The following is a 72,089-nucleotide window of genomic DNA, read 5'->3' on the forward strand; positions in this document are numbered from 1 at the left end:
AATGTCCACCAGGCATTCCCCTTAGTCGCAAGCATGGGGTGCACTGGAAGTAAATTGTGACAGAGGTAAGGTGTGATTGTGGATCTGCTTCCATTTCAGTGTCAGAGCCCCATTCCTCTTAACAGAGGCTTCCAGCAATATGTTATTACACTCTACCCCTAATTCCTGGCTGATGTCTGTGTGGGACCATGCTTGACTTCTTTTGATGTGCCTCCGCTGATCACAGATGGTGCAGTGATGGCACAGGTGTGAGCAACACAGGCAATGACAGCAACTGCAGAAGTGGTGGTGGAGGGAGCTGTAGGGACTACAGAAAAGGTGGCGGTAGCTTCAGCAACTGCAGGCATCTAATTTAAGAACCACTAATAAGTTTGGTTACTTAATTCCAATAGGCCTGGTAACAGCAGTTATGAGCCCCATCAGAATTATGAGATGTTTGCTTTCACCTGGAGTTTTTGCCAACTAAAAACCCCTTTGAAAGTAGAAGCCAAAATGAGGAATAACCTGCGGTTTCAGACCCAGAATTATTCCCACAGTTATTCCGTATTTCGTAGTGAACCTTCAGGATCCAACTTGTAATGTGTTGTTCGTGGAACATTTGAGGTAATGTTGTGTCATCACTCATTGTTACTGGATATGCATGCGGTATTGGGTGTGCTGTTATGCACACCCATTTTAAAGAACTCAAACCTTTGTGCTTTCATTAGGTGAACTGAAGACAGAAAGGGGGATATTCTCAAGAACGTGTGATAACCATCGCAAAAGTTACTTAACGCAACCTCCCTAACATTGCAGTCTATAGCTGGAAACTTACACCGTGTTAACCAGGTATTCACAACACGGCAGTACTATGCGATAGTCACCAGATAACGCGTCAAATGGCCGCGTTAAAATCAATGCCACGCCGCAAAAATGCAAAACACGAACGCAAAAAAAGCTGCGATGAGGCAAGTGCAATACAAAAAGAAGCGAAAACCAATGACAGGCCTGCAATTCACATGCGTTTGGCGGGAAAATGCACCATAAAGGCAGACAAAACAAACGGTGAGATTACAATGTACGAGCACAACCCCACAGCTGTGATGCAGAACAAATGACCATTGTCCAAATCAGATAGGCAGTCCCCCACAAACAGCCACAATGTACATTGACATGCATTCAGTATGTAACCTGCACCGATGCGGAAACACACTGTGAAACCACATCTCCTCTTCACATTGCAGAGGGACAAACAACACCCCTGCACACCGACATGCCATGTCCATGACCAAAAACTAATGAAAGCATGGACCAATGTAGGGGCAGTGACTACCCCCACGCACATGTCGCCCATGTCACGGGACTTGAGTCACAGGGTGCATCCCTGCATCATGGCGGCACATATCAGATCCCAAAAGAAGCCCTCTTGTCACTTGTAGGCCATATATGACAGCCAAAATGGAATGAATTGGGACACATGTGACATGACTGAAGAGTGGGATACCGTAACAACTGTGACACACAGAACTGGCAGTTCCAATACGTGACACCCTAAACAGCCTCACTGCACAGAGGTGGCACACCCACCATCCATTAACAAATTCCTAAATTGTCAGCACAACATGTCGCACCCACACTTGTCTGAGTAAAGTGCCTGTACAGATGAGTGACATGCATGCAGGGAATCTTTTTCGGAATGCATTTATTAGCACATGCTGTGCCTGTGGTCAGTCAACCTACTGTGCCATTGCTGCTAAGGACCCTAACAATGAGATGTTCAACCAGAGAAGTGATTGTCAATGATGTAGTCCTGACAGGCAATTCCTGCTGCAGCTGCAGTGGGGTGTGGTCCACCAACCTCATCATCATCATCCGGTGCATCTGGCACTCATATCCATGGGGCTGTGCTGCGTACACATATGTTGTGCAACTCACAACATGCAACGATCATCTTGAACACGAGGCCTGGGCTGTACAGGAGCTTTCCACCTGTGACATCCAGGGACCTGAAACATGACTTCAACACGCTAAATGCGCATCCCAGGATGCCCCTGGTGCATTTGTGGGCCAAATTGTTCTGCCTCCGTGGCTGTGTGTTTGGGGCTCGGAGGGGTGTCATCATCCAAGTGCAGAGTGCATATTCTTGGTCACCTGTGACAGTGCAGAGAGACATGAGTCAAGACTATGTACTGCATGATGTGTTGGCAGGCTCACTGGTTCATTGGTGTGTGATATGTGTGACTTAGTGATTCCTGTATGACATGTACTGCGTGTTGCTAATGAGCGGCATCACTGTGTATTACGTAGCCTCACTGCTGCACCTCCCCCCAGCACTTTCACTATTGTGCGCAGTGCCATTGCATCACATGCACCCCTACAGCACACCATTGTCATGCCTGTCTACGCATGTCCACAAGCCTAACTACGACACAGTGATGATGCTGTGCAGAATGTGGTAGCCACGTGTGTGTCGGCCCATTGCAAGGACAGGGCTGGCACAGATATAGAGCACCTGCCTAACTGAACCCGACATGCAGTTGAGGGTAATCTTTGACTCCTGCTGCGATAATAGCGACACAAACAACAGTTGGCATGTGTGATCCCTGACCCCAAGAGGGCATGCCCTTCCCTATGTACCCCTTCGGCCGAGCACACACACCGGGGGCATGCCACATGGCAACATTGTCGATTGCAGGACGGGGGTGCAGACACTACTACGGAGACACACGCATCAGCCACATCCTTGGCAAGACCTACACTGCACCACACCCAGATCCACGTGTGGAGTAGCCACACCCCTACGCAGTATTGTCATAAGTCTGTCCACCCTGCTTACGCTCACAGGGAGGTACGACACGGTATCATGTCCCAGGTCTACACCACTGCCTGCGGTGACATGGATGCGCATGCTGTACATAGCACAATGTTATGTGGAATGGCCCCTGTGCCTCATGCATACATAATAAACATACGGACACACTGAGTGAGTTTGTGGGGCTAGCCACGGGCAGGTGCGCCCGGACCCTTTTATTGCCAGGGTCACATCTCCAGTGACGCCAGTGCTGGATGGGTGTTGGGTAGTGTAAGCCACCACTCAGGGGTTGGTTGGTGCTGGCAAAGACCACAACAGGGAGCAGACAATCAGCAGTACAAGGTACATAGATCATGGGTCCCTGACTTGAGCAGCACAGAGTTTGTGGCCCCGGATGCACAGCGGCTGGCACAGGCACACCGCCACGGGACGGTGACTTGCGGTGCACTGAGTTAGTGCCACATGAGCTGAGTGTGTACTCGTCGATGTCCAAGGGGAATTTCACGGAGGGTTGCGGAGGACAATGGAAGGTGTCCTTCCAGGGCATGATGCAGAGGGCAGAAGCAAGCAGAAACAGGCAGATGACGGAGTTGAATGCTACAGATCACACTTTTCCACCTTGTCAGTATCAGCTACATGTAGATGAAGACAGCCTCCAGCCCATGGGCTCAGAAGCCACCGAGGTCCAAACAGAGATTGCCCATGGATTTCAGGGCACAGACTCAGTGGCACCAGAGCTGGAAGGGGATGCTGTCTGCGATGAGGCCTGTACAATGACATAGACTCTGCTATGTAGAGAGCAAGACTCAGTTCAAATCGTGTGACCTACTCCACCGCAGTGTGTGCCGAAGGCAGCGGTCAGCATGGGCCAACCGCTGTCCAGCCATCTCATCCTGGATCTCTCTCACACACGACATTTGAATGGCATTTGTATTACATTTGTGGGTAACATAGGTAGTGGCACCAAAGCAGAGCGGGTGTGCAGCCGGCGAGGAGGCCGTCTCTTGCCTGTGACGGACTGCATTGGATTGGTGTGAGGCCTGCAGGACCGCAGTGCAGGCCGAAGGCCGAAGTCAGCAAGGGCCCACAGACACATTTGGTGGGAGTCCTATGCACAGACTTGGTGGCACCACATCGGAGGGAGTATAGTGACATGAACTCAGCCTCAAATCATGTACTCTGCCATGGTGTAATCAAGACTCAGTTCCAAATGTGTGTCCTACTTGTCTGCTGGGTATGCCGGTGGAGTACGTCAACAAGAAAGGAGTTCCGCGGGCCTGTGTCGCAGAGGCCGTGATGGTCCGAGGAGACTGCCAAGGTCTGGGGCCTCAGGCTTGGAGCTTGCACCGGCACGTGGGGGGCTCTCTTTGACACACGCCGGTGTCGGCAGGTGAGCAGTAATGCCTGGATGCGCAGGGACCGCCATGACGGCTTCGGGAACCAGTGGCCCGGGGTTCAGCAGGCGCACAGGATCCCAGGCAACACCGCTCACGACGTAGGCCTCGTGGCAGGGTGAGAGGGGCCGCCCTGGCAGGGACATTAGGCATTCTGGAAGAGGACCATGACGAGAGCTACGTGCTTTTTATTCACACCCCTACGCTGGCCTGGTGTACGCCGGACCAGCCCACTCCTCTCACGCTTACAGGGGGGGACGTAACAAGCTACATTTCCTTGTTCTCCCCACAGGCTGGGGTGACATGGTTGCGTCCACTGTCCACTACACCAAACACCAGCGGTGTATGTCGACATGGATATGTGTGTGGTATGCATACTGCAGTTTGTCCAACACATCCACACCACACTTGGCCTTGTGTGCAGTCTTATTCATCGGTCACATCACCTCCTTCGCACATGCCTGTTTCCCTCCGCTTCCCACATTCTGCGAGTGTGTGGCTGAGGTGCCATGCCATTGATGGCTCATGTACATGGCTAGGCCAGGCTCCCACGGTAAGTTGTGCTGTCGCGTCTGGTGGGTGGGCATGTTGTATGTGGGTTTTGAACGTGTGCTTTCCCAGAGTTGTGAGTTGTATGATTGTGGAGTTGAGGTGTGTGATGTGTGCATTTGGTACTTACCAATGAGCAGTGCATTTCCGTAGGTGCCATTCTGGAAGCGCCGGTTGATGATGGACGGTCGGAAGATGTATGAATCATGCACACTTCCTGGGTAATTGGCGACGACATTGGTGAAGAGTCCCCCGTGGTACACTGTTGCCTGCACATTGATGGAATGCATGTGCTTTCTGTTGCGGTAATTGTGTGCAGTGTCGGCAGGGGGCACAAGTAGGACATGTGTGCAGTCTATTTCCCCCAACACAGCCAGGAATCCAGCTATGGCATAGAAGCCTTGCTTGGTCTCCAGCTGTTCCTGTGCAGTGTGGGGGAAGTACAGGTACTGGGGTACCAAGCTGATGATGGCATCCAAGACTGGTGTGAGGGACTTGGATTGGGCTGGCTGTGAGACTCCTCCGACTCTGGTGGTTGTTGGTTGGAATGTCCCAGAGGCCAACAGGTGCATCACAGCCAGCACCTTTGTCTGCGGAGGGATGTTGGTTTTCCACCTGTGGGCAATGATGTTCAGGATGCGGAGGATGGTTGTCCTTTTGAGCCTGTAGTGGGCAATGACATACTCTGGTGTCATGTCTGTGAGGCTGGTGCGTTTCCTGAAGTTCTGCGGTCTGTGTCTGCGCTGCCTCTGCGGTGGTCCGTGGCGGGGGGGGGTGGTGGGCCTTGGGTTGGTGGCGGTGGGTGTTGTGGGCCTGTTGGGGCTCCGAGCTGCATGATGAGTAGCTCCATGGCATCTGTTGTCCTTCAGGTGTGGCTGTGGTCTGGGCTCCCTTTTCTGGTGCCGGCTGCCGTCCGACTTTACACCAGGTCAGGGCAGGTGTTAGTTTCCTGCTGCTAACGTGCCATTTCGCATGTTTTGTGGACTTATCGCCGATGTGGCTGGCCCTTGAGAATGTTGCGGTGTGGTGTTTACGCGCCTTTTTGCACGGGAACGCCTACTCTGCATCTCATTAGCGATAGTTGCGGGAGTCATCTGTGGCGATGTTTTTTGCGGCTGCTATCGCAGGTAAACTGGTGCTATGGGCTGTTAGCACCAGCTTGTGAATGGGGTGAAGAATTTATCGCAACTTTGGCAGCGATAAAGTGCTGATAACTCGGCGATAGCTCCTTCAGAATATGCCCCAAAATGTTTTCACGTTTCAGTGGAGAAAAAAAGAATCTCAGCAACGAGATGGGTCCAGGCGATCATTACACCACCATAGGAAGAAGGTTGCAGCATTTTCAGTAATGAAATTAAAAAAATAGTCACTTTTATTTCCTTGCCAAGCATACATAAAAGGGTTATCAGTACATGAGTGAGAGAGATCCTCTTTATCCCAGTCAAAGAACTCACTGGTCCCGTAAGCAAGGATGCAAGGGAGCTCAGCTATGCCTATGTTGTATTTGTCCACTTAAACCTAAGAATTTGTGGCTCATAAAAGAGATGCCTCAACAACAGACGTCCGTGCATTGTTGAGCTACCTTTATAGCATCCAGACTCTGGGTACTATAGCCTCCATGCCGATACAGCTATAGCACATGTAACTTTACCAATAAACATTTTGTGAGATGAACCAGCTATGGTTTCCAAAGCCATGCCCCTTTAGTTGTATTCTATTGGAGATTTGTATAGTGCTTCCTACCCCTGACAAGGCTTTGAAGTGCTTTGTAGCTGGGTAGCACTCAACTCCGTAGCGCGTAGAGCTAGTTAGTTCTTTTTCTTAGTTATAAGTGTTAAAGTTATTAGTAAATGATGCAACATTATTAAAGTTTGTGTACCGATTAGTTGCATTACATTTTTAGACTAAAGTTAACTGAGGGACAGGAAGAGCCGGAAATACTTGACTTTGTAAAATGCAGGATGTAGACGGATTTGAGAATGTACCTATGTGTATATGTTTTTGTGAATTATTTCGTTAATAGAGCTGGAAAAACAGGTGTCTTTAGGCCAGACTCAAAAAATCCCAGATTGTCTAATCCCGGTCTGTCACAAGGATAAGTGTCCTCTGGCAGCGATGTCCAGAGCACTTATTAATTTATTAACCCATATTAAGAGGGTTGGATGTGCAACTGTTCCTGGAAGTGGTGCAAAACCAGACGTACTAGTACCTTTGAGGGAGAAAAAATCTATGCATTACTTTCACCCATGCAGTATGGCTGCCATCTTTCTCTTCTTTTGGGTACAGACATTCAGGTGCCTTGTGAACTCACCTCATCTGTTCTATACCATAAAGTTTCACAAAATCTGTCAAGGAGATGAACACCATTATAACACATGTGATATATTGCATAACATGATCCACTACATAGAGATATCTACCACATCACAAGGTAAATTTACCAAGATTGGCGTGGAGCTTAGAATAATAATAATGCTATACTTACCATGATGATGTAGAGGTAGGTGATGTACTGAATTGATGTTATCGACCTCAATATAGTGCCATACAACAGCCGCAGCTATTGTACAAGCAAAATATCGGAATAAGATAAATATGCCTGGTATCTAGCTAGCCAACAAACTTTGGGTTAGTTCAGGACAGTCCATTTCTAAATAGTATGGATCACTGAGCTGTTGCACAAGTTTTAGAAAAGTGCACAATCTGATAGTTATGATAAGCAGCTTTACCATGAAGAGATGCAATGCAAAGAAAAATGGCTGTTGTGTACATCATAACCCCCTGTTAACCTGGGGATGATACGAGTTTCACTCCGACTTTGAATGCAGGAAATGTCATCTTTCACTTGCCACATTAGTCTATCCAAGTTGAATTCCAAGTACTTTGTGAGAAAGAGCAATGCTGCATAGGACTGAATACTTTTGCTTTCAGCACCTCCTCATTTTTTTCACTTTCAGACCTGACTCCCCTTGCATTTGCAATATATGACTGAAACACTCCAGACGTTCGCCAGCACCGCCCTTGGTGCTAAGGTTGAGAACCTGAGTTGTGGCCCAGAGAGGACTGATGATCTCACACATAAGATGAAGGGTATTTGTCAAAGCCCGTGAATGCTGTGAAGGAAGTCACCAGTAACTGGCCAACCAATGATGGCCATATCCAATTAATGCTTTTTTTGTTTTTGCATGACAGACTGTACTGCTAGAACATTCTACAGTGATTCATTAATGTAACAGCATCTTTGTAGGGTTGTTAACAATTTGTCAACCCAAAGTCATGATCTGGAAATTGTACTTTTGATTGCTGAACAGTGTTTCTGATGTAGGGATGTGGGCTGCATCATGAGAAACAGAAGCTGAGGGACAAGTTCACTACACTATGCACCTGAGACATAAGTTTCTTGAATAAGATAGTCAGCGAGATAATTTTTTCACTGTGCCCCCCCTCCCCGCATTAGCTCAAACTTTACCATAACAGAACAAGGTCTTCGCACAAGTGAGACACACCCCATTGAAGTGCCTGGGAGCAAGGTGGGTTAACCAATTTAAAACTCTTCCAATGCACCTTCACTCTTCAAAGCTACCATATGGTAGTGGTTCATCATCCCAGTGCCCAAAGTAAGATTGTGTATAGCTTGTCCCAAGACGCTTGTACATGAATGAATGAATGAATGACATCATTTATATAGCGCAGCTTTCACTCCGAGGAGCATCTTGGTGCTGAAAGCGGGTAAAATGAGGCATGGAGGAGAATAGTCTCAAACAGGAAACTGTCAGATAGGAGATAATACCAGATTATCTGGGGCTGAGAAAATCCAGGTTTTCAACAGTTACTTGAACAAGGGTTCTGACTGCATAAGTCTCAAATGGGTGGGCAGGCAGTTTCAAGCTTTTGTTCCGAGGACAGCCATTGACTTCCCCCCTCTGGACGTCAGGTGAAAGCGGGGAAGTGCGAGGAAATTTTCAGATGAGGATCTCAGAGGACGTTGGGTAACATATGGTTTGATTCTGGTCCTGAGGTATTTAGGTTTAGTTAACCTGACCATTCTAAAGGTGATTACTAGGATATTAAAGAGGATCCTTTTGTGTATTGGCAGCCAATGGAGGGTTTGGAGTACTTCCGAGGCTGAGGACCCCCTTGGCAGTTTCAGTACCAGTCGGGCGCCTGCATTTTGGACTATCTGTAGCTTTTTCAGAGTTATTTTCTTTCCTCCGGCGTAAAGACTGTTACAATAGTCCAGGCAAGACAAGATTAAGGCCACTACTATTGTTTTGTGAACCATAACTGGAAGAAGATCAAAAACATTTTTGAGGGTTTTGATCATATGGAAGCAGGTGCCGGCCACCAAGAGTGCTTGCTGGTGGAAGGACAGCTAAGTGTCAAATTTAATCCCCAGGTTCTTTACAGTATCCACTGTGTTCGGAGGGGGTACTGCGTCAGTCGGCCACCACAGTTTGGGCATGAATATGTTAGATTTCCCAAGCAGCATGATCTCTGTTTTTTGGCTGCTGCACTTGAGGTGGTTAGATTTCATCCATTCAAAGACAGCGGAGAGGCATCGCTGAAAGTTTTCTTCTGCTGCTGTGGACTTTTTATCTAGAGTTAGGATAAGCTGAGTATCATCAGCATATGAGACAGATTCGATGTCAAAGGATGCCACCAAGTCCAGTAAAGGTACCATATATAAATTAAAAAGTGTTGGACTCAGGGCGGAGTCCTGAGGAACACCAGAGAGCAGCTGTTTCTCTGTTGATTGGTAATTGCCGAGGGTTACTATTTGTCTCCTGTTCTCCAGGAATGATGTTAGCCAGGCTAACGCTTTGTGTGAAATGCCATTTTTATTTAACTGTTCTCCCGAGATGTCATGGGAGACAGTGTCGAAAGCTGCCGATAGATCGAACGGAATCAGCACTGCAATGTTGCCTTGATCTAGGGCAAATGTTAGTGCTTCCGTAGTATGTAGCAGTGCTGACTCTTTTGAATAACCAGACCTAAATCCTGATTGCCTGGGGTGTAGAATGATGGCTTGCAGCAGAAAGCCGTTAAGTTGCTTATTTACTAACTTCTCAGTTATTTTGCTTAAACATGGAAGCAGTGAGATGGGTCTAAGATTGGAGAGGGTTGTAGGGTCCGGTAGTTGGTTTTTTTTTTTAAGCGGTTTCACTGAGGCGATTTTCCAATTTTCGGGTACTGTTGCTTGCCTAAGAGAGGAGTTTATGATTTGATTAATAATTGGATTTACAATGTCGATAAGAGCATGTAGGATTTTTTGGGGGCAGGGGTCAAGAGGAGAACCTGATCTACATGCGAGGATAGCTTGTTTGGACTGTTCGAGGGTAATGTCCTTGAAATAGTTAAGCCTCTGTCTGTTTCCAGATCAGCTCTTTCTAAAAGTAGTATGTTGGTTGGCTTAAATCTTTTTTTATGTCTTTGACCTTTTCATCAAAGTATTCAGAGATCTGATCACATAGTTTTTGTGATGGAGGAATTTCGTGATCGAGCATATTGGGGTGAATAAAGGATTCTACCATTTTAAAGATCGTTTTTTGATCAGATACTGCCTGCTTGATTAGATTGGTGTAATGGGCCTTCTTTTCCGATTTGATTACTTGATGATAATTTTTGAGTGCTTTTGTAAAAATAATATGCAGTTCAAAGAAAGGGGAATGATTCTGTTCAGGGCCAAGAGGCTGTTCCCTGTGCGCACTCTGTGGGATAATACGGCCCGCGCTGATAAGATAAGAAGATATCACGTGGGCTGTTCAAAGTTACAGAGAGTTACCGCCCGTGATCAAGGCTTGTAAGAGCAGAAACGTTGGGCTGTGGTAGCCTCTTGCCTTCGTGCTGTTCACCATTAAAGCAGTTTTGAAAGCGATCCAGCCAGTGTCAGTGAGCCTTCTTGAACAAGTAAGAAGGGTTTTGTTGGGATTATTACTGGAAGCCGAGCACCAGATTCACTGGCCGCCCTTCAAGGTTCGGGCTTTCTTTGCTCGGCAACTTTGTTGGTTTATATATATATATATATATATATATAAATATATATATATATATATATATATATATATATATATATATATATTCACTGAAAAAACCATAGGTTTCACACATGTTATAGTTAGCTGGACATTTTACTGATAAAAAACCAATGAAATTCCCCGTTATAGTTACTGTAGGCAACTATAACTCACGCGACCGTAATCCTCTGCTGATGCTAATACTGTATTTAGACACTTATTTGCCCATGTCTTCTTCCATTAAATTTTAGCTATACATATATTACAAATATTTTTTTTTCATAAAGACACATATGTCATCAGCAGAGGATTACGGTCGCGTGAGTTATAGTTGCCTACAGTAACTATAACGGGGGAATTTCATTGGTTTTTTATCAGTAAAATGTCCAGCTAACTATAACATGTGTGAAACCTATGGTTTTTTCAGTGAATTAGCAAGGTTTTTTAAATGCTAATTCCTAACTATAACGTGTGTGAAACCTATGGTTTTTTCAGTGAATTTGTACGGTTTTTTAAATGCTAATTTATTTATGTATTATTTTTTATATATTTATTTTACAATAAACTACGTATTAAAAATTATTATTATTTTTTTTTTTGGTTTTCACCCTGCAAATTATTTTTTTTTTTTTGCAAAAAAAAAAATTTTTTTTTTTGTGTTTTTCAGGGTGCGCGCACTGTGCGCGCACCCCCGCGATTTTTAAAAAAAAAAAATTTTTTTTTTTGCCTTCGGGGTCCTTCAGGGACCCCCTGACAAAGGCTAGGGGGTCAGGAACTCTCTACCCTGCCCCCTTTTCACGTTCGCCACCTTCCTTTTTCACTCTCGCACTGAAAACAAACAAAATGGCGGCCGACACTTCCTGATTTCGACCGATTCGAACGTTGACTAACATGTAACCACCAATCAGAATTACGCTCGCGCACGTTAGGGTGCTCGCACGGTGCTCGCATGGTGCGCGCACCCTGCGCGCATATATATATATATATGCTTTTAAATGCTATTTTCTCCGGAAATACTGAACAGATTTACACCAGACCTACAAAAGGCACTTCCTTGACCTAGGGACTACCTCTCTGCCAAATTTTGAGTAATTCTGTTCAGCCGTTCGGGCTGTAGCTCGTTCTAAAGGTCCTATGGAAAAATGCATGGGAAAAACGCGTTTTGGGACCCCCCTTTTATCTCAGCCCCCGCTTGACGGATCCCCCCGAGACTTTCAGGGTAGGAGCGGAGCGTAGCGCCCCACCTATTTTGAGAAATTCGCGAGGATTCGTCGACCGGCGCCAAAGTTATTCAAAATAGAATGTTGAGGTTTTCCTATGGAAACGTGGTCCTAACTATAACTACCTACTGGCGACCGCCAGTAGGTAATATATATATATATATATTACAAACACAATTGTTGTTAGTACGCTCTCAGGAAGGAATCAGGCAGCAAACAGGGAAAATCTTCCAAATCTTTTAATCTACACAACGCGTTTCGGCAACCGCCTTGTTCACGTGTAGAAACGTGTGGTGTAACAGACATTAATAAAGTTATTATTAGGTCTGCAGAGTAGTGACATAAACATAAACATAGGACAAGGGTATCTTGTTCCGCTACGGCTGCCATTTCGTAATAAAGCTGTACATGCAAGTTGTTTCTATTTCATTGCAATTATACATATTTACAATGTTTAAATTATTACGACTTAATGTATATACAATTATTGCCTTTGAATATGTAACCTAATTAAAGAATACATATGAAAACATTGTAGTACCACCTAATAATGGCGTATTACTATAGAAAGAAACCACAAACGAAATACGGCGGCCATCTTGAAAAGATAAACTCATAATGATAAAATAGCCGCCGATATCCGTATTTCAGCAAAGTAATGTCCACTTATCATCATCACATTGCTAATTCCCAAATAAAGGGAAAAGAACCAACCTAAATATAACAACAATTATGTATGCTTGCAAAATCTGCGCAGGTTGTCGGCATCATAAACTATCTTGTTAATCCATGAAACGGACCACTGCCCCTAGATTATGATTAGCCAATTCAGTTATAGCCAGCCATAGACAAAACTAAAAATAAAAAATTGCCACTTTGTCTTTCAACACTAAGGGCCATATGTAGGAAGCCTAATACCGGTCGGTAACGGCCGATTTTCGGTAAATATCCCGTTACCGACCGGTATTTAGGCTTTTGGTATGTAGGGGGCACATTTCAGGATTCGGTAATTTACCGAATCGGTAATTTTACCGATTCGGTAAATACCGAATCCTGAAATGAGATGTAGGGGGAGTGTGTCGTAGGTGTGGGGATTCGTTATTTACCACCAACTAAAAGTTGATGGTAAATGACGAATAGCTGTAAAAAAGCATTTTTGTGCACTTTGAAGTGTGCAATGTGGCAGACATACATGCCCTTAGGGCATGTATGTGCGCCACATGTGCACACATGGACGAATCAGGGGTGCAACAGGGTGTCAATGTGACACCCTGCCACCCATGATGATGCCTCCCCCATTACCGATTCGGTATGAATGGGAAGCCAGTTGCCATTACCGAATCGGTAAATACTGATTCTAAAATACCGACACTTACCGATTCGGTAATATTTTACCTACATTACATTTACCGATTCATAAATACCGAATCGGTAAAATTCGGTATTTAAGAATCGGTAAATGTAATTTACCTACATATGGCCCTAAGTCACAATTGTTATACACCAAACCAGATCATGTCTCTATCAATAACTGTCTAATAGACAAACTTTTTAAAATTCTTTTTGTTTGGAAAAATTCTTTCTATTTAAGAAAATAAAGGAAATACTTGTATCACCCTTACTATGATCAAATCAGGAGAGCAAGAAGAGGGTTTTGTAGAATGTCCATAAAAATGAATGCATATCTAACGGACCCCTTCCTTTTCTTCTGTACATCACATAAAAAGAGAAGAGAGAGAAAAGAAGAAAAAACAGATTTGAATAATTAAAATCAGTTAATTCTATCTTGCATTTAAATTATAAATTCATTTACCATTTCTCAGCAGCTAATAGAATACATAGAATTATGTATAATTTTTTCAGAATTGTGTGTTACTCTTGTAAAACAGACAGTCACTGTACATATATACAATCTATATACACCGGGGCACTGTCCCAAAATTATGACCCTACCCTGAGGTGAATTGCTAATTCCTCATCGATGTTCAAACCTCCCGGACTCTTTGTTTGAAAATCTATTATATAGCGAGATTCTCGCTGTCGGAGATTGAGGACTCTGTCCCCACCTCTGGGACGTTTAAGGACATGCTCCAAAATCAAAAAGCTCAGATCTGCAATGTTTGAGGAATGTTTTTCATCAAAATGACGAGCTACCGGGTACTTTTGATCATGATTAGGAATAGCTCTCGTATCTGTTCTAGGATTCTCTTTTTGGCTGAGCAAATCGTGCTCCCAATGTACCAGAGCTTGCATGTGCATTCAATGGCATGGATGACAAAATTGGTCCCACATGTCAAAAATTGATTAATTATTTTGTTTATGCCATTGTAGCTTAGAGAACCTCTATATTTACTGTGCCTGCAGGCCTTACAATGGCCACAAGGATAAAAACCAATGAGGCCATGGCTAGTGATGTTAGAGTAGTTAGTGATGTTATTCCTAACTACTAAGTCTCGTATGTTTCTATTACGTCTGTACGTTATAGATGGTCTCTCTGTTATACTTGTACCTAGAACATTATCAGTTTTCAATATGTCCCAATTTTTTGCGAGAATGCATTTAACCTTTTGTGACTCAGAGTTAAAGGTAAGGATTATGCGAGTAGTGTCGTTTTCACTCTGAGTTTCATCTACTCTATCACATAATGTGTCAGATCTTTTTACCTTTTCTGCTCTCTCAGTTGCTTTCTTAAGGACCCAATTAGGATATCCTCTCGTTTAGAATCTGACAATGATGTTATCTTTCTCAATCATGTAGGCCTCAATGTTATTACAGTTCCTCTTTGCCCTCAGCAGCTCTCCATAAGGTATACTCCATTTGAGTACCTCTGGATGACTGCTGAGGGCATGCAAGATACTGTTCCCTGCCGTTGCTTTCCGGAACAAGGAAGTACAGACTTTACCCTGTTTGCTCTCCAAGCTTACATCAAGGTAGTCCGTCCTTACTGCATCAATACTGCCAGTGAGCAAAATGTTATATTTATTTGTGTTGAGTTTGTCAATAAACTCTTCAGCTTCACTTTTGGATTCCCGCCAGATGATAAACAAGTCGTCAATGTAGCGTAGCCACACGACGACTTTTTGGAGATCCTTGGCAAGAGTGTTACTGCCAAAGATCTCTTGCTCCCAGTACCCCATAAAGAGGTTCGCAAAACTGGGAGCAAAGCAGGAACCCATTGCAGTACCTTTGATCTGTCTATAGAGGGCGCCATTGAATGAAAATATGTTGTTAGTTAAGCAAAATGCTATCATCTCAATGATCATCCTACTGTGTTCTCGGTATTTCAAGGGTTTCTATACAAAAAATGTTCACACGCTTCCAATCCTTGTTGATGATCAATTATAGTGTAGAGTGAGTGAACATACTAATGGATATATCCATGGTAAATAAGACTGTGATTAATTTGTCCAATTGACCTCTAAGTGACGTAGACAAAAGAACTCTATATTTAGGCCTATCTTTCTGTCCCTCCTCGTTATACAACTACACAGACACCAGAATTGATGTATTTAAATTTGTAAGGAAGTTAAAATTTAAAAAATGGCATAAATTGAAAAAAGTTGGGTACAATCACACTAGAAATTATAACACCAGTATTGATGACAACAACTTATAAATTGGTGATGTAGATATGTTGATTACTGTAGCAGAATTGAACGAGGAGTGTGACCCCGCAGACAATCTAGATAATCAAGGTAGTCCCATACATAATCAAAAGAGCACCACACAGATTCTAGAAAATATGCAATTAAAAACAGGGGCATCTGCTGGAACTGATTTTAAAGTCAAATCCACTTTCATACCCTTACTTCCTCACGACAATATAGATACTTTTCATGAATGTACAACCAAGGCATTAATAGATCTGAAACATAAGAAAAATAAGTCTAGCAAGATCAAAGATAACTTATCCTATGATCAGAGGCAGGCTCTGAAATCTCTGTACGAAGATACAAACATTGTAATTCGCCCAGCCGATAAGGGGGGCAATATTGTCATCTTGGATCGCAATGATTACATTACCAAGGCTTTAAGCCAACTTAATGATATTAGATTTTACATGTCTATTACATCGGATATTTATAATCACAGTATCACAGACATCTGGGAGAAACTCATCAATTGGAGAGATAAAGGACTCCTGGAGTGGGAAGAATTTTGTTATTTAAAAAATGACCATCCCAAACTCCCAATATTATATCTAATACCGAAGTTGCACAAAAACAGCACTAAGCCACCAGGGCGCCCTATCGTTTTATCCATCGGTAGTGTATGCGAGCATATCTCTAAATATGTAGATCACTTTTTGAGGGACTATGTGTTACAATTGCCCAGCTGTTTCAGAGATACCAAAGACTTTTTAGGAAAAATTGACAAGTTGGTTTGGAATTCTGATTTTTTATTCATTGTCCTGGATGTTCACTCACTCTACACTATAATTGATCATCAACAAGGATTGGAAGCGTGTGAACATTTTATGTACAGAAACCCTTGAAATACCGAGAACACAGTAGGATGATCACTGAGATGATAGCATTTTGCTTAACTAACAACATATTTTCATTCAATGGCGCCCTCTATAGACAGATCAAAGGTACTGCAATGGGTTCCTGCTTTGCTCCCAGTTTTGCGAACCTCTTGATGGGGTACTGGGAGCAAGAGATCTTTGGCAGTAACACTCTTGCCAAGGATCTCCAAAAAGTCGTCGTGTGGCTACGCTACATTGACGACTTGTTTATCATCTGGCGGGGATCCAAAAGTGAAGCTGAAGACTTTATTGACAAACTCAACACAAATAAATATAACATTTTGCTCACTGGCAGTATTGATGCAGTAAGGACGGACTACCTTGATGTAAGCTTGGAGATCAAACAGGGTAAAGTCTGTACTTCCTTGTTCCGGAAAGTAACAGCAGGGAACAGTATCTTGCATGCCCTCAGCAGTCATCCAGAGGTACTCAAATGGAGTATACCTTATGGCGAGCTGCTGAGGGCAAAGAGCAACTGTAATAACACTGAGGCCTACAAGATTGAGAAAGATAAGATCATTGTCAGATTCCGAACAAGAGGATATCCTAATTGGGTCCTTAAGAAAGCAACTGAGAGAGCAGAAAAGGTAAAAAGATCTGACACATTATGTGATAGAGTAGATGAAACTCAGAGTGAAAACGACACTACTCGCATAATACTTACCTTTAACTCTGAGTCACAAAAGGTTAAACGCATTCTCGCAAAAAATTGGGACATATTGAAAACTGATAATGTTCTAGGTACAAGTATAACAGAGAGACCATCTATAACGTACAGACGTAATAGAAACATACGAGACTTAGTAGTTAGGAATGACATCACTAACTACTCTAACATCACTAGCCATGGCCTCATTGGTTTTTATCCTTGTGGCCATTGTAAGGCCTGCGGGCACAGTAAATATAGAGGTTCTCTAAGCCACAATGGCATAAACAAAAAAAATAATCAATTTTTGACATGTGGGACCAATTTTGTCATCTATGCCATTGAATGCACATGCAAGCTCTGGTACATTGGGAGCACGATTTGCTCAGCCAAAAAGAGAATCCTAGAACAAATACAAGCTATTACTAATCACAATCAAAAGTACCCGGTAGCTCGTCATTTTGATGAAAAACATTCCTCAAACATTGCAGATCTGAGCTTTTTGATTTTGGAGCATGTCCTCAATCTCCGACAGCGAGAATCTCGCTATATAATAGATTTTCAAACAAAGAGTCCGGGAGGTTTGAACAACGATGAGGAATTAGCAATTCACCTCAGGGTAGGGTCATAATTTGGGGACAGTGCCCCGGTGTATATAGATTGTATATATGTACAGTGACTGTCTGTTTACAAGAGTAACACACAATTCTGAAAAAAATATACATAATTCTATGTATTCTATTAGCTGCAGAGAAATGGTAAATGAATTTATAATTGAAATGCAAGATAGAATTAACTGATTTTAATTATTCAAATCTGTTTTGTCTTCTTTTCTCTCTCTTCTCTTTTTATGTGATGTACAGGAGAAAAGGAAGGGGTCCGTTAGATATGCATTCATTTTTATGGACATTCTACAAAAAGCTCTTCTTGCTCTCCTGATTTGATCATAGTAAGGGTGATACAAGTATTTCCTTTATTTTCTTAAATAGAAAGAATTTTTCCAAACAAAAAGAATTTGAAAAAGTTTGTCTAATAGACAGTTATTGATAGAGACATGATCTGGTTTGGTGTATAACAATTGTGACTTAGTGTTGAAAGACAAAGTGGCAATTTTTTATTTTAATTTTTGTCTATGGCTGGCTATAACTGAATTGGCTAATCATAATCTAGGGGCAGTGGCCCGTTTCATGGATTAACAAGATAGTTTATGATGCCGACAACCTGCGCAGATTTTGCAAGCATACATAATTGTTGTTATATTTAGGTTGGTTCTTTTCCCTTTATTTGGGAATTAGCAACGTGATGATGATAAGTGGACATTACTTTGCTGAAATACGGATATCGGCGGCTATTTTATCATTATGAGTTTATCTTTTCAAGATAGCCGCCGTATTTCGTTTGTGGTTTCTTTCTATAGTAATAGGCCATTATTAGGTGGTACTACAATGTTTTCATATGTATTCTTTAATTAGGTTACATATTCAAAGGCAAAAATTGTATATACATTATGTCATAATAATTTAAACATTGTAAATATGTATAACTGCAATGAAATAGAAACAACTTGCATGTACAGCTTCATTACGAAATGGCAGCCGTAGCGGAACAAGATACCCTTGTCCTATGTTTATGTTTATGTCACTACTCTGCAGACCTAATCATAACTTTATTAATGTCTGTTACACCACACATTTCTACACGTGAACAAGGCGGTTGCCGAAATGCGTTGTGTAGATTAAAAGGTTTGAAAGATTTTCCCTGTTTGCTGCCTGATTCCTTCCTGAGAGCGTACTAAGAACAATTGTGTTTGGACTATATTGGAGTACCGGCATGCTCCGCCGGAGTGTATGCCACCTTCCTTAGGGTCCCAGCATCCCGGAAGGAGCTTTTGGAAACGATTATATATATATATATATATATATATATATATATATATATATATATATATATATATATATATATATATATTATATATATATATATTCACTTAAAAAACCATAGGTTTCACACAGGTTATAGTTAGGTGGATATTTCACTCATAAAAAAACAATGAAATTCCCCCGTTATAGTTAGTTCAGATAACTATAACTCACACGCCCGCAATCCACTGCTCATGACGTCACATATTACATCACTCATGACGTGGTCAGTGGCATCACTCAAGACATCACTGATGACATCATCCTTTTGATAGAGTGGCGGTCGCGCGAGTTATAGTTATCTGAACTAACTATAACGGGGGAATTTCATTGGTTTTTTACGAGTGAAATATCCACCTAACTATAACCTGTGTGAAACCTATGGTTTTTTAAGTGAATTTGCAAGGTTTTTTAAATGCTAATTCCTAACTATAACGTGTGTGAAACCTATGGTTTTTTAAGTGAATTTGTCAGTTTTTTTAAATGCTAAGTTATGTATTTATTAATTTTTGTTTTTTTCAAGGTTTTTCTCCGTGCTCGCACGGTGCCCTTCGCGCACCGTGCACGCGCATTGGGCGCACGGTGCGCTGTGTGCACCGTGCACGCACCCCGTGATTTTTTTCGAAAAAAATAAAATGGTTTTTTCGCCTTGGGGGTCCTTCTGTGACCCCCTGACAAAGGCTAGGGGGCCAGGAACTCTATTCCCTGCCCCCTTTTCACGTTTTCCACCGTTTTTCCCCCTTTCCTTTTCAGTGCGAGAGACAAAATGGCGGCCGACACTTCCTGATTTCGACCGATTCCAATGTTTACCGACATCTAACAATCAGAATTTCGCTCGCGCACGGCACCGTGCGCGCACAGTGCGCGCACGGTGCGCGCGTATAGATATTTATATGCTTTTAAATGCTATTTTCTCAGGAAATACTGAACAGATTGACACCAGACCTGCAAAAGGCACTTCCCTGACCTGAGGACTACCTCTCTGCCAAATTTCAAGTAATTCTGTTCAGCCGTTCGGGCTGTACCTTCGACTAAATGTCCTATGGAAAAATGCATGGGGAAAACGCGTTTTGGGACCCCCCTTTTTTCTCGGCCCCCGCTTGACGAATCACCCCGAGACATTCAGGGTAGGAGCTGAGCGGAGCGCCCCATTTGTTTTGAAAATTTTGCGAGGATTCGTCAACCGGCGCCAAAGTTATTCAAAATAAAATTTTGAGATTTCCTATGGAAACACGATTCTAACTATAACTATCTACTGGCGACCGCCAGTAGATAATATATATATATATGTATATATATATATATATATATATATATATATTATCTACTGGCGGTCGCCAGTAGAAAGTTATAGTTAGGACCGTGTTTCCATAGAAAATCTCAAAATTCTATTTTGAATAACTTTGGCGCCGGTTGACGAATCCTCGCGAAATTTTCAAAACTAATGGGGCGCTCCGTTCAGCTCCTATCCTGAAAGTCTCGGGGTGATTCGTCAAGCGGGGGCCGAGAAAAAAGGGGGGTCCCAAAACGCGTTTCCCCCATGCATTTTTCCATAGGACCTTTAGACGCAGCTACAGCCCGAACGGCTGAACAGAATTACTTGAAATTTGGCAGAGAGGTAGCCATAAGGTCAAGGAAGTGCCTTTTGCAGGTCTGGTGTAAATCTGTTCAGTATTTCCTGAGAAAATAGCATTTAAAAGCATATCAATATCTATACGCGCGCAGGGTGCGCGCACCGTGCGCGCACCGTGCGAGCACCCTAACGTGCGCGAGCGTAATTCTGATTGGTGGTTACATGTTAGTCAACGTTCGAATCGGTCGAAATCAGGAAGTGTCGGCCGCCATTTTGTTTGTTTTCAGTGCGAGAGTGAAAAAGGAAGGTGGCGAACCTGAAAAGGGGGCAGGGTAGAGAGTTCCTGACCCCCTAGCCTTTGTCAGGGGGTCCCTGAAGGACCCCGAAGGCAAAAAAATAATTTTTTTTTTTATTAAAAATCGCAGGGTGCGCGCAACGTGCGCGCACGGTGAAAACCAAAAAAAAAATTAAAAATGTTTAATACGTAGTTTATTGTAAAATAAAAATATAAAAAAATAATAATACATAAATAAATTAGCATTTAAAAAACCGTACAAATTCACTGAAAAAACCATAGGTTTCACACACGTTATAGTTAGGAATTAGCATTTATAAAACCTTGCAAATTCACTTAAAAATCCATAGGTTTCACACATGTTATAGTTAGGTGGATATTTCACTCGTAAAAAACCGATGAAATTCCCCCGTTATAGTTAGTTCAGATAACTATAACTCGCGCGAACGCCACTCTATCACAAGGATGATGTCATCAGTGATGTCATGAGTGATGCCACTGACCATGTCATGAGTGATGTAATATGTGACGTCATGAGCAGTGGATTGCGGGCGGGCGAGTTATAGTTATCTGAACTAACTATAACGGGGGAATTTCATTGGTTTTTTACGAGTGAAATATCCACCTAACTATAACATGTGTGAAACCTATGGTTTTTTAAGTGAATATATATATATATATATATATATATATATATATATATATATATATATATATATATATATATTATATATAAATTTATTACCTTCTGGCAGTCGCCAGTAGGTAGTTATAGTTAGGACCTATTTTCCATAGGAAATCCGCAACATTCTATTTGGAATAACGTTGGTGCCAATTGACGAATATTCGTGAAATTTTCCAAACTTTTGGTCAGCTCCGGTCTGCTCCTATCCTGAGAATTTCACGGTGATTCATCAAGCGGGGGCCGAGAAAAAAGGGGGTCCCAAAACGCGTTTTCCCCATGCATTTTCCTGTAGGACCTGTTGATGCAGCTACAGACCGAACTGCTGAACGGAATTACACCAAATTTGGCAAAGAGGTAGTCCTCAGTTCAGACTCATGCCTTTTGCTTAAATGGTGTAAATCCGTTCAGTAGTTCCTGAGAAAATTAGAGTTAAAAAGATAGATATATCTGGGCGGAGCCTAACCACACATCTCATCGTGAGATCTGATTGGCTGTCAGCACTTCATCCAAGAAGTGTTGGCAGCCATCTTGAGACCAATATACATGATAGCACCTCATTAAAAAGCATTGCAGTTAATAGAAGTTTTAAGACTTTAGTTACATTATAAATCATTTGTTGATGGTACCATACTCATTTTAGGAATTGTGGTGTGTTCTAAGGTGATTTTACCATGTGAAAAAGCCTTCTGCTGTGATGTCATGAATCATGTTTGAGATAAAACTATTTCCTCATGCTTTTCCCACAGAGGTTTGGAAGGTGATCTATAAGCTAAACTGAGAGCATATTTTCTGTAAATTCACATTATCTTTCTCAGTCATGTGAGAATGAAGTCTGACATTCTCAGTAAAACATGTACATCCAACAAGGGTAGAGACTGTCAGTTGATTCCTTTGTGTTCTACTGCAGCTTCCCAGAGTGTTCTAAAGAACAACTAGAGCGCTAACAGTCCTACTTATGACAAACGTATTGAACACCTGAAGCCATCTTGATTGGAATAAAGTGGTAACTCTCAAAACATTTAATATAAAAAGGAACGAAATGAGGGGGTTTATTTTGCCATAGAAAGTATGATTAGTGCTGCAGAAAGAAAAATTAGGGCACATTTTGAGTGACTTCTCAAATCCTCTTCTATTTCATAAAATATTTCTGACATGCAGACGGAAACATGCACTTTCAATACTAGCTTTACTACAGTAATCTAATGAGCAACTAGAGTGCTAACATTCCGAATTTATGGCAAATGTGTGACCCATCTGAATGCCTTCTTGATGGAATCAAAGTAAAAGACTGAAAGTATTTCCTACTGAGGAGACTGTAGTAAATGAGGAAATTAGGAAACTTCATAACAAATCAGTCTCCCAAAATGGCCACCAGAGACAAAAGAGCCCAAATGTAGCCCAAATATCACCCAGATGTAGCCCAAGTATAGCCCAATGACAGAATGTCCCAGAGTGTTATAACAAACAACTAGAGTGCTAACAGTCTTTTACTTATGACAAAAGTATGGCACACCTGAAGCCATCTTGATTGGAATAAAGTGGTCACACTTAAAACATTTAATTTACAAAGGAACAAAATGAGGGGGTTCATTTTGCCATAGAAATTATGATTAGTGCTGCAGAAAAAAAAATTAGGGCACATTTTGACTTCTCAAATCCTCTTCTATTTCATAAAACAATTCTGACATGCAGACTGAAAAATGCACTTTGAATACCAGCAGCAGACTTCCCTGGTGAGCAGTAGCTTTACTACAGTGATCTAATGAGCAACTAGAGTGCTAACATTCAGAATTTATGGCCAATGTGTGACACATCTCAATGCCTTCTTGATGGAACCAAAGTAAAAAACTGAAAGTATTTCCTACTGAGGAGACTGCAGTAAATGAGGAAATTAGGAAACTTCATAACAAATAAATCTCCCAAGATTGCCACCAGAGACAAAAGAGCCCAAATGTAGCCCAAATATCACCCAGATGTAGCCCAAGTATAGCCCAATGACAGAATGTCCCAGAGTGTTCTTAAGAACAACTAGAGCGCTTACTGTCTTACTTATGACAAAAGTATGGTACACCTGAAGCCATCTTGATTGGAATAAACTGGTAACACTCAAAACATTTAATTTAAAAAGGAACACAATGAGGGGGTTCATTTTGCCATAGAAATTATGATTAGTGCTGAAGAAAGAAAAATTAGGGCATATTTTGAATGACTTCTCAAATCCTCTTCTATTTCATAAAAAAATTCTGATATGCAGACTGAAACGTGCACTTTTAATACCAGCAGCAGACTTCCGTGGTGAGCAGTAGCTTTACTACAGTGATCTAATGAGCAACTAGAGTGCTAACATTCAGAAGTTTTGGCAAATGTGTGACATATCTGAATACCTTCTTGATGGAATCAAAGTAAAAAACTGAAAGCATTTCCTACTGAGGAGACTGCAGTAAATGAGGAAATTAGGAAACTTCATAACAAATAAATCTCCCAAGATGGCCACCAGAGACAAAAGATTCCAAATGCAGCACAAATATCACCCAGATGTAGCCCACATGTAGCCCAATGACAGAAGTGTGCAAAACACTTATTTTTTGTGTATTTGCAGTTTTATATGCGGTGCAGACTTGTCAGGGATTGGAGTGCTTCACATGAGCATTGGTTACATCACACAAGATCAAATTCATTTTGGTTGTAGACATGGGGAGATTAAGGGATTTGACCAGAATCACAGAATGTTGAGCTGAAGCAGAAACTCCAACCTGGTTCCCCAGTTGCAAAGTCTGCAGCTCTGGAAGTAACACCACATCCTCTCCCCTAGGTGCAACATTTAATCAAGTGGTCAACTGGATAAAAAAACATAAAGATTACAAATAATTTAAAAGTTCTTTGTCGCTATTTGAAAACTCAGAAAATATGTCCTCATTTTAGTTTTTTAGAGCACTAACTATAATTTTCATGCAAATAAGACCCTCTCATATATGTAATTTCTAAAGGAAATGCTCTAGGTATTACAGTTTTGATGACATCAAGATGACGTCAGGCGTTCCACACTATTGTAATAAATATAGAATGTTAGCAATCTAGTTGTTCATTGGGATACTGTTGAGAGGCAGAGGCCAGGGGCACAGACTCTGAAAATTGAAGGTAGGTAGGAGAGTGCAGAGGCAACAATTTGACCACACTGGGCAGGCAGGAAGGGCAGTGGCAGCACAGCAGACTATGGAGGGCAGTCGAAAGGGGGGCAGGGGCATCAAACCAACAATACAGGACTGGCAAGAGAGGCTGTGGCAATATAATAGACCATTGTGGGCAGAAGGAAGAGGCAGTGGTAGTACAACCATACATGCCAACAGACCCGTTTCAGCCAGGAAACGTCCAATGTTTTTAAGCTCAAATATTTGATCTGTCTCCTGTCTACAATCTCCTCTTTTTCAATGTAACTCAAAGGGGAAAATCAATACCCCAGTTTTTTTTCAAAACCTCCCTCTTACCAAGTTCAAAATGTTCGCAAGTATTGTACATTGGATCATGGTAGGCAGGAGGAATTGGGGTAGGGACATGGACTTGGATAAAGGGAGGGACATGGAGAGGTGCACCAAACTGACCCTACAGGGCAGGCATCAGGGTTTGCAGCAGCACAATACACCACACAGGGTATGCGGGACGGAAGTGCAGCACAACAATCCATAGAAAGCAATAGGGAGGGGACAGGACCATGCACATGGACAACAGAGAACAGAGGGGAAAGAGGCAATGGTAGCTAGCTGACCATAATGGACAAACAGGAGAGAAAGCTGCAGCATAACAGACCATAAAGGGCAGGAGGGACGGATCAGGGGCATTACAATGGAACAGACAAGCCAGGAGGGAGGGAATAGGGGTCTGCACATGGAAACAGAGGGCTGGAGGCAAGGGGGCAGGGCAGGAGCAGCAAGATGACCATGGAGGTCAGGCAGGATGGGCACTAGAAACAAGACACACCATGGAGAGCAACAATGATACTATGATGGCATACACACAGACCATGGAGGGAAGGTGGGAGGGGGTCAGGGGCAGCTAGCTGACCACACAGGGAAGGTGGGAGGGGCCATGGCAGCACAGAAGACCATGCATGGCAAGCGGGAGGGTTAGTGGCAGCCCAATGGCTATGAAGGGCAAGAAGGAGGGTGCAGGGGCATGCACAAAGGACCATGGAGGATAGAAGGGAGGGTCAGGACCTGGGCACAGACAAGAGAGTTCAGGGGAAGGGACCTCACAACAGACCGCGCGGGGCAGGCAGGAGGAGCAGTTGCAGCACAACAGACCAGGGAGGGCATAAGGGTGTGGCAGTAAGATGGACCATGGAGGGGCATAAGGGTGTGGCAGTAAGATGGACCATGGAGGACAGGAGGAAGGGGATAGGGGCATGGCATGTGGACAGGCAGGGTGGAGGTGGCAGGGACAGGTTACAGTCATCTGACAATGCTAGGCAGGTGGGAGGGGACTGGCAGCTCAACAGAACACTCAGAGTAGATAGGAGTGGCAGGTCCATGGAACATGGTGGGCAAAAAGGATGGAGAAGGGGCATGCACAAAGACATCGGAGGGCAGGGGGAAGGAGAATAGGACAGCAAGCTAAGCACAGAGGCTAAGCAGGAGGTCAATGATGGGCCATAGAATTGGGCAATGGAGGGCAGGAGGAGTGTACTGGTACATCATGCTAAATGGAGGGCAGTGGCAGCACAACAGACCATGCATGGCAGAAGGGAGGAGGCTAGTCCATGGATTCAGACAACAGAGGATAGGGAGGAGGTGGATGGGGCAGCAAGCTAACTGTTCAGAGAAGGTGGGTATTAGGAACTTTATTGTTTTTAAAATGTGTGTCTGTGCGAACTACTTAAAATATGAACAAGTATGCAGCATAATCTCACTTTTATTAAGGAAGAAGAGGACGTTTGTGACTGTGACTCCGGGCTCACTTGGCAGAAACACCCCCTGACCCTCTACCCCCATCGCAAAATGTAATGGGTGGACTCAGTGTTATATAGAACATAGTCCTGAGAGCACGATTGAAAATGAAAACTAGATGTAGTATATGGTATAAACTATGCACCAAAAAGTGTGATATAAGATGAACCTGGCGTGAAATATAATATGCAATACATTGTGCGCAATGACAGATTCGTTGGAGAGCGCGAGATAGCACAGGCACTAGCACGTGCTATGCGATATGCGCCTTGGAGTGTAATATGCACAGGGCAGTGTTGTGTAAACTAACTAGTCTCTAAAGTTGTAATATAAAATATATGCTGGGGAGTGTAACGTTGCATATGCACTGTGACAAAGATATGGATCCCAGATTGTAATATGTATGGCATAGCGCTGTGCGTTATAACATAGGCATCGAGGAAGGCACGTTAGATGGAGCAATATAACCCGTCCGAAAGGCAAGTGTGGCATGACATATTCACGGGGTGGTGTTACAGTGCACATGGGCTAGAGAGTGTCATAGCATACACACTAGCTGGTGGAATACAACACAGAGGTGTGTGGCACTCGGCGGGCACTGGTGGGTGTAACACAGCATTGGGCTCAGCCAGGAGCATGCTGTGACTCTCAAGTGAGGTTTGTCTCCTTTCCAGAGAGTAAAATAAAAGGTATTACACATCCGAAGGTGGATGTGTGTTTTATTAACCGTGAGGGGGGTTTCTTGCATAGTTTGGTCGAATTTTTGTCGAATCCCCTTTGAATGGCTTGGTGTGCGTGTGCATTAAATGTGCCCGTCAATAGCTACCCATGTTTGTATTAATAAACGACAAGGGTGTCTACTTGGAGAATACCCACCGGCGGGGACGCCGGGATTAGGCACGGTAGGGCGTCAGACACATCAGAGCTTCTCTAGCAGTGTAAATACATTCCACGTGGATTCATTGTATGCATAGTCGCCTTTTAATGAATATCACGCAAATCGTCATGGTGATAGGTACATACGGTTTGTCCAGCATGTCCTAGGTGTTTCTATAAATATATATATTTTTTAAAATAATAAAAAACAAAGGCCGGCCCCGGTGGATGGGGTCCCCGTGGCCATAAGTGGCCTGAGGAGGGGAGCAACGCAGCCCCCCTCCTAAAGAATAAAAAAAAAAAAAAAGGCCATAACCGGGGGGTTGGGTTCCCCGGGGCCGATTGAGGCCTTGGGAGGGCCAAATTAATTTTTTTCAACAAACAAAATTAGGGTGCAGGCCCTGGGGGATGGGGTCCCCAGGGCCAATAAATTAGAAAAAGAAGGGGGGGCCACACAGCCCTCCTTCTTAAGAAAATCAAATAAATAAAAGACCGGCATCGCGCCGGAGGCCACGCCCCCTCCTTGCAGCACTCTGCAAACGCGCCCCCTGGCCAGTTGTAAGTTGGGGAATTAATTTGCCTTCAATACTGAGGGTCTCTGAGGGCCAACTAGCCCAACAGGTATCTCCAGTATGCGCCAGGGTGCTGCGTTGCAGACAGGTGTTCTGAGGCCACACCCCTTTTTACACCTCCATGCAACGCAGCTCTGTGGCGCTTACTGAAGGTACCTAGAGGGCTAGTTTGACCCTAGGGACCCTTAGGATTCAAGGGGATTTAATCTCTCAACTCAGAAGGGCCACAGAGCACGTTTACACAGTGGTGAAGGGAGGGGACGGGGCCTGAGGTGACGTGTGCAAACACGCCATGTGGCGTGTTTTAAGTTGGGGAAATAATTCCCTTTAAATCCTGAGGGACCCTGGGGGCCAACTAGCCCACCAGGTGCTTCCAGTAAGCGCCACTGCTCTGCGTTGCAGAGAGGTGATGCAGGCCGTGTCCCTTTTTGCACCTCTCTGCAATGGCGCTTACTGGACGTACCTAGTGGGCTATGTTGCCTCTAGGGACCCTCAGGATTCAAGGGGACTTCATCTCCCAACTTAAAAAAAGGCCACAGGGCGTGTTTACACAGTGGGGAAGGAAGGGGACAGGGCCTGAGGTGACGTGTGCAAACACGCCCTGTGGCGCGTTTTAAGAGGTAGTTTTAATCCCCTACCCTATTATTTACTAGGGGCTTACAGAGGAGGTCATGCTAATCACAGGGGGACCCCAACGCATAGTGCTCCCTAGTGTATGTAGGTGTTTTCACTATATTCTGAGTGTCTTTCAACATAGCACTGGCTCTAGGACTGGTTAGTCAGACTCAGTTACCACCAGTATCCGTCTGAAAAAGTTGAGGGTACAGGATGATTTTGCAACAAGGCTTCTTTCTGCTCTTCTGTTTGTTCTTTCTGCATGTTATCCTTCTTCCTGTACTTGTCTTCGTCTTTGAGGACCTCTGTTGCTTCTTTCTGCATTTCTTTTTTTCTTTCTGTGCATTTTTTCTTCTTTCTTCACATGTCCTATCTCTGTAGGCATAGTTAGAAATCAGCATTTAAAAAACCTTTGAAATTCACTGAAAAAATCATAGGTTTCAGGCACGTTATAGTTGGGAATTAGCATTTAAAAAACCTTAGAAATTCACTGAAAAAACCATAGGTTTCAGGGGCGTTATAGTTATCTGGACTTTTCCCTCGTACAAAACCATTGAAATTCCCCCGTTATAGTTAGTTCAGCTAACTATAACTCGCGCGCCCGCAATGCACTGCTGATGACGTCACATATTACATCACTCATGACATGGACAGTGACATCACTCATGACATCACTGATGACATCTCAAATGACATCACTGATGTTGGACAGGCCACACGAAGGGCTTGGTCCCTCCCCGCACGACAGGGCCCGAGCTCCGGCCCACCAGGCATAACCCACGAAAAGCACCTGTACCCCGTCTCCCGACGGATCTTCTGCCCTCGGACCTCTACTCATCACGGGGCCCAGCCCCACCGGCTCCCCCGGCCGGTTCAAGCCGCCATCTTGGGCCCTGCACCACGAGGCCGCGTGGCCTCGGCCCGACCCTAACCCCGGGCCTGGCCGGCCCCGACATCCCGGCACCACCCTCCACCCAGGAGGTGAGCGGACCACTTGGCAGGTCAATGGGAGAACGAAGTGTCAAGAGCTCTTCCCCCCGCCAGGTGCCGATCGCCTCCAGCTCCCCCAGGCGCTGGCTCCACCCCCTGCTGGGTGTCTGGACACCTTCATCCCGGGCCCTCCGACCTCCAAGTGCGAGGGTCCGGACATCAAAGGGCGCCTGCCCTTAACTGGGGCAACTCCGGAGCAGGAAGGCAGTTGTATCCTGGAGTCGAGAGACACCGAGAGAACTCAGCCTTGACGGACTACTGGCGCTGCCGTAGCCCGCTCTTGTGAACCATCGTCCTGCCTGCTGGCGCTGCCGCGGCCTTCTGCAACCTCCATCCTCGTCGGGACCTGCTGGCGCTGCCGCGGCCCGTTGTAACGACCATCCTCGTCGGGACCTGCTGGCGCTGCCGCGGCCCGTTGTAACGACCATCCTCACCGGGACCTGCTGGCGCTGCCGCGGACCGTACATCGACCATCTTTCCGGGACCTGCTGGCGCTGCCGCGGACCGTGTACCGACCATCTCAACCGGGACCTGCTGGCGCTGCCGCGGCCCGTACCAACTAAGCCACCAAGCTCGAGGATTGTGAGCTAGTCATCATCTCATCCGACCTACCTGACTGGTAGACAGACTGTCCCGCTACCCCTTACCCTGCTTTGAGAGACGTGAATCGAGGGGACCCCTGAGTCCAGACCTCCTTGTACCATTCAACCGTACCTTAAGAAGTGCTTATAAAGAACACTGAACCTTATCCGTGTGTGGTATCTGTCTGTGGGGGGGAAGTTACTTGTCTGTACGATCGCTGGAGACGGCTCTCCCCGGAGACCTCTCCTCCTGTCCCCGGCCGACCCTCCCGGTCCATCTACCCTTTCTAACAACTGATGACATCATCGTTGTGCTAGAGTGGCAGACCTCATCTCCCCCTAATATAACCTTTGATACACACATTCAAAAGTAGAAACTAAAATTTTCAAAACAATGGACATACCAATACCAGTTACAACAACCTATTCAGTAATTCTAAGATCCACATACACATCCACTCATTCACCAACAGTCCTATACAGTCACTCATACATGTACTCACTCATCATATGTACTCATACACCTATACATCCTGTTACACAATGCCACTCATCCATAGAGGTACTCACACACATAGTCACTCATGCTAATACAGAATCAAACATCCATTTACTTGCATATACAGTTATACACACACCACCACACTTACTTCTACAGAAACTTACACATACTAAGGTGCCGATTACGATCCGGTAAAAAAATTCCCCGTGCGACTCGTATCCGGTCTTTTTACCGTACGAATCGTACAAGTGCCGTACGAACTGGCAATCACGATTCGCATGGTAAAAAGTCCATACGAACCGCATCGGGAATGATTTCCCACACGTCCTCGGGTCGGAAAATGTGTCCGACATGTCCTCGGACGATTTACCGTACAAATGTGAAAGGTGAAGTCCGACTGAGGAATCACGATCCATCCCGTGCGTCCGATGTTACAACCGTATGGAAAAAACACCGTCCGCACCGAACTCCCATAGCAACCATGGAGACATGTGCCCGCATACGCGCCCAACACTCCCCCCCTCCCCCGTACGTCCGAGACGTACCCCCCGTGTATGTACACCCCCACCCGTGTATGTACACCCCAGTACGTTCGAGTCGAACCCCCACCCCTGTATGTGTCGTACCACCGTCTATGTACACCCCAGTACGTTCGAGTCGTACCCCCACCCCTGTACGTGTCGTACCACCGTCTATGTACACCCCAGTATGTTCGAGTCGAACCCCCACCCCTGTACGTGTCGTACCACCGTCTATGTACACCCCAGTACGTTCGAGTCGAACCCCCACCCCTGTACGTGTCGTACCACCGTCTATGTACACCCCAGTACGTTTGAGTCGTACCCCCACCCCGGTACGTGTCGTACCACCGTCTATGTACACCCCAGTACGTTCGAGTCGTACCCCCACCCCTGTACGTGTCGTACCACCGTTTATGTACACCCCAGTACGTTCGAGTCGAACCCCCACCCCTGTAAGTGTCGTACCACCGTCTATGTACACCCCAGTACGTTCGAGTCAAACCCCCACCCCTGTACGTGTCGTACCACCGTCTATGTACACCCTAGTACGTTCGAGTCGTACCCCCACCCCTGTACGTGTCGTACCACCGTCAATGTACACCCCAGTACGTTGGAGTCGAACCCCCACCCCTGTACGTGTCCGACCCCATGTATGTACACCCCAGTACGTTCGAGTCGAACCCCCACCCCTGTACGTGTCGTACCACCGTCAATGTACACCCCAGTACGTTCGAGTCGTACCTCCAACACAACCTCCTAAGTACGGAGCGCACCCCAGGCCCCAACATCACAACCGCATGTACGAGTCGTACCAAGCCACACACAAGGACAGCACCGTACAACCAAATGGCCCATGTACACACCGTACACACGCTCAAAACGCACGTACACAACCAGGAAAAAACAAAACAACACAAGAATACACTATACGAATGGCACAAAGCCACTAAACATGTCCAACAAACACTACAAAAACACCTTCACTGACCTGCAACTGCCAAAAACAAACAGAGGCCCAAAACACCACCACTCCTTATAACACACCCACCCAAACTTCAAACACAGCCACACCCACCAATGGACCAATAAAAAGGGCCCACACACACAAACCATGAGCCTTTGCAACAGACTCACTGCTGCCAGACACCACAGAACCATACTACAAGCCTCACCACACCTTACACTTGCACACCTTCACACAACCACCTCCACAAACACCCCCTCATCACATTCACACACACACACCTGCACAACCACACCCACACCCACACACCCACAACCATCCACACACACCCCCCACCATCCACACCCACACCCCTCACCATGCCCACTAACAAGAATCCAAAGTTCAGTAACCGAGAGTTGGAGGTCCTTGTTGATGAAATCCTCAGAGTCGAGCCACAGCTCTTTGGAACATTGGTCAGACAGACCAGCATTGCAGCAAAAACAGCCATGTGGCAGACCATCGTCGATGCTGTGAATGCTGTTGCGGACACCAGAAGGACCAGGCAGGAATGCCAAGCCAGGTGGTACGATCTGCGGAGGAGGGTCCGAGCCAAGATGCTGGAGGAACACAACCAGGCCAACGCCACTGGAGGAGGGCCCTCCCGCAGACCCATACACTACCAGCCCTGGGAGGAGAGGGTGATGGCCATACAGCCGGTGGAGGCAGTCGAAGGATTAGGAGGACTCCGAGACCCGGGTGAGTACACAAACAACGCACCTCACATGGGGGGAACGTCATCCACAACCAAACTCACAAACAGGCACGCAACCACCCCAAGCTATCGCATGACTCACCCACACTCCATGAACACGCACATGCCACTGCCGCCACCATGCCCCATGCACCCAGCTGGACAATGTCAAGTCACAGGCCACAGCAGACACCAACACATGACACGGTAACCCGGATGGCGGGAGGGTGGGCCCCAAAAATCACATAGTGCAACTCAGAAGCAGACAACAATGCCCACTGCCCATATGGCCCAGGTCACAGCCAGACAAACAGTGTGTCCCCACACAGGAAAGACTCGCCAGCAAATGGTGGACGCCTTGCATCAACACATGGGGGTGAAGGCACTGTTTTGCACATGACAGCAGCTAATGAACAGCCAACACTGTGAAAGAGTGGCAGCACACACAACCACAGCAGCAGCGCACACACAGACACTACACCCAATGGGTGCCTGGAGATCAGAAACAAACTCACAGCAACAAGCCAAGGGCCATTCAAAGGACTGGAAAAAGTGTGTGTCTAGGAAGCTGGGCTGAGGTGACAGAGGGTGACACACAGAGGGAGGGAGAGGGGGACAGAGAGGGAGGGAGAGGGGGACAGAGAGGGAGGGAGAGGGGGACAGAGAGGGAGGGAGACACAGGGACACGGACAGAGGGAGGAGGCTGACACACGGAGGGAGGGAGAGGGGGACAGAGAGGGAGGGAGACACAGGGACACGGACAGAGGGAGGAGGCAGACACACGGAGGGAGGGAGAGGGGGACAGAGATGGAAGGAGAGGGGGACAGAGAGGGAGGGAGACACAGGGAGAGCAAATCAGCCGTGTGGTGTGTGGGAATGTCTGCTCGTCAGCAGGTAGACTGCGTGCATGTAGCCAAGGGTGGCCAGTGCCAGAACCCCCCCTCTTCCCCATGGCAAAACACAGGCCCATGTCACAACCTGTTCACGAGCACAACGACAGCTACCTGCATTATATAAGTGTGTGGATCCACTCCATGTGCACATGTACAGTGCTACACGGAAGGCGCCAATGCATGGCTCGCCACACCTGCCCACTCCACTGCTGACTGCAGTCACACTTGACGCAGCAAGTAAGACTGTGCCACACATATTTAAAGGGGCCAAAGTGGTGTCCAAGGGACACACCCATGCACAAGTGCACTGTGAGTGGAATGCAAGACAGATCCTAATTCCAAGAGGAAAAGTGCCAACTTTGAAACTGATGAAACATGGATGTTGCATGGACCAAAATTAACATTGTCTCTCTCACACACAGGTCAACATCGTGGTTCACCCCCCAACACTGGGGGGGAAGACTCACAGGACCCGGATCTGCGGGAGCCCGATCCCACCGGCAGCGACGACTCTCACCACTCTGTGAACGACCCCGACCGACCTGGCACCTCTGGTGTCCAACCACCTGCAGCACCTGCGTCAGGTACAACTGTGCCAACCGCCACCCCCACTCCTGCCACATCCCAGGAGACACCCAGGATCCCTGCCCCACCACCACAATGCAGCCAGGCTGGCCAGGAGGGACACGGTGTCCCGGGCACCCAGGAGGAGGCAGGCGACAACGCCAATGCCACCCCTCAGGGGTCCCGGAGACCCGATGTACCCACAAGGGCAGGCCAGGTGCAAGTGGGCAGGGGTGGTGGGAGTGGAGGACGGCGGAGGCGCGAGCCTGACCAGTTGGCTGGGGAACCGGTATTTTCCCATGTCCGTAACATCCTGGACACATACCGGCAGGACACCACGGGCCTGGCACAGGTTGTGTCTGTCCTCGAGGGGATCAAGACCCAGCAGGCCCAGCAACATGCGGAGCTACATGCCTGTCTACTGCAACACCAACGGAGGATGGAGGACGGACAGGCTGAGCTCGTGATGGCGTACACGGGAATTCACGATACACTCCGTCGGATGGCCGACAACATGGCCGACCCTCCCTGTGCCAGAAGGCGGAGAACATCACCACCCACAGGGAGGGAGCAGGAGGAGGAGGAGGAAACATCCGATGGAGCATCCCAGACGTCGTCACGGCCTACTTCTGAGGGTCCCCGCAGGAGGGCGGGTCGTCCACGGAAAAGACCGTGAGGGTCGGCACAACATCACCATCTCCCAGGACACCTGGCCTGGCACCTGGCCCACTGGAGCAACAGCATCACAGCATCAAGAGACATTCTCTGCCACATGGCCCTGCTGGTCACTGTCTGACCAATGTTGACAAAGACTGTGGCATGGACTCTGAGGATTTCAAATGGCAAGGACACCAACTCCCCTACTGAACTTTGGATTCCAAACTCCCGTAAAGCCCCTCACTTTATCCCCCCCCCCCCCCAAAATAAAAATTCACACCATGAAGAGAAGATGCCTGCTGGTTGCATTATTACCTTACATGTGTGTTGTAAAGTCTAAACATGCCTGAGCTCTCTTTTGACTCCAACCATCCACACCCTGGGGCCTGAGTCTGGCACAGGACACACGGGTCACAGTGTATTAGTCAAGACAGACATGGAGCACCATACACACCCGTGATGGGCCCAACCAGCTGAGGGGGTGGCCGCACAACCGTGCTGACAGACACATTGAGTACAGCAACAGTCATGCGCAGAGGTCAGGGATCATGTCCAGGGTCCTGGGGGGCACCCAGGTATGTGTAGACAGGTGGCAGAACCATGTCCTGCAAGCTTGAGTCCGGTGGATGCAGAGAATGGGGGCCTGGCCAACGTTGGATGCATGGGGATGGCACATGTCACAATACCCACACAGTCATGGACATCATGCCCAATACACAGTCTCAGCCCACACACACAGCTTGCATCTTGCTACTCGACACATAGACACATAGCCACTATCAGGGAAAACCATGCCAGACTTGCTGGATGCACCGTGGCAACACACCAGCATTGACGGAGAAGAGGCACCTTGGAGGCATAGGGACACCTTTATTAGTCATGTTTTCGGGATTGCAGAGGCAACTTGAAGTACACATGAACACATCTTGTGGAGTAACATGTGGGTCCAACACTGGCACCCCCCTTCTGCAGCACAAATGCGTGTTAGCCATGGAACTGGCACACAATTGTCGGCTAACAGCTAAACACCCACAGCTGCTCACGAAGAGACTGCCATACACCATTGATCCGCTGATGTGGAAGTCCCACACCATGTCAAGCCAATGCTAACCGTATGTGTCCGAGGGCAGTGTCACACACATTGATGCCATCATCACAATCCACTATCCCATCACTGATGACTGTCAACCAGGCAGACCATCTAGTCAGGTGTACACAGCTGCATGTCGTGTCCCATGGTGATGCTACATGGCTGCAGAGGAACCAAACATCGACAGGGGCAGTGTGCATACATCGTGAACAACTGCCACACCCAATACACCCCTGATGCATCCCTTACCCTATGGAGACTTCCAAACATGTCCGTGCCTGTAACGCTGAGTCAGCCCACGATGACGTGTCCATGAGGAATAGCAGTGCCACAACAATGCAAGCAGCAGACGGCATGCGCAAGTACCTGGGGAAGAGAGACACACAAGAAGTCAGCCACAAAAAGCACAGCCACTTGCATGTGCATTTACTCGACACATGTATGGATGACAACATGCTAGGTCACAATTATGACTGGGGAAATACAACCATCACTGCCACCATCACTCCAGTGACACACCCACACACACCTCTGACTCACGTGCCATACATGCAGGTGGAGACACACATCACAACACATGCCACACGGGGACCAATGCGTGCACACTCAGACACTGGTACTCACCACTAAGCAAAGAAGTCGCATATGAGCCGAGTCCGGATGTCCTCTTGCGGCTCCACATCCTCCACATCACTAGCCCCATTGCCAAGCCCTTCGTCCTCCACGGGTGGATGGTCCTCGTCATGTTGATCCAGGATGAGTGGCACAGCTCTCTCAACTGCCATGTTGTGCAGCATGCAGCAGACCATGAAGATTTTGCAGACCTTCGCAGGGGCATATGGGAGCGTGCCGCCGGTCTTGTGGAGGCACCGAAATCGGCTCTTCAGCAGGACAAACGTCCTCTCTATCACTCGCCTTGTCCGGCCATGGGCGGTGTTGTAGCGGAGCTGGGCCGGCGTGATGGGGTTGCGGAGAGGTGTGAGCAGCCATGGCATGTTGGGATAGCCAGCGTCCCCTACATGGGAAGCACATGGACATCGTTAGAAGTGGTGAAGCGGTCGTGCTGGTAGGCTATGCAAAATACAGGACAGACAGACTGTACCCACCAACAACACATGCTCTTTCGTTGTGCAGCTGCATCATCATTTCAGGCATCCTGCTACGCCTCATGATGTAGGCATCGTGTGCTGATCCTGGAAAACGAGCACAGACATGTGAAATCACCATGTTGGACTGACACACCACAAGGGCATTGATGGAGTGGTAGTGCTTCCGATTGCGGTACGCCACCTCCCGTGCGTGTGGTGGTACCAAAGCTACATGTGTCCCATCTATGGACCCAATGACATGGGGCATCCCTCCCAGGGCATAGAATCCATGCTTGACCGCAGTCAACTGTTCAGGGGTTGGGAACTTGATGAAGTCATCCAGGTGAATCAACATGGCCTCTAAGAAATCATGCAGCACACGGCAGAACATGCTCTGGGACATGCCACCAACATGAGCCGTGGCAAGAAAATGTAGGGCAGCCATTACCTTCAGCTGGGGTGTCAGTGCCGTAGGATACCTGTGCTGCGGTTGCAGGTGTGGTGCCAGTCTCGCCGTCAACTCCAGAATCAACGGTTGGGGGAAGCGGTAGAGCCGGATGCTGTCATTCTCCCGCATGTCAGCCAAGTCCGGAATTGGTCGTGCAAGAGGCGGCGCTCTGCAGTAATTTGGAAGTGACAAGGAAGAGTGAGTGCACTACGACAACAATTCATATGTACTGAGCACATGTTAATCTGTCAATACACATATGCTACATAGGGAGTCAGGTATGTGCTACATGCCCAGGACACGTATGGATGCAAGGTGACACTCCTACCAAGACCCAGCTACACACGGAGATTGAGAACCTCCCCATGCCATGCCATGGGAATAGCTGTGTCCCAGTGCAAGTGAACAGCCAGACGCAAGACAGGAGTGACATACGCCCACACATCAGCAGAAGTAGGATGCCGATTGCAGAGACTGGTAGCGGAACACTAGAGCCACAGGTCACATGACATTACACTAGGACAGCCCACACACCTTGCCATGAAGGTGCACATGTCATGACTCACCACACATTCATTGTGAGGATGCAGACATGTCCTTGTCACGCTACTCCGTGTCCCATGCATACATGTGCACCTCACATCTGATACCACATGTGGCATGGTGTGCGGAACAGTGTGCAATGTCAATCTACACACAGACACATGTTGGTTGCTGCAACGGCTGCAGCTTTTGAGGGTGCTCCAACATCAACCTGATGGGAAGCCCCCACACATACATGACATAGTCACATTGTGCACCGTGGGTAGTGACAAGTCAGGTGTGGTAACCCCTGTACTGGGCATCAGGGGACACTTCCATGTGTTGGTGTCCGTGCCATGCCAGTGACGCTCACCCCAAGTGTGCAGTACGACATGCACACATGTCAAAGGAGTCAAGGGCATGCCTGGCACACATTGCACCATCACACAGTACATCTGTAGACATCTCATCATACATCTGGTGCCTTCTCGACTCAGGAGTAATGTTCCACATCACAGGCCGTCACACCTGTGCCCCACACATGTAGTAATGCACAGACGATGCCTTGATGTCAATTAATGGACAAGTATGTCCATTCATGGACAAGTATGTCCATCCATGGACAAGTATGTCCATCCCTGGACAAGTATGTCCGCCCTATCCCTACCTGTGTGCCGCCTGTCACCACTGTGATGTGTGAAAACCGCTGTACTGCTGCGAAGAGGGCCTGTGTACGTTCCCATATCACTATGGGAGTGCTGCCGTATGTGTACCCATCGTGATGGCGAGCGTACAGGCATGTGTACGGCCCGTACCACTACGAGTACGCATACGCAAGAACACCCATAGTGGTAGGGCCGTACGCACGCCTGTATGCTCCCTATCACTATGGGTGGCCTCGCGTATGCGTACTCGTAGTGGTACGGGCCGTACACACGCCTGTACGCTCCCTATCACTATGGGTGGCCTCGCGTATGCGTACTCGTAGTGGTACGGGCCGTACACACACCTGTACGCTCCCTATCACTATGGGTGGCCTCGCGTATGCGTACTCGTAGTGGTACGGGCCGTACACACGCCTGTACGCTCACTATCACAACGTGTACGCATACGCGAGGCCACCCATAGTGATAGTGAGCATACAGGTGTGTGTACGGCCCGTACCACTACGAGTACGCATACGCGAGGCCACCCATAGTGATAGGGAGCGTACAGGCGTGTGTACGGCCCGTACCACTACGAGTACGCATACGCGAGGCCACCCATAGTGATAGGGAGCGTACAGGCATGTGTACGGGCCGTACCACTACGAGTACGCATACGCGAGGCCGCCCATAGTGATAGTGAACGTAGGCACACGTGTACGGGCCGTTGCAATGCATTTGGGGTGCCCTAGGGCCCCGGAACGCACCGTACCTGTGTGTGAAGCTCCAAATTACATAGGGGACACATGAGGGACAAGTATTAAGGCCTACATGCATGCTGGTTGTCATGGAGACCAAGTTCAAATTTTGAATTTGTTCTGGAAGGTGCACAGCAGAAGTCAGTTGGAATTAATCTACTTTGTTGCAATGTGTTTGTGGGGCTGACATCATGCAGGAGAATGAAACCGATAGAGAACACACAGACTGCTAGGTTTAAAGGGATTGGAGGAAACATAGGATGCAAATGTGAGTGACCAATCACTCTGTACTCCTGTGCATGAGATGGGCCAGCAAGGCAGATATAAGGCAGCCAGGTCCCATGAGGGAGCACTTGCCTGCACATCTTTGTATTCCACGACCCAGCTGCTGCTACTGATTCCCTGGAACCATGTCAAGGGCTGTGGAGAGGTCACAGCCATTCACCCTGGAGGAGAACATGGCTTTGGTGGATGTGATCCTCCCACGGTACCCCATGCTGTATGGGCGACCAGGTTATCAGGTGAGTTCAGTGTCCACTGGCACAGACTGTGTCCCTTTTTAGTGACTGTGACTTCTGCCATTGTGTCCAGGTGTGACACACATGCTATGTGCTGTAGGGGGGGTCCCAGGGGGGGAATGCCTGATGTCTCCCAGCAGTGCCCTGAGACAGGAGGGGTGGGTGCCTATCACTCCCAGCAGTGCCCTGAGACAGGAGGGGTGTGTGCAGAGTCCTCCCAGCAGTGCCCTGAGACAGGAGGGGTGGGGGCCTATCACTCCCAGCAGTGCCCTGAGACAGGAGGGGTGTGTGCAGAGTCCTCCCAGCAGTGCCCTGAGACAGGAGGGGTGGGGGCCTATCACTCCCAGCAGTGCCCTGAGACAGGAGGGGTGGGGGCCTATCACTCCCAGCAGTGCCCTGAGACAAGAGGGGTGGGTGCCTATCACTCCCAGCAGTGCCCTGAGACAGGAGGGGTGTGTGCACAGTCCTCCCAGCAGTGCCCTGAGACAGGAGGGGTGGGGGCCTATCACTCCCAGCAGTGCCCTGAGACAGGAGGGGTGGGGGCCTATCACTCCCAGCAGTGCCCTGAGACAGGAGGGGTGGGTGCCTATCACTCCCAGCAGTGCCCTGAGACAGGAGGGGTGTGTGCAGAGTCCTCCCAGCAGTGCCCTGAGACAGGAGGGGTGGGGGCCTATCACTCCCAGCCTTGCCCTGAGACAGGAGGGGTGTGTGCAGAGTCCTCCCAGCAGTGCCCTGAGACAGGAGGGGTGGGGGCCTATCACTCCCAGCAGTGCCCTGAGACAGGAGGGGTGTGTGCAGAGTCCTCCCAGCAGTGCCCTGAGACAGGAGGGGTGGGGGCCTATCACTCCCAGCAGTGCCCTGAGACAGGAGGGGTGTGTGCAGAGTCCTCCCAGCAGTGCCCTGAGACAGGAAGGGTGGGGGCCTATCACTCCCAGCAGTGCCCTGAGACAGGAGGGGTGTGTGCAGAGTCCTCCCAGCAGTGCCCTGAGACAGGAGGGGTGGGGGCCTATCACTCCCAGCAGTGCCCTGAGACAGGAGGGGTGGGGGCCTATCACTCCCAGCAGTGCCCTGAGACAGGAGGGGTGTGTGCAGAGTCCTCCCAGCAGTGCCCTGAGACAGGAGGGGTGGGGGCCTATCACTCCCAGCAGTGCCCTGAGACAGGAGGGGTGTGTGCAGAGTCCTCCCAGCAGTGCCCTGAGACAGGAGGGGTGGGGGCCTATCACTCCCAGCAGTGCCCTGAGACAGGAGGGGTGGGGGCCTATCACTCCCAGCAGTGCCCTGAGACAGGAGGGGTGTGTGCAGAGTCCTCCCAGCAGTGCCCTGAGACAGGAGGGGTGGGGGCCTATCACTCCCAGCAGTGCCCTGAGACAGGAGGGGTGGGGGCCTATCACTCCCAGCAGTGCCCTGAGACAGGAGGGGTGGGTGTGATGCACAGTGTGAGCCTGGATCATTGATTGTGTAGTTGCCCTCATTCCATCTGTGTCCTTTCAATGGCACGTACTGCTTTTGGCCTTCCCCCACAGGATCATGTCCCTATGACAAAGGTGCAATGCGTTGGATGCATACTATGCCTTGTTGTAAACAGCAAATGTGTTCTAATCTGTGTCCCCGTGACATGTGCAAGGTGTATTGATGTAGTGTCACTTGTTCATCCTCACAGGTAGACGCCTCTGCCAAGGAGCAGATATGGCTGGACGCCGTCAGCGCCGTGAAGAGTGCGGATGGTCGGAGGCGGCACCTGTCCCAGGTGAGGAAACGCTGGCAGGATATCCGGTGCTGGACGCGGAGGATCGCACGGCTCCTGCTGGGGGACTCACCTGAGAGCCACAAGAACCGCGGGCGCCGCCGTCTCTCCCACATCCAGAAACGTGTGCTGGCGGTGGTCTTTCCTGACTTGGACAGGCGTCTACAGGACATGCAGCAGCCGGAAGGGGGTAGGTACATGTGTGTGTTTGTTGTGTTTCACCAGCATTTGTAAGTGCACTGTTCCATGGATACACTTCCAGGGTTTATGGTGCTGTGCAGATCCTGTTACCCACAGTGTTGCAGGCCTCTCCTGCCTCCCTTCCCCACCTTGCAATGTGTTCCCTGGTCTCTGTGTTGTCACTCCATCACAAAGTTATGTAGCCTGACACCTTCTCCAAGTGTACAATGCCTGCAGCATCATGTGTGGGGGTGGTGTGTAACAGGCTTAGTGACCTTGCCTGTGCCCTGTCCAGTTCTGGACTTGTGGGTTCCATGTCAGTTGGCACTAATGCTGATTTCAGACATGGGAGTTAATCTCTTGAGTGCGAGGCCTTCCAGCAGGCATGTCCCATGTGGTGGCCTGTGACATGATGTGCGTTACGCATAGTGCAGGGATGTTAGCGTGTGTTGCAGTCATTTCCATTCAGGAGCATGGAGTTGTGTGGCCACTACTGTCCCCAGGGGCATCTTTTCCTAGGTATCATGTGTGTAATCCGAGAATGTCGACAATCTCTGTGTCTACAGCATAGGTTGTGCTCTGTGCCATTGTCCCCTGGCACCATGTTTCTTGACGTGAGATGTATTACAAGTGTCCACTGTCCAGCCTGACCTGATTTTCCAAGTACATACTCACGGTGGCCATTGCCTGTGTGTCTTGTAGCAATCATCTGATGATGCCCATTTGTACATGATTCTTTGGACAGGCGCACCTTGGGTATTTGGTGTGCAATCTTGAATTATTGCATCCCATGTGTATTTCACCCAGACTAAGAGATGTAAGTGCTTCCTGTGTCTCCACAGATTTGTCTCATGTAGGGGGTGGGTGGGGCGGCCATGGCCTACATGTCAAGACCTGTCATCTCCTTGCTCGGACTGGCCAGTGTGTGATGTTTGTCTGGACATACACTCAAGGTGCAGCGTGCCAGTCAGGGTGGGCATGTTCTCAGTATTACCTATGCTGCATGTGCCTCTAGTTCCTGGATTTGGTCCCTGCTCATCCCAATTTCCTGCCACGCTGTGTGGTGCAGATGCAGTGCTGTATTGTCCCCAGGGCCTTGCTCCTCAGTCAAAATAGCATGTCATCTCATTTGCTATTGTGTCATGCTCTCCATAGTTTTTCCATGGCATGGTGGGTCACACAACTGTGTCTTGCAGGGCCTACGTATGTACCTTGTTTTGTAGTTGTAACTCATCCTTTGTTTCAGGCTATGCACTGTAACCTACGTAGATTGTACTCATGTGACATATGTATACAGGTGTGTGATTACTTTCTGTCTCTTCACCCTGCCCACAGCATCGTCGGGGGACACGGAGGGAGACATGGACACAGACGGCGCGGAGGGACCGAGCACCAGTGCCAGCGGTGACATCGGGGCTGGCACTTCGAGTGGGACTGAGGCGGAGGAGAGTGAACCCGGGGACCTGTCGACTGGCACAACAGAGTATGAAGCTGACGGGTCCGAGGATGATCTCTCCGAGTGGGCGGTGGCTGCACCACCATCTGACAGCAGCCCTACATCTGGCACCGCCCCCTCCATTGGCACCAGCCGCCTCCCACGTGCTCGTGTCCCTTCCCAACGTGCCCGGTCACCACATGTCTCCTTCCTGCCAGGCACCGCACCCCCTGCCCCTGTCTCCACTGCTGCCGCCAATGCTGAGTCTGTGGACATCCAGCGGCAGTTGCAGATTGGTCAGACTGCGATCCTTAATGTCCTCCATGGCCACAGCCAGGTCCTCAACAACATGGAGGCATACTTGGAGGGCATTCATTCATCGCAGGCTGACCAACGCAACTTGCTGAGGTCCATAGACTCCACACTGACTGCAGCAGTGGGTCTCCTGCAGCGCTACGTCCCACCCCCTACCCCTGCTCCTTCCACACTTCCCACTCCCATGCCTGTCCCACATACACCCAGACGTAAGCATGCACCCACCACAACAGACACAGGCACCACACCAGCAGGGAAGGTCCGCCGCACACCTCCTGACACGCACACACAGGGTGCAGTAGGCACACCCACTGGGTCGGGGGGCAAACGTGTGACACGCAGCCAGAGTGGGAGTCCGCATTCCACCCTATCCACTCCCTCCAAATCCCCTCCCCTCAGCTCTCCTGGCCACATCTCCCCAAAGACTCCTTCATGGCCGCTCTGTCCCTGAGCCCCACAGTGACACCACCCCGCAAGCGGTCAAGGAGGTCTCCGGTCAGGGTGCTTGAGTCCCCCCCCCCCTGTCCACACCCTCCCCCAGTGGCGCTGCGACCCATCCCTCTGACCCCCCCCCTCCTTGGGGCCTGTGGTTCCTTCGGGTGCAGGGGAGTCCCTGGAGGACCTTGCTAAGGTGTGCAGCGAGATCCTGGCCTCCGCCTTTGGCCCTGCCCCACCCCCTGTGGTGGAGTCCTCCATCCCTGCACCCACGACGCCTACCCTTCACCCTCCTGTCCCTGCGGTGCCTGTTTCTTCCCCCCCACATGATGCCCTCACCCCTGTGGAAGACAACGGATTGTAACTGTGCAGGCAAGCTAGGGGACACGCATCCCACTGTGTCCCCCATCCAGCTGGGACTCCTGGACTGCCCTATGGCCTTTGTTAATATTGGACTTACGTCATACTCGTTTTTTCCTCATGCTGAATAAAGCTATTTATTTTTTGCCCTTGGAACACTCCTGCATTGCTGGCATTGCTGTTGGTGGGGCTGCTACATGGTTGTGGGTGTTGGTCATGTGTTGGGTGTGTGGGAAATGTAGTAGTGTGCCGCTCATAGGGGGGACCCTGGGATCTGTGTGCCATCACACTGTGTTAGCTACCTTTCTCCATTCATGTAAGCAGTTGCTGCATGTTGCAATTGTCCCAAGGTGTATTCCTTCCTCTGTGTACCCTGACTTCTTCCCTGCAGGGTGTCCCCTGACTTTGGCACAGAGCTGTGTGTCCATTAGCTGGGTGTGTGACGTAGTCCTTCACCTTTGCACATGCATGCTGAGCGATGTCTCCACCTGCATCATTCGTGGCATCCTTGGTAGTCATTGTACTTGTGTATGTGGCCTATTGACATGACTTCATGTGTACATGTTTTCTTTTCTGCGCTATGCATGCGTATACTCCCAGCCTCGCACACATGTGGTACATGTACTGCAGGGTCTTTGTGCACCTGACTGACATTTGTGGGCATGGTATCTGTGACTACTCCACCCTTTGCGTTCCATGGGCACTGCTGGGAGTGATGGGCACCCACCCCTCCTGTCTCAGGGCACTGCTGGGAGGACTCTGCACACACCCCTCCTGTCTCAGGGCACTGCTGGGAGGACTCTGCACCCACCCCTCCTGTCTCAGGGCACTGCTGGGAGGACTCTGCACCCACCCCTCCTGTCTCAGGGCACTGCTGGGAGGACTCTGCACCCACCCCTCCTGTCTCAGGGCACTGCTGGGAGGACTCTGCACCCACCCCTCCTGTCTCAGGGCACTGCTGGGAGGACTCTGCACCCACCCCTCCTGTCTCAGGGCACTGCTGGGAGGACTCTGCACCCACCCCTCCTGTCTCAGGGCACTGCTGGGCGGACTCTGCACCCACCCTGCACCCACCCCTCCTGTCTCAGGGCACTGCTGGGAGGACTCTGCACCCACCCCTCCTGTCTCAGGGCACTGCTGGGAGGACTCTGCACCCACCCCTCCTGTCTCAGGGCACTGCTGGGAGGACTCTGCACCCACCCCTCATGTCTCAGGGCACTGCTGGGAGTGATAGGCCCCCACCCCTCATGTCTCAGGGCACTGCTGGGAGTGATAGTCACCCACCCCTCATGTCTCAGGGCACTGCTGGGAGTGATAGGCCCCCACCCCTCATGTCTCAGGGCACTGCTGGGAGTGATAGGCACCCACCCCTCCTGTCTCAGGGCACTGCTGGGAGTGATAGGCCCCCACCCCTCCTGTGTCTGGGCACTGCTGGGAGGACTCTGCACCCACCCCTCCTGTGTCTGGGCACTGCTGGGAGGACTCTGCACCCACCCCTCCTGTCTCAGGGCACTGCTGGGAGGACTCTGCACCCACCTCTCCAATTTCACAATATGTACGCTCATGACATACACTGATGTGGGTACGTTCCATGCATTCGAGGTGGGGGTACGTGTCGTACTTACACTGTTGGGGTGGGGCTACGCTCCATGCATTCGAGGTGAGGGTACGTGTCTTACTTACACTGTTGGGGTGGGGGTACGCTCCATACGTACGCGGGTGTGGGTACGGGTCGTACTTACACTGTTGGGGTGGGGGTACGCTCCATGCATACGGGGTGGGGGTAGGGTCCGTACATATCCGTCCCCACGCTATGTGTTGCTTGTGCCGGCCGTACCCAGGTACGGGTCGTACTTACACTGTTGGGGTGGGGGTACGCTCCATACGTACGCGGGTGGGGGTACGAGTCGTACTTACACTGTTGGGGTGGGGGTATGCTCCATACGTACGCGGGTGTGGGTACGGGTCATACTTACACTGTTGGGGTGGGGGTACGCTCCATACGTACGCGGGTGTGGGTACGGGTCGTACTTACACTGTTGGGGTGGGGGTACGCTCCATACGTACGCGGGTGTGGGTATGGGTCGTACTTACACTGTTGGGGTGGGGGTACGCTCCATATGTACGCGGGTGTGGGTACGGGTCGTACTTACACTGTTGGGGTGGGGGTACGCTCCATACGTACGCGGGTGTGGGTACGGGTCGTACTTACACTGTTGGGGTGGGAGTACGCTCCATACGTACGCGGGTGGGGGTACGAGTCGTACTTACACTGTTGGGGTGGGGGTACGCTCCATACGTACGCGGGTGTGGGTACGGGTCGTACTTACACTGTTGGGGTGGGGGTACGCTCCATGCATTCGAGGTGAGGGTACGTGTCTTACTTACACTGTTGGGGTGGGGGTACGCTCCATACGTACGCGGGTGTGGGTACGGGTCGTACTTACACTGTTGGGGTGGGGGTACGCTCCATGCATACGGGGTGGGGGTAGGGTCCGTACATATCCGTCCCCACTCTATGTGTTGCTTGTGCGGGCCGTACCCAGGCCTTTGCCACGTGGGTACGAGCCGTCCCGCCATTGTTGGGGTGACGTGGGTGTGGGCGTGGTACGACTCGTACCCACGCTCTTCAGGCGTGGGTACGGGACGTACCGGTCTGGTTGTGTTGCCGGTTCGCGTCGTGACGGACTTCCGTTGTGGCGGTCGCTGGCTTAGCTGGACACGCCCCCACCCCCTCGTAGTGACCAGGGCATGGGAGTCCGGTATGTCCTGGGCATGTGTGCTGTGTGACTTTGGTGGGGGGTTTGTGGCCTGCCCTGGTCCTGCCACCCCCACCCCACCCCACTTTCCCCCCTCCCTTAGTTGTTCTGACCTTCTGCGGCGTCTGCGTCCGAACCTGTAGAGGAGGTCGACTGCTATGAGGGCCGGATGACACGTAGGTTCGGGTCCATGTCTGTCCGTCGCGTACGGGTCCTCCTTGTTCGCGTCGTCCTGTCTGTCCGTCGCGTACTGGTCCTCCTTGATCGCGTCGTCCTGTCTGTCCGTCGCGTACTGGTACTCCTTGTTCGCGTCGTCCTGTCGCATACTGGTCCTCCTTGTTCGCGTCGTCCTGTCTGTCCGTCGCGTACTGGTGGTCCTTGTTCACGTCGTCCTGATTTCCCGGCAGTTTTTGGCAGCCGGAAAATATTCACCGTGCGGGATGACGTCGGTGCGAATCGTAATTCCTGGTTCGTGAATGGCAGGCTGCGAGCGTCCCGACATCAGGTCGGCGCTTTCCCGGATCGCATTTGTATGTTTATTTTGTTCGGTCGGGGTTTTTTGCGATTCGTACGGAAATGGTGTTCCCGTGCGAATCATAATTCCATGTTTGTAAATTTTGACGACCGGGTACGCGTCGGACGGAAAAAAGCCTCCGTCCGACGGTTCGTACCCGGTTTTTACAGGATCGTAATTGGCACCTTAGTCTTTTAGACAATCACTTATAGAAACACATACTTATTCATACAGGAACTCTTTCAATCTCTCACTCTCACATATACTCACTTATATACACCAATAGTCACATATACTAGTTTAAAACATATGTAGTTACTCATAAAGACACTATTGAGACAGTCATTCACTCACTAACACACCCATGCACACACTCATCCACCCATACAGTTTTGCACACATGCTGTCTTCAACACATACAAACAGTGAGTCACTCATTCATGCACATATGCACTACGTAATACCCCCCACCGAACCATACAGACAGTCAGACACTCATACTGATACTCAAAAACCAACTAATAACCTATATAGCCACTCATGTAGCTCCTCACCAACCCATGCAGCTACTTATACACAAAGTGAGAGACTGATACAGATATTTACATATTTAAACATTACTCACTAAGCCATGTATTCACTAAGATACACTTAATCAGTCAGTTATACAATCAATTTTTCAAAAACAAATCATCCATTTAGACACTTATATACCCATTTATTCTTCCATCGACCTTGAGTTATACATATATAAAACATATGTAATTTTCAGAAAAACACACATTCACTGGATGATGTCATCAGTAATGTCATTTGAGATGTCATCAGTGATGTCATGAGTGATGTCACTGACCATGTCATGAGTGATGTAATATGTGACGTCATCAGCAGTGCATTATGGGCGCGCAAGTTATAGTTAGCTGAACTAACTATAACGGGGGAATTTCAATGGTTTTGTACGAGGGAAAAGTCCAGCTAACTATAACGCCCCTGAAACCTATGGTTTTTTCAGGGAATATTATCTACTGGCGGTCGCCAGTAGATAGTTATAGTTAGGACCTATTTTCCATAGGAAATCCGCAACATTCTATTCCCAATAAGTCTGGCGCCGATTGACGAATCTTCGCAAAATTTTCCAAACTTTTGGCCAGCTCCGCTCCGCTCCTACCCTGAAAGTTTTGCGGTGATTCGTCAAGCAGGGGCCGAGAAAAAAGGGGCAAAAAGGGGTAGAACCGAGGCAAAAGAAAACCGAAAAAAAGGCGCAAAACACGACAAGGGGGCAGGGTAGAAACACTCTGACTCCCTAGGCCTGCTCAGGGGGTCCCACAAGGACCCCCAAGGCCCAATTTTTTTTTTCTTTTTTCTAAAAAATCGCGGGATGCGCGTAGGGTCCGCGCATCCCGCTGCCGAAAAAAAAACCGAAGGGCTCCCGCGCTTCATTTTTATTTAGCCCCGGGGGGGCCAAGACAATATCTTTATCATTTTGGGGGGCCAAGAGGGGCCCCCCAGCCCCAGGGACCGCCACTCCCCGTGGCTTTAATTTAATGTATGCGGGGGGCTCATGGCCCCCCCGCAGCCCTGGGGACCGCCACCCCCGGGCACTAATTATTTATAAAAGTGGGTCCGTTACGGACCCCCAAACCCCGGGGACCACCACTCCCCGGGGATTAAAATTAAGTGGGACGGGGCCGCGCGGCCCCCCTCGTGGAGCCAAAGATGGCCCTGGGGACCGCCACCCCCCACCTCCTTCAGTGTCCCGGGGTGCCCACCCCCGGGACACTGCTGTTTGCAATGGCAGGGCAGGAGCCTCGCGGCTCCCACCCTGCCATTGCAAACTGCTTTGCTTCATTGAAGCGAGAGCAGGAAAACCTGCTCTCACTTCAATGAAGCAAAGACGATTGCTTTTCCATATGGGGAGCAGCATGTTAGCTGCTCCCCATGTGGAAAAGCAATGCCGGCTCCCGCAGGAAGCGGGGAGCCGGCTGGGACCGTGGGGGGATTGGGACCCCCCCACAGTCCCCAACGAGACGGCCAGGCCCCGGGGGATGGGGTCCCCGGGGCCAGTAGTGGCCCGGGAGGGGGGCCACACGGCCCCCCTCCTAAAAATAAATAATCTAAAAAACGGCCCCGAGGGATGGGGTCCCCGGGGCCAAAAGGGGACACAGAAGGGGGGCAAGGCAGCCCCCCTCCAAAAACAAAAATAAAAAAAAAAGCCAAGCCCCGGGGGATGCGGTCCCCGGGGCAAATTATGGCCTCGGGAGGGGGGCCATGCGGCCCCCTTCCTGAATTTTTTTTATTTTTTTATAAAAAAATGCAAATTGGGGGCAGGCCCTGGGGGATGGGGTCCCCAGGGCCAAAAAATAAGAAAAAGAAGGGGGGCTACACAGCCCCCCTTCTTAAAACGATTTTTTTTTTTTTAAACGGGATGGGGAGGAGGCCACGCCCCCTCCTTAAATCACTCTTCAAACGTGCCCCCTGGCACGTTTGCAGAGGGGGAACGAATTCCCCTTCAATACTGGGGGTCCCTGGGGCCCACCAGGAACCTCCAGTATGCGCCAGGGGGCTGTGTTGCAGAGAGGTGTAATGAGGCCACTCCCCTTTTTACACCTCTCTGCAACGCAGCTCCCTGGCGCTTACTGGAGGTACCTGGTGGGCTAGTTGGCCGCCAGGGGACCTCAGGATTCAATGGGACTTAATCTCCCAACTTAAAACACATCACGGGGCATGTTTGCACAGTGGTGAAGGTAGGGGGCGGGGTCTGAGGTGATACTGTGCAAACACGCCCTGTGGTGCGTTTTAAGTTGGGGAATTCATTCCTCTTCAATCCAGAGGTACCCTAGGGGACAACTAGCCCACCAGGTACCTCCACTAAGCGCCACGGAGCTGCGTTGCAGAGTGTTGTAAAAAGGGGTGTGGCCTCTGAACACCTCTCTGCAACGCAGCTCCCTGGCGCATACTGGAGGTACCTGGTGGGCTAGTTGGCCGCCAGGGGACCTCAGGATTCAAGGGGACTTAATCCCCCAACTTAAAACACCCCACGGGGCGCGTTTGCACAGTGGTGAAGGTAGGGGGCGGGGCCTGAGGTGAGATCTGTGCAAACACGCACTGTGGCGCGTTTTAAGTTGGGGAATTAATTCCTCTTCAATCCTGAGGGTCCCTGGGGACCAACTAGCCCACCAGGTACCTCCAGTAAGCGCCACGGAGCTGTGTTGCAGAGTTTTGTAAAAAGGGGGTGGCCTCTGAATACCCCTCTGCAATGCAGCTCCCTGGCGCATACTGGAGGTACCTGGTGGGCTAGTTGGCTCCCAGGGGACCTCAGGATTGAAGAGGAATTAATTCCCCAACTTAAAATGCGCCACAGGGCGTGCTTGCACATGTCACCTCAGGCCCCTCCCCCTTCCTTCACCATTGTACAAATATTCCTCTAAAATCAGCCTAACTATGAATTCCGATTTACTCACCTGTAATCAGGAGAGAACCCAGTGCTGCATCTTTTAGCCCAGCACAGACCCTGAAAAGTAATTCTAAGCGTACTTACCAGTAACTTGTATTTCCTTCCATAGGAATCCAGTGTGTGGTTGTCACCAGAAAATTTTCTAAGTGTCCATTTTTGAAACGTAGAAATATTCCTCTAAAATCAGCCGAACTACGAATTCCGATTTACTCACCTGTAATCAGGAGAGAACCCAGTGCTGCATCTTTTAGCCCAGCACAGACTCTGAAAAGTAATTCTAAGCGTACTTACCAGTAACTTGTATTACCTTCCATAGGAATCCATTGTGTGGTTTTCACCAGAAAAGTTTCGAAGTGTCTATTTTCACAAACTAAAAATATTCCTGAAAAATCGTCTGTATGACTTAAACACATTCTTTCAACTGTTTACAGGAGGTTGGCCAGTGCTGGATCCAGGATCCACCACTGAGTAAGAAAAAGTAACGATAACACTACGTACCTGCTAAGTGAATTTTCTGTCATAGGATAACATTGGTGATTCTATGGGAAAAAGTTTCTAAGTGTCAAGTTTTAAAATACAATAATATTCCTTAAAAATTACTACTTTAACCAAAGTGATTTTACTCAACGGTTTACAGGAGATGTCCAAGGACTGAATCTAGGATCCAGTCCTGTGGTTAGAAAAGTAATCCATAAAGTAACTAATTGCATTTAACTAGAAATTCACATTGAGCTCAATGTTGCTTTGTGTTTGAAATTGTGTTGCCCATTGCAACAACTGTAACTACTGTATTTAAAAGTCTGTTGCCTATTTGCCAAGTATTTAAACTAAAGTAATTCATTCTGAGAAAGTATATTTTGTACTGTAATGTATAATGTAATTATAATGTAATTAAAAAAAAATATATTGAAAAATAAATAGTTTAAAAAATGTAGTAAATCAGTATAAAAAAAATCAGTATAAAAATTAATACATTCAAAATTGTCATTTACAAAACCTTTGAAATTCACTGAAAAAAACGTAGGTTTCGGGGGCATTATAGTTAGCTGGACATTTCCCTCGTACAAAACCCTAGAAATTCCCCCGTTATAGTTAGTTCAGCTCACTATAACTCACGCCCCCGTAACACACTGCTGATGACGTCACATATTACATCACTCATGACATGGTCAGTGACATCACTGATGACATCTGAAATGACATCACTGATGACATCACTGATGACGTCATCCATGTGATAAATTAGTGCATCTTCTCACACCCTTTGATATACTCAATCAAAATTTCAGACGTCCATTCTCAAAACTATAGATACTCCAACACCAATAACTACATACCCACTCATTGACTCTTAGATCTACACACACATCCACTCACTCACCTGTAGAGTCACTCATACTTACAGTCACTCAGTACAGGACTATCATATGCATTTATACACCTACATAGACACTCACACACCACCAATCATCCACAGAGGTACTCTCACACCTAGTCAGTCATGCAAATAATTAATCACACTCCCATTTACTCACCTATGCAGTTATACACACACAAGTTCACTTACTCATAAAAATAGTACCGCATTCTTATGCTTATACAATCACTGATACAAGCACACACTCATCCATACAGCCACTCTCACAATCACACACTCTCACGTATACCCACTTATATACTCTTACAAACATATATACTGCCTTTCACATATGTAGTTACTCACACATGTACCACTGAGATATACATTCAATCACTAACGCACCCATACATACACTCACCCAACCATACAGTCCATCACAGATGCACTCTTAAAACCATGCACCCATAGAATCACCCACTCACACATGTATGCACAGAGTCACACACACACCACCCACACAAACACTCAGGCACCCATACAGATACTCAGACAACCAATCAATAACCCATAGAGACACTCATATAGCTATTCACAAAACCATGCAGCCACTAATACACCAACAGACAGACAGATACAGACATTCACACAGTTTAGTCGCTAATCTGCAGTAAGATACATTTAATGACTCACTTATTAGAGTCAGTCACACACCTACTAAATCATCCATTCACACACTTATACACCCACTCATTCTTCCATAGGTTTTTCCCTATATATATATTAAACATATTTAAAATTTACAGAAACACACACTCACTGGATGACGTAATCAGTGATGTCATCAGTGATGTCATTTCAGATGTCATCAGTGATGTCATCAGTGATGTCACTGACCATGTCATGAGTGATGTAATATGTGACATGATCAGCAGTGCATTGCGGGGGCGCGAGTTATAGTTAGCTGAACTAACTATAACGGGGGAATTTCTAGGGTTTTGTATGAGGGAAATGTCCAGCTAACTATAACGCCCCTGAAACCTATGGTTTTTTCAGTGAATATATATATGTATAGAGTTATTATTATCAAGTCCACATCTACTTACCTTGGAGCTATGTCTATTTACAAATACCATATGGGGCTATTCACAAAGGTAAAAATACATTTGAGTAAATCTACACATGTAGATGTACTTTATCACATTTTACCAAATATACTATGTTTGACTATTCATTCCCAAGTATAAATTTAATACAAAGTGTAGACTTGCATGCCTCCACCCCCTGAAACAGGGGTTGGAGCCAAATCTGTGAGTGTAAAATTACTGCTAGTAACTTTTCACATGCAGGTGGAGTTTTCAACCTTCAGGGTGGTGATGTCCATTTAGCAAAGTATAAGTTAAATTACATGAAACTTTAAAATGAAAATACTGAAAATATTTTATGTTAAATAATAATATAAATTGCCTATATCTACTGCGGCCTCGAAAAGGGCTGCAGAACAAGCCACAATTACGTCATTAGTTTGTGAATCTGACCTATATATGTCGAGTTCACAACAGTAAATGTACACTTACCGATATATAGTTACCATAAAAAGTTTGTTAGTCAATGTGGCTATGATATGTTTCGAGAACAACATATAAAATATGATATTCTAGTAGCTGAAGCTGCCTGTTTACTTTTTTTCTGAGCAAGTGAAACAGGCAGAAAACATCTGGAAACAATATCCGACATAGTGATCAAAGTGCAAATGTACAATATTTGTTCTACTTTAGTAATGTTCAAAATCTTCTATCACAAATTCAAAATAATTAGTTGCTTCACTAAGACTGTGCAAAGTCTTTAGGGGTCTTGGTGAAGGCTGCCTTTTTCTGCACAGCTAGTTAATTTTCATACTGGAAGAGCCAAGTCAAACATGACAAGAAATGTAATTCAGATAATGTGCATATTTGCAACCCAATTCCACGCAGGAAAATATATATATGGAAAATGGGCAGGTTCGCATTTTTCTCAGCTTTGTTATGCACAATGGAACTGTCCAGGAATGAAACACAGATGACCTTTTTCTGATATCCCGCTCAATTTAGGAGTTAATTTCACACACTACCATGGGGTGCAGTGTTTACAAGGAGCAATATTTCCTCTACCTCAGTTCAGCAGCTCAGGATGGGACAACACATAGAAAAGTGCTTATTTACCCCCATTCTGAGGTGCAAAACTTAAAATGCTGTAGTTTTTCTCTGCACAAAATTTGCTAGGTCAGAATTGTGTATCAGGGAAGACTACAATGACCAATAACCCTGATTCGGGTGCAATCTCCTGTACTGCAGCCCTGAGAAGAATGGCCAGGCATATCTTCTGCAATCCATTTTTTAGTGTTAAACAAGGATGCACGTAATAAAACATCGTAAACACACGAAGTTACAAAGTTTTTCTTTGTCCTTGGCAAAAAAAAACATTAGCTCTGCCCTGATCTTTGAAATGTAAAAGAGAAGAAACCCTAGCAATCTATACTGATAAGTTAGATTATTCGTTTGTCCATTAATCAGTTTGGGTGTTTTATCCATTCTTTTTTGTTGTTGTGTATGTCTTCTGTAGTGTAGAATTCATGATTCACAGTAAGGTTGGGAATTACTGGCGCCACTTTGGCTTCCCGGTCCTTTAGAGAAGCCCATAAATTACAGACTGCTTCCTTCCAGCCTTTTGGAAACAAACGAGGATGTGGCCGAATATCCTTTGTTGTAAGGAAACTCACATTGTTGCTGTTCTTCGGAGCATAAGATACAGTTTCCACTGAAAATCTTTTTCTCTCAAGTCATTCAAATAATGATAATATCACGCAGGTGTCGATTAAATAGAATGTAATAATGAAATCCAAGCTTTATTCACCTCTTAGGCCCTCATAATGAGTTAAAATGCATGTGCAAATCAGAATAATGAGTTGGGTGGTCATTATCACCACTTTGCAAGTTTTCCCTGATTGACTGACAGGTCAAACAAGGAACGGGGTGGGACAGAAAAAAGGCCGGGGCACCAAAATAAAAGTAGCTCCAGTTATTGAATTACGTTGCTAAAATAAAGTGTCCCATGTTTGCAAATTTGGGCAACATCGAACTGAAAAGACAAGATATACGAGTGTTTTGCAAGCTATTGACCTCGATAGATTCGAACTTGCTACAGGCAATTTTTGTTTTAATATCAGATAAATTAACAGTAAAAACTGGTCCAGCAGGCTATAAAGCAGGCCCACAAACAAACTAGAATCCATCCCACACCCTCACCTGTTAGACCATCCCTCAGACTCAGCCTGGTTGCCCAATAAGCCCTTGGACAACCTGCTGCAATTTATCAGGGGAAAATCCAGACAATAGACAACAACATGCAGAATTAGGTATATTAAAGATCGATTCTGCCTGTTGTACCTCATTTTCCAGTTGAAGGTTTGGATTAGGAGGAATTTACCATCCAGGGTAAATATCTCACCCTGATTACCAAGTCATTCTGACAAACGATTAATGAAGGGTTTTGTGTTATAAATTGCATTAATTTTAACGTGGCCGATGGGAAATCTGACTAGGACTGGGGGCCAAGTTGTGCTGGTCTCCCAACTGGGTAAGGAAACATCATTCAAGGAAAGCAAGACCACCTGCCCGGGAGCCTGGATCTGCTCATCCAGACCAGTGTGCCTTGTAATGAAGCGGAGAGCGCTGAATGGAACTTGTCCAGTAAGGAATCCTGGTGAGTGGATCCGATAGCGAGGTGAGAAGAGACGGCTGCTTCACTGATTGAGTCATTGCCCTTGTGCATAGAAAGTCTGCGACCCTCGTATGCCATAGGAGAGCCACCGTGTAGTGACTTGTGATCATTGCTGCATGGATGGGTCATCGCCGGTATGCAGTGAGAATTCAGCAACCCTGTATGCCAGATGTGGCCACTGTGAAGACATTCGCGCAAAAAGAACTATTGATGGACAGAATGCAGAACAATGTCATACATTCACCCCAGTACAGAGATCTGGGCCTAAATCCATAGTTTTTTTGCTCACCATGCCATTCCAGTCTGGACCCACCATATGCAAATCAGTCTTGACCCTGTGCCCAATGGGAACAGTCCAGCCCGAACTGCCAGGCCAGGTCCTCCCTGGACTGGAAACAAGCATCCTAGGACCGGTTTCTGGGTTTCACCCCTCTTCAGCCAGGATAGCTTGATTCCAGTGGCATGGGGAGCATGGGACTCATGTCTGAGCATACCCGTCCCACTCGGGGTGACAAATGCAAAAAGAACTATTGCTGGACAGAATGCAGAACAATGTCATACATTCACCCCAGTACAGAGATCTGGGCCTAAATCCATCGTTTTTATGCTCACCATGCCATTCCAGTTTGGACCCAGCCATATGCAAATCAGTCTTGACCCTGTGCCCAATGGGAACAGTCCAGCCCGAACTGCCAGGCCAGGTCCTCCCTGGACTGTAAAGAGATTGCCATGCCAAGCGGGTCATAGTCTGTGTGGGGTGATAAGCCAGTGACCCAGTATGTCATGGGGGGCAGCTGTGACTAAACCGATGTGCCAATCGTGTCAGAGCTTGTGTGCAGTGGAGTGATGGTGATCTTCTATGCCAGAGGAACCCACCAGTACCAATCAAGAAATGTGACCTGATTGGGATCATCATCAGAGGATTGAGGTCACCGTGGAGACCCTACTAGTCCTGCACCATGAATGAGGACCAGTGTCAGGACTTTCGCATTCCCCACATCCACCATTGGAAAAGCCAAAAAACTTACCTACCTTGTAGAAGCAAAGAGGGACCTTCGGTTGCTGCAGCTGCACAACCGAGTGTAAGTAACTCGAGGACCGCTGAATGCAGTCTGCCTGGGCCCTGTGCAATTTTTTTTCCAGAGACAGCAACTGCAACTCCAGTGCCCATGGAGAGGTTGACCTCAGAGACTCCAGTCGCTCCGATCCTGTTGGTGCAGGTAACACTGTTTTCGGGCTAGTCAACCCTGGGGAATCTTGCTTGCCAGATAGCGATTTGGTTCTGAAACACTTTTTACTTTAATATAGAGTTGGAGTGGGACTCCTGAGACTCGGACTACTAGTGGGGCTTCACCTCAATGTCTTCTATAATGATTGAGGAATAACCACGTCCGCTAAAGCAAGGAGGGAGTGGGACTCAGGATGCCGCCTAAGAAACACTACATTCCTAACCTCAGGGGATTGTGTGTATTGTTTGTGAACGTTGTATTCTACTTTGATGTAGTTGCTATAAAATAATAACTTATTTTTATAAAAGTAAGTATTTGACTGGACGTTTTTTGAATTGTGAGCCTGTTCTCATCCCCCTGTATCTACCCCGCCCCCCACACCCTCACCAGGAGAAGCCTTGGGCTGCTTGACCCAAGTTACTATTGAGCCAAGTGCTGTATGAATACTTGGCCCAGTTATTCAGGTCCCACGGTTGGGCCCAGTAACCCCTGTTTGTGCTGTGGCCATGTGAACGAGGTTCTGACACGCATTCATGTATTGATTTCTGATTTACCACTGATTTGATTGATCTGAGTATGTAACTTTGCTCATCTGTTGATACACTTTCATTCTTTTCTAATCTACCACTCTCTGTCATCATTGTGGGGCCTAAGGTGCTTCACTGTATTTGGCGTGTTTGATTTATTGAGTCACCCCTCAGTCTGGGGCTAAAGATTCATCCACTTGAGAGCAGTTTGTACTTGAATTTGCACCAAAGATCTGCATGGTGCATATCCTGCTTCATCAATTGCTAGCCAATTCTGGTATCCCTTGTTACCTGCCATGTACTAATTTAGCTTCCAGGAATAATAACACAATACATGGACATTTAAAGTTGGATCAAAATTTTCCATAAACCACAAATTTAAGATTTATTAAAAAGTCTGCAACTTTGACGAGAACACCAGTCATGTTCTGCAATACAGATCAAATCTGTTAACAAAATGACATCAGTATGTTATTAATGTCAGTAACTAAATTGATTTAAGCACAATAAATAATAAGACATGCAAGAATGAGTTAGTTAAGAGGTCAACAAGGTGTATTTAATATTGAAATTAACCACTCCACAGGAATACACAGACAAATGCAATTAATGGATGGATAATCGTGTGTGTACTGAGACGGCGAACTGAAACACCACCACCCATTGCACCAGCATTTGCAATATAAAAGAACTAGAACCAGAGCAATCTGTGATTTGCTGAGGATCACACAATGATGAGGAAGTGGGCCCTATCTTCTGTTTTCTGATTATGGAGCTACATACACCGGCCAGTGTAATGACAATGTAAAAGTGAAGCTTGGGTCCAGCGCACACTTGGCACTATATCAATGTAGTAATACATTAATGTATACATGCTGATGACAAATTACGAAGCGGTTTTAAGCACTTGAACATGTTGACAGTCGACCTACAATTAAGGTGTTTGATATAGGGTAGGGGGATACATTTCAATATGCGTTGTCATTTTATCAGCATATTATGCCCTTTTATTTCCCACCTACAGCCATTGTGTTAGTGTACACAGGTGGCTGTTTAAATAAATGCTTCCTCTGCCAGTAGGAAGTTATTTGAATATCTATGAGAAACGTTCTCCTTGGAGAAATGTAGTTTCTATTGGAAAACGCCTTCAATATGAAGTTCAGCAATGATTCTCCAACAGAGATGGTGAGATAAGTGTTTTCAGTTTTTCGGCAGGAAATGAAGGAAGCAGCCTCTGACACACTGGCTTCCGGAAAAAGAAAAGAACACAAGGGTGCCAGGAAAATGTTCAGCCTTCTTGTGAATCTTTCCAGCGCACACATACCAGGAGACAAAGTGAACACAAATGGAATACGTATTGACAAAGCCAAAAGGCTACTCTTTATTTCAGCCCATGCACAGACACAAACAAGATCTATGAACACCTACGTCATGCATAAATTCAAGTATACAAACAGAAGAAGGCTTTATGGTATGTTGTGGCGTACGTTTAGTGTGTGCATTCTGCCATTCGTATGACCTCACAGAGTCAAAAGGCTCTGAATTCAAGGATCCCGATATAATCTGCTGTCTGGATGGGTTTAGGAACTTTAAGGTCAGTAGTGTATTTGGGTTTCTGTCGTTTTTTTAAAAACGATATGTTTTAGTACTTTATAGATTGATTATTTTTTAATTCAGTGGGTGTGGATGGAGGTTTTGCCACCACAAGTGTTTAGCTGTGGCCTGGGGTAATCGACTTGTCTTTTATTTATTTATTTATCTATAGAGTTTACTATTGCACAAACATGGACCAAGAGAGTATCACAGCGCTCTACATATATTCAGGGAAAAGAAACAGGTAGAGCAAAACAACAACATATTGAAGAGCGATACAGGATCTCGCAACGCCAAGGTGATGAGAGAGAGCCTCCTACATCACCAGGCTGACAAGTCAACATACAGGAGCGAAGATAAAAAGGAAAAAACATGGGTGAAGAGGATGTACCATAACGTTATCCTAAGGGAGGAGTTTGTGTATTCTAGTTCAGAAAAGTATTCATCAGTAGGATTTTTTTTTTTTTTTAAAGCCGCAGTTGAGGGATTCAGTCTGATTGCAGTGGCAGGGATTCCAAATTCTCGGGCACTACACAAGAAGGCACGGTTGAACGTTTCTTTTTATGACATTTTTGTGGTTTCAGCAATAAAGTGCTGGTGCTTCTGAAGGAGCTGCAGCTGCCAGATTTTTCCAGTTTGTGTGCAAGGTACAATGGGTTTTGCACTGTAGAGCTTTGTGGGTCATGAAGGCAATTTTAGTTGAATCCTAGCCTCATATGGGAGATTTCAAATCAGGAGAGATGTGGTTGTTTCTTTTGTATCCTGTGATGGGTCTTGCAGCAAAGTTAATAGAGGCCGTTAGATTAGCCAACTTGTAAATAGGTAGACCGCAAAGGGTTGCACTTCCCTATTCCAACCTAGAAGTGAATAGGGCTTCAACATCAGACTTGAAGTCATCAGGGGGGAGGAAGGTTGTTTTTTCCTTAAGATGCTCATTTGTAAGTTTGCTCCTTCAGTGGCTGTGCTGATGTGCTCCTGCATGTTCAGTGTCTTATCTAGTGTTATTCTAGTGATTGCATGGAATCTATAATGTGTGGTACACAGTTGAGAGCTGTTAGTTGTTTCAAATCTTTCTCAATACCAGGACATTGCTAGGGTGGGTTGATTAGGTGGAATTCCGTTTTGAGAGAGTTTAATTTGAGATGGTTAGAGGCCGGCCAATTTTTGGTTTTATGTAGAGTTGTGTTGAGAGACCTGATATCCTCAGTGGAAGAGATTTTCAGGTAAAACTGGGTGCCCTCAGCATACACGTATTAATGGATTTTAGAATTTCAGTTAAAGGCTCCATGAACTGGTCGAAGAGAGTGGGTGCGTGTGTTGACCCTTGTTGAGCCGCTAGTGTGAGTGGATTTGCCCAGGAACTGGTTGGCCTTGATTCTTTGCATTCAGTTGTGGATAAACAAGGAGAACAAACTAAACTCGGACACAGATCGGGAAGGTCGAGGAGGATTACAAGGCAAGATTCGTTCTGATCCAACGGTTTTAGCGCATCATCAACTATGTGTGTAAGGGCTGTGACCCTCACAGAATCCAGACTGTAATTGGTCTAGGAGATGGAATTGATCTATGTGGTCCCATAGTTGGACATGGACACAATTCTCAGGGACCTTTGCCACAGACGGAATGTTAGTGATTGGACGGAAGTTATTTATGTCCTTGTGATCCACCGTGGTTTTTTTCTGAATAGGGGTTGCCTGCCCTGACTTCAGGCAATCCGAAATCACACCTTTGAAGTGGGGAGGCATTTACTATCTTAGTCCATAGTTGAAGTGTAGACTTCTCCATCACATTGAAGAAATTCGAAGATAGAGGAGCACTGAAGTGGTTTGAGGGTTTCAGTGATGTAAGAATATTAGGTATGGTTACTAATTCAAACAGTTTTTTGGGGCGGTTTCTCACTTTATCAAGTTGATTTCTGAAGAAATTTGGGTTTATTGTAGGGGTGGGCAGAATTTGCGAAATCCACTTTCGCAAATTATCGCGAAAATGTTACAAATTATCACAAACACACGGAAATATCGCGAAGATGCGGACGTTTTTTTCCCGCATGTTCGCGAGATTTTCTGCATGGTTGCGGCTCGCCAACTTACCCATGTGGTTGCTCGCGGGCGCGGCCATCTTGTTTTCAGTTGTCTCGCGGTACATGATCGCAAGAAGAAAGACGTGATCGCGCGACGCATGACGTCAATGCGGGCGCGAACTGTCGCGAGACAGCGCAAATGGCTAAAAACAATACAACATCTCATGGAGAACGCGACCGGATCAAGAAAACTTGTCGGCGAACGCAGGGATTCAGGTAAGGCGATCGCGCGCGCGCGAGAATGTATTATTTTACAGCGCGAGCAAGAAACAAATTCTCGCCAAGCTGCGGAATGCGGAAATTTTGACATTTTCGCGCTTTCCGCGGAACGCGAAAATGTCAAATTATCGCAATTTCCGCGAACAGAACGAAATTTTAGCCCAGGCCTAGTTTATTGTATGTGCTTCTCATCAACCTCGGGAGCCTAAGGTATTTGAGAGACAGTGAGCATCTCCACGATCACCAAGTCTCAGGTTGCATCTATCTGTATTTAGGATACCATTGAACCTTGGTTTGGAGTCTTTGGTAGACATTCTTTCGAGCTGTAATGGGGCAATTGCATCTAGAATGTTCAATATGGAATTTTTGTAATGATCTGTGAGGTCATGGACATCTGATATGCCAAAGGGAGGAGGCAGGGTATTGTTGCTAACGGACAGCACTTCATTCTAGTGTTGGAAGCTGCCACTTTATATGATATATCAATAAGTTGATATACCATGTATTGAGTCTATGGGTTCCCTTATGATTGGACAAGGTATTGCTATGCAATCTCAAAGTGCTCTATTAGTGGGTAGTGTGGCCGAACAGCCCTAGGCTTAACACAGAGGAGTGTTAGACATTTGCAAAATACACACAATCATTAATAAATGACACACACAACTCAAGAAGGAGATTCACACCAATTTAGAAAAATACCAAGTACCTTTATAAATGTTAAGGTATCAGAGAAAGATCGCTCAGGTAGGTACATTTTTAAATATAAATTCTTTTCACTTTAGAAAGTGGACACAATGCAATTTATGAGTTCTACAATGTTATCCAATGTTATACAATGTTAGACAATGTCTCTGGCCCTCAGCTCGGGCCAGAGACAACGGGTGCAGTGGTGGCTTCAGATGTTGGGGTTTGGCGGTTCCAGGAGCCTCCGTTTCTTTGCTTTTGAAATTCCTGCAGGATGTAGGGGGAACAGGTCCGCTGTTCACAGGAGGTCTTCTTCTTTATCAAAGACAGACAGTTCTTGCAAGGTTGTGGAATTACAGTCGCAGAGAGAGGCACATTTGGTGCAGTTTTCGATGAGGTATACAGACAGACCGGCAAGGTTGTCACCAGGTCAACTGCTTCTTCTCTCCTCTCTGCTTTTGCGGCTCTTCGTGTGTCCTCTCTCTTTTTAGGTTGTCAGGATCTGCTTCTCTGGTGCCAGGGGCTCCACTAAATACTGAATGTAGTGTTATAGGGTTGTGTAGGGTATTAGCCAATGGGTTTCTGACCCTTGGGGCCACTACTCCCCCATATGACCCCTATCTGTGGGAAGGGGGCATAACCCTGTACCAGAATTCATAAGTATGCCATCACAAAGATGGCTACTTCTGAAAAGTAGCATAGTAGCTCACCTCAGGGGTGGTACTAACCTGGAGGTGGCACGCCTACCTGACTAGTTAATTTTCCCCCCTGTCCGGGTGCCACTGGGGTTTCGGACAGGGGGGTTGGTTTCCTCTCCTGTGAGGGGAGCCTGATTTGCAATCTAAATGCAGCAGTTTCTTGGAAGCTCATCGGCCCAAAAAGCCTAATCAGCAGGTCATCCTGTGGGAGCGGGTGTTACACCATCTTCCCGGAAAGGCTTTTGCTCTGGGTCTCTTGAGAGCAGGATCTCTCCCCCTAGGAGGTCAGAACAGTATCTCGGGTAGCAGGCAGGTAGAAAACAGTCAGCAAGTACACCAGAGGCTGGTAGGTTTTCAGGGGGCACCTCTAATGTGTCCTCTGGGTGCATGTATTGGTAAACCTGACATTTGCATCAGGGTGGGTTTACCAATACAAAGTGTTTGATACAAAGCATTCCTATTTTCACTGAAGCCATCATGTAGCTAGGGAACTCGTTTAAGCCAGTATCCAGCACAGATTTTAAAATGCTTTCCTGGTCACTTGTACTGGCAGTAATAGGACTGACCATCACAGTGACATATCTGCTCATGCAGGTATGCCCTCACTTTTAATATTCAGCACCCTGCCTTAGAGCTGTTAGCCATCCTCTACGGGTGAGTTAAAAATATGACATGCAGTGGTGGGGGAAATGGCATACAGGAATGTGTGACATGTCTTGTTTTCACTTTAGTCTGCACCTGTCAGGGGCTCTGCGAGCCTAACCTTATGCTTACGGAGCGGTAACGCAGAGGCGACATGGACAACATCCACCGTCCCCTGCCTTCCTCAAATGATAGCAATGACGCTTACCAGGTTGAAGGTTGGGGACCGGGAGAGGAAATCCTAAATGGTGTGGTGTACTTTCTTTTGTAGGTGGACCTGGTCTTATACATCCCATGGCTATATGGAACCCATCGGGGAACAGCAACCTATGGGGAAAAAGCATATATCTCAGATATCCATTTTCCTTACATCACAAACACACCTTCATTCACACCAGAAACTGGAAGCACTATTGGAGTGCATATAGTCACCTGTGAGAATGGTAGATGTCAAACCCAGGGTGGTTCTCAGGTGTCTCACCCACTAATACACTAGGAAGGTAACCTGAGATTTGGTGTTCAGAGGGAGAGGAACAAGAAAACAAGAAGTAGGCGTGTTTGGAAACTAATGCTGGTATGCAAATGTTCATGTGGTCGCACGATAAGTAGGGATAACAATGCACTCCTACACGTGGGTAGTCAAAGATGTGCAGTAGTGAGTGCTCCTGTGTTCACTCACTAAGAAAATAAGACAATGTGCTCCTGCGCAGGGGCAATCGAATTGTGCAGTGGTGAGCGCTCCTGCGTTCACCCAATAGGCAAATGTGACAACACGCTTCTGCACGTGTGGAAAACAAGGCTGGTATGCAAGCGCTCCTGTGCTTGCACAATGGATAGTTTTAGCAGCAAGCGCTCCTGCGCATAAATAAAATATATATTGCAAGTGCACCAGCGCTTGTACCCTAGTACCGCTGGTCAGTACTCACAGGGCCATGGGAATCCAGACGGTGCAAACAGTTTCTCAGTTAAGGTGCGAGACACGTCCTGTCTCATATGCGGTCAGGCTCTTGATCCGAAGCAGCAGCGTCGGGTTGAACTACTCGGGTTCAAATACTAGTAGACCCGGAAGTTCAACCCACATTGGTCTTCAGGCACAACTTCTGGTTCACCGCACTAGAGCTCGGACTGACCGGAGTGCCACAACGCGAAGTAGGAAGTGGAGCAATCATTCCCGCTTGCATCCTGCCTATCGGGATCTCAGGAATGTCCCCGCACCCTGAACCATGACAGCACCAAGACAAGCAGCCTGCAATGGCAGTCTTGTATGTGCTTAGTGAGGGGTGTCTTATGGTGGTACAATTTATGCTGCGGCCCTTAGGGGCCCTCTTTACTACCTCAGACCCTAGGTACCAGGATACAATTTACTAGGGACTTACAGAGGGTGCTAAAGGATTTGCCAATTAGGGAACAATTGTACAGTTTTAGGAAAGAGCTCTGGCACTGGGGATATGATTATCAGGAACCCAGTGCACTTTCATTCAAAATCACATAATTTACCAGGCAAAAAGTAGGGTTGACCGTGTCAAAAGGGGGCACTTTCCTATATCAGGTTTGTGTTCTGCATGGACCTTTTCCAGTTTCTGGGTTTCTTTAGTTGAGTCATCCTTTTTGTAATCCAAGATTCTATGATGCAGAAGGTGATGCAGTGGCAGTCAGGCCAGTCACACGGGACAATTGATTCAAGTTGAATGGAATTGGTCTTTGCAATGATTAAGTACAAGGTTGCACCCAAGATGTGGGTGGGGCTGTCGCAAGTTTGGATCAGGTTGAACTCTACTAGGCAGGTTTCGAGGCTGTTTACTGTGGGATCATTTGGGTTGTTTCAAATGTGATTTAAATCTCCGAGAAAGATCTGAGAACAATGTTGCCCCATTTTGGAGTAGATGATTTCCATAATTTATTCTATGAATGAGAGGTTATCTTTGGTGGATGGTAAATCGGGTGAATTTTTCTTAAAGGCCTATTGTTACTTGATGTCTATACATAGGTATTCGTAGCAGGCTAGAACTACAGTATATGCCTGTTTCACTAAGAGACTATTTTGGTGTATACAGGCGATGTCACCACCTGTTCTATTAGCTCTGTCTAATCTTATGATGTTGTAGCAAGGGGGGACTAGGGTTTCCAGGAATGGTCCAGAGAAATCATATAGCCAAGTTTTTGTAAGGATTAGGATGTCAAGTTCCTGTGTTAAAATGAGTTCAGTTATGTCTCCTGCATGTTTCACTGTCGATCTGCAGTTGAGAAGCATGCATTTCAGTTGTGCATTGGTTTAAGTAGAGGTAGACTGTGATAGGAACCCGCTTAAGTTTGAAAGTGTTTATAGCATTTGAGTTGTGCCTGCATTCTCTATGTGGGTTTGAAGGAATTATTTAGATTTGGCCCACTTATCAAGGTTTCCGTAGTGTGTGGAATTATAAGAAAGGAGGAGGGAGTGACTGTCGCTGTCTGTTAATCTATCTTTCAGTCTAATGGGTCTAGTGGAGGTGTTAGGGTAGGATACAGTTCTCAAACTCAGGAGGGGAAAGGGATAGTTAGAGGAGATCACATTAGCTGTAAGTGGTGATGGCAGCTTTGAGTGATAGGTACTAGATTATGCTTGATTGTGTCTGTTCTTCCCAGAAGACTTGTTAGACCACCATTTATTGGCCAACTCTGAGGTGATGTTTATAGCCTTTTGTAAGTCAACCCTAAGTTGAAATAAGTCCAGTGTGATCTCCTCTAGTCTGGATTCTTGAGAGGAGTGGCAATAAGTAGCCAATATTTGGATCAGGGGGTCCTGAAGTGAAGGGGTGTTCCAGACATTTATGGTAGGGTACTGCTGGCCTGGGAGGACCAGTGGAGGGAAGGTTAAGGTGGAGAAGTAGTTAAGCTTGGAAGGAGGTGAAGGAGAACTTGTGAACTGGTAGAGTAGAGACGCTGGGGTCATATGGGAAATGGTGTCAGGATTAAGTGTTCAGACTTCGAGCGAGTCATCTTTTGGTCCAAGAGATGTGTTGTCAGCATGCTAGTAGTGTCTATGCTGGTGCCTTCAAAAGATGCGTGTAAAGTCGGGCTGGTTGAGTGAGTTCCATTACTTTGTATGTCAGTTACCAGTGCTCTAGAGGTATGGTAAGGGTGCTGTCTGGTTTGTTGATTCAAGGTGGTAGATTCAGATCCCCAGGAGGTGGTGGAGAGTAGGGATTGAGTGTACTGATCATCATGGAGGAGTTAGAGGGGATAGAGAGGATATTTCTTGGTGCTCCTGTGTCTTAATTAAAGAACTAGGCCGACCTTGGCGGGCAGAGTTGTTGCCAGTCATAGAATTTTTAATGCTGGAGAAACCTTCTAGGTTTCTGTCTGAGCACTGAATGAAGATAATCTCATTGTTATATATGGAGATTGTTGCATCTACTCTGTAGGCAAGTGAAGGGGCTATCAAGAGTCTTTGACCATGTTGGATTTTCCTAGAAGTAGTAATACGGAGTAGTGAGTATAGGGCTTTTCTCCATTGAGCTCCTCTTTTTGTGTAGAAGAAGAGATTACAAATTACAGTTCCTAATGTTGAGCAGAAATATGGGTCAGAGATTAGGGTTTCTGGGTGAGATTTAAGAAGTTTGAGTTTACAGCACTTGGATGCATTTCTTGTAGATTAGGTGAGTACTTAACTGTAAAAGCATTGTGACTAGCCAGCTCGAGTTTGGTGTTTAGTATTTTCCAGAAAATAGGATCCATGTCTGTGTGGACAGGTAGAACCAAATTAGAGAAATGAGGTGGGGCCGAGAGTGAGAAGGCTTTTGGGGGGAGGTAGGGGAGGAAGAGAGGCAGGGGGTTTAGGATCGCAACCTCCGGACTCTGGCTATCCTAAGAGGTGTGAGAGCTCTTCTAATGCAGGGTTTCACACCAATAAAGACCTAAGACTTTTATCATTATCTGAACATCAGTTTAGGGGGAGATGCACCTTCTTCCAGCGAGGTAAAATGGCAAAGTGGTGACCTCTTACAATTTTAGAGGTAAGGGACATTAAGTTGAGGCATTTGACAACGGCCACACTTAGAGTGAAAGCAACTCCAGTGCATTTACCATTCTCACCATGACATATTTCTCGCTACATCCATTTATGGCGTAATAGGTCAGATAGATTAGGAGAGTTAGATTCATGGTAGGCTCCGTAACTCTTTCAAGATGGCCACCAAGTTTGCGTTATAGTTGTGAGGGTGTGCAAGGAAGTCCTTCTTTATTTTCCATGTGACTAAATGACTCCTAGGGTGATATGGCTGTCATTTTGAAGGGAGCCACGTCTGGGGAAGGGGAGAAGGATACCCCAAGATGGAGGTCAAACCGAGCAAGTGTGCCCCAATGGCAAAGGAACCCAACACAGCCAAAGTGCAGAAGGGTCAGGCATAAACAATGAATGAAGATGGGGAACCAAGCCAGGGAACCGAGAGCGCATGGAGCTCCACACTGCTCCAGGTAAGACTACTCAATCTCCAAAAACCTTGAGGGGAGAGCTCCAAATAAGGGACGCAGAGCTCCAGTCCCATAGCCAGCGATCTGCACATGATTAGAGGCAGCCATTCCATGGGGTTACGGAGCATCCATAAACCTACAAGTCGAAGTGTTGCAACCTTGCCAGAGTCAGGGTTGGCGCCCAGCTCGAGACATCGCCAGGGGAGTAACATTTCTGGAGACTAGTGGTAGGCCCATGAGCTGCATAAAGAGGTAATCACGAGGAGAGTCAGCGGCAAGCACCGTGATGTCCAGACCAACAGCAGGTGCCAATCCCACCATAGCACCAGGCTTGGATCCGGAAGAGAGCAGCAGCCTGATCAGCGGTGTTGCAGGAAAGGGCTAAGGTCCCTCTGTGGCAATGAGCAAAGTGGATGGTCTGACTGAGCAGGCGAAAAGCCAGCAGGAAAATCGTAGATATGCTCAGGATGTGGGTGGCAGAATCCCATGTGCTCGATAGCCACTCACTGCCAGTCAGCTCCAGAGGGGAGCAGTGACTATCCACAGAGAACCACAGGCATGTGAATATTCCCCGCAATTCAGCAGGGTCCCTAGTCAAGACCTCAAGGAAGCAACAGTTATGCACTCACAATCTAAGGATTGGTGTCAGCACTAGCAAGAGAAGGTCATCGGACGGCGTCAAGTGGGCATGGACACATTTCCATAAGGCACGATATGAGCCTTCAGGTGGGTTATCAACAGGGAAGGCCAAAAAGAAGAAGCACACAACAGGCCTCTTTGCGATGGAAGACATACCTGTCCATGGTAGAGAGATCAGGCCAAAGCTTAAGAGGGCTGCAGTGCAGCCGCCATAGGAACCTCATCGATCCTTCTGGGGGGGGTCAGGATTTCACCAACCAGTTGGCAGTCACTGTGCCACAGTTCATCACTTCCCAGATACGAGATGGAAGGAAGGTCCGGAAGAGCGGCGACACAGCATTCGACGTTGTTTGCAGGAAGGCCAGCACATCAAAGTGCCTAGGAGTTGATGCAGGATGAATTCTCTGTAATTCAGATGGTGTCAAGGGAAAGTCTTCAAAATCCATCACGAGATTAAAGCAGGTTTCGTTAATATGATTTCAAAGTGATCTTCATAGTGATGATATTTATAGATGGGTCGATGGCAAGGCATAATCAGGGATCGTCATAGATATGAGTCCAAGCATAGGAGCTTGTTAAGGCGTTCTAGCTCCTGCGCTCTTCTTCTTTTCTTGTGCTGGCTGCCCTGAAGGACTGGGCTATTCTAAGGCCCTGCGGTGCCAGGGGACAACACCTGAAACCTTCGTGGGTTACCTGTTCCGGCGTACAAAACACAGAGACACGGGACACTTCCTGCGGCGTCAAAGATCAGCATTTATTTACTGCAGGGATACAGAAATCGCAAGAAGTACACAACGTGTAGGTTCTTAGAGACTGCTTCAAATTGCAAAAGTGGATCGCTCCTTTTATACACATTTTCGTCATTTGAACAACATAACGAACAAAAGGTTACAACTCAGTTCCCACAGTAAATTACAAAAAGGTCGCATTCATGTTTTCAGAAACCCGAAACATAATTACAGCAGCATTGCCGGTTCCCAACTGTAAAAGCACATTATCCCCACATTAAGCACATTCCATTCTGACCGTAACGAATTAGAGGAAAGGACAGAAACAGATGCAAAGGGAAAAACAAGGATGCGCACCAGTTTAGAAAACAGTGTAGAGAGCAATATAGGAAACTTGATTGCAGTATCAAAGGACTCGTGCCTAATGTATGCACGACTGAAACAATAAACTAGCACGGCAAGATGAGCCTCGAGCGAAGCCATCTGCCCTTGCCGTGTCATCCCCCTCATCATAAAAACACCTTCAAAGGAACATGTGTCCTCCGCGAAAGTTTGGGAATCCCAGGGTCACGAAGCGGACAGTGTCCGTTCACTGGCTACTTGAGGGCAAGAGACAAAATGGACGCCGTATCTAAAATGGAACCCGAGGGTTGAGATGGACATACCCACAAATGAGACGAACCGTACATAGTAGCGTAGCGAAAACGCGTACACCCACTAAACTCGTCATTTGCGGTTCGTAGATACCAAACTCGTCCATATTCGAACAACCCAAAAATGTCGTTCCGATTCTCACGGAACCTCAGACGCTCCTTTTGCCCTCATGTAGGCAAGCACTAGTCGAGATCAGAATCGATTTCGATATTCATCAAATCGTTCAGTTGCTGCTGGAACATCATTCTATCCATCAACGTCTCCTTGGTAACAGATGGCCGTCTTATACACGTTGTAGCACAGAGGCCACATAAGGCAGGACCACACTGCACGCAAAGACAACACGTGAACAGAAACGTTACAACAACCCCTACGATCATCAGAATCTTCCAACCCCAGGTTGATATCAGGCCCCAAAACCATCCTAGAAGCGTCCAATTACCTTCGTCCACGTGTATGGACTCGGAGATCTTATGCAACTTCGAGATGGCTTGGTAAACAGTTGGAGCGTTGTCAGGAATGAAAATGCAACAGCTCGAATGAATCACTTTGCACACACCACCTCTGTCTGCAAGAACAACGTCTAGAACCATACGGTTTTGCAACGTCATAAGTCTATCCGCCTGAAGTTCCGCTGTTAAATTACCAAGAGCACTCGCAGTTATGTTGGCAGTCAATTCTACCACACGGGTCAACTGTCTCAGGTTCCTACTATTAACCATAGGTCCCCAACTCGGCAAGAAACCCTTAAAGAAGTCTCCTGCTTCTTGACCGGCAGTATCCTCTTCGCTAATAACGCCTCTCACAACTCTAGTTTTGTGATAGTCTGAGGCGACCGAAAAGGTCGGTGGCAAAAGATTCGCAATATAACAGGTACCCGAGAAGTCATGGGGCAATCATGTATATGCACGCTCATAACATACGAAATAGGTACCCTTGGCAGTCAGGAAAACAGGGGAAGAGAGCATCGGTAAAACGTACGTGTCAGTACAAGCACTCTCCCCAAGCTGGGCTCTCAGATTTCGACCAAGACCTTTCAAGCAGAAATTACCGACGTGGGGTACGATCCATATTGGAGACGAGCTCTTGAGCTGTCTATCACCCACTGACATACTATACTCAGCCTCACTCAGATCTTTATATGCTTGTACCTCTTCATCTGGAATAAGCGATGCATCAAAAATATCTCTATCTAGATCAGCAATCGCTATCACCAAAGGCTTGTGATACGGACCAGGACCAAAGTTTGCAGAACGTGGCTCTCGACTGGGGTAGGAATCTAGTGCACTACGGAACATAGTTTGGAATGCTCGAGCTGAGCCCTGGGAGCTGTAGGGAAGAACCAAGTACGGAATACCCCTGTCCATGGTATGTGGTATTAACCCACACACCCAACAGTTGGTAGTATTCATCACCAACTGGTGCTGATGTAGGAGTTGAACGAAGGAGTTATTCATGAATTCCGCACGTCTAACCTGCTCATGTTGGGGCAGAAGATGAAAAGAATGTGGGGAAACAGTGGTAATAGAACTTAGTTTAGGAGAA

This window comes from Triturus cristatus, chromosome 4_2 (assembly GCF_964204655.1).
Source record: "Triturus cristatus chromosome 4_2, aTriCri1.1, whole genome shotgun sequence".
NCBI classification, from domain to species: domain Eukaryota; kingdom Metazoa; phylum Chordata; class Amphibia; order Caudata; family Salamandridae; genus Triturus; species Triturus cristatus.